Source organism: Bufo gargarizans, chromosome 2, assembly GCF_014858855.1.
Source record: "Bufo gargarizans isolate SCDJY-AF-19 chromosome 2, ASM1485885v1, whole genome shotgun sequence".
Classification (NCBI taxonomy): Eukaryota; Metazoa; Chordata; class Amphibia; order Anura; family Bufonidae; genus Bufo; species Bufo gargarizans.
This window is the reverse complement of record NC_058081.1, coordinates 566,254,835-566,326,923: the sequence shown is the minus strand read 5'-3', so window position 1 is coordinate 566,326,923 and position 72,089 is coordinate 566,254,835. Positions and strand designations below refer to the sequence as shown.

The 72,089-nt window shown below is 48.1% G+C and overlaps 1 protein-coding gene across 1 annotated transcript; it reads right to left on the bottom strand.

Moving 5' to 3' along the window:
- Window positions 1-16,844: 16,844 nt before the first annotated feature.
- On the bottom strand, window positions 16,845-42,454 carry PPP2R1A (protein phosphatase 2 scaffold subunit Aalpha). Its single transcript, XM_044281676.1, has 15 exons — window positions 42,297-42,454; window positions 37,206-37,296; window positions 36,752-36,852; window positions 36,454-36,686; window positions 35,100-35,247; window positions 34,854-35,009; window positions 34,636-34,750; window positions 29,860-29,930; window positions 28,667-28,801; window positions 25,413-25,586; window positions 23,652-23,712; window positions 22,216-22,370; window positions 21,638-21,780; window positions 19,317-19,408; window positions 16,845-17,688 (listed from the first exon to the last, which is right to left on the bottom strand). Exons 1-15 carry the CDS (start codon window positions 42,372-42,374, stop codon window positions 17,672-17,674), a joined length of 1,770 nt encoding a protein of 589 aa, XP_044137611.1. The 5' UTR covers window positions 42,375-42,454; the 3' UTR covers window positions 16,845-17,671.
- Between the last annotated feature and the right edge of the window lie 29,635 nt (window positions 42,455-72,089).

Here is a 72,089-nt window from a genome sequence, read left to right as displayed (position 1 = left end):
AATCATGTCATTATTAGAGGGTCATCTAATTATCAGTAGAGGTTTGGGTCAGCAGGATAATCTTATTATCATTAGAGAGCAGGGTCACCAGAGTGATCTCGTTATCATTAGAAGGTGGGGTCAGCAAAGTTGTGCTATTTTCATTAGGAGACAGGGTCACCAGAGTCATCTCATTATCATTCGAAGGTTCGGCTACAGAGTTATCTCATTATCTTTAAAGGGCGAGGTCACCAGAGTCATCTCATTATCATCTAAGGACAAGGTTAACAGAAATCTCTCATTATCATAGAGGACCGTGGAGATAATGAGTTATGGAAGATTACAACATATAGATATGCCTACTGTCGGCCAGCCAAAGCTATCTCTCCCGATCCTCTCATTCATAATCATATATGCAAGATGCTTGGCCGAACGTGAATATATAGTGATTGGGGAGAGGGGAGAAAGTCTTTGCTAGACACCTTATCTGCTGGTCCTACTGGTATTCCGAAGCACTGGGGACGGGACCCGTAGCTTGACTGAACATTTTCAAAACTCTCAGACAACCACTTTAATTTGCCCCGATCACACGGTTCTGACTGTGGACTGTGGGGTGTGTGGTCAAAGAATCAAGTGATAGATTTTCGAATATTTTTATTGCAATTCACATTTGTCAGTCTATCTTTAATGGTCAGAACTATTTTAGGAGACTCCGACATATAAACCACCAGCTTCATGAGCCGGTGACTGATAGTGATCTGACCACCCTCTCCAGCTTTATTCCATGCATCCTTAATGTTCTTCTCATTTGTATAGATTGACTTTTGCAATCAACTATTTTCCCATAATTCACAGATAATTCTTCTGACTCTGCTCATATGAGGACGTGGTGCGCGCAGGACAGCATGTGACTTAAACCAGTTCTCCTATCTGTGGTGAAGGCACGTTTAGTCATCATCAGATAAACTGTTATCAAACTTTCTGATGAACCTTGTGCTTCAGTACATTAGCTGGAAACAAATCTTGGCCTAGTCCTGCTTACAGAGCTGAGGGTTTGTTACAGTACAGCAGTATTGTATTGTGATCAGTCTCGAGCACAGGACAAGAGACAGCTTCATACTGCTCCTGTGTTTAGCCGACAGACAATAGCTCACACTAGAGTTCCAGTCTTTGGATGTAACCGAGAATGTTTTGAGGTTAGTTAGATTGCTTTACATCCATCCAGTTCAATTTTTTTCCATCAATTTTATATTTCATAATGTACGTACATAGGTTAACTGCTTTAACTGTAAATAATATTTTCCTGTATCAATTTCTAAAACAAGCAATGTTTTAAAAGTAAACTAAAAAGTTGAAGAACTTTTTTCATGGAATGTAATACAATCATCTGCTAGTTTCCGAGTTCCTTCTCTGCCGGGCTGTGTGGGAAAAAAAAAGAGTTAAATCCAGCATACTAATAAGGTCCACAAAGCCCAGTAACAGCTATACCTGTCTGCACAGTCTCTTATATTTTGCTCTACCACTTCCAGAAAGATCAGTTTAGAGACAACAGAGTTTGCTGGGAGTTGAAGGTTCACAATCAAAGATGTGCATCAGTATCTTCTTGAGAAATTTATCGACCCACACAGAGGTCAGTCTCGTTGGTGCTTACATGATTTTAAATGTTTAGATGCATCAAGATTACCAACAACGAAGAACTTGGTAAACTCTTGCTATGACCAGAGCCAGGGAGGAAATTGGGCTGTTTGACTGGTGCTGTCCAAATTTTATATGTTTTTGGGTTACTTTCAGATGGAGAGCCACCGGTTGGGTTCCATTTACTTTTGTGTCGTTATCAATTCCATCAGGTTTGCCTCACTATTGTTGACATAAAAATCATGGACCCTGTTGCAAGTCTATGAGGTCCGTCAAGATGTCATTGTTGTGCAACACATGATGGATCCAGCAGAGCACGGACAGATTTCCTGCGTCAGCTACATGCCATGCTTTGAGAGGGAGCAGGAACACCACAGTCAGTGCCATAGGAGTGACCAGTGGTTCCAGGCTCTCACACAGTAATGGGCCTCAAAAATCCAGCAGAAGACAATCCCATCAGGAGGTGAATTTGAAGTAATCATTTACCACTAGGACTGGACCTTATTGATGATTTACAAACTTTATAGATCTGATTAAATTATTATGCAATTAAAATCAGACAGCATGTGGAGGATGAACCATCAGAATCATCTTCTCTGTTGGCCCCAAGGAACTCCAATCCTTCCCAGGATTCTATGTTTCTGCCCTATGACCCTTCTGTTAAAGGAGTATTTCAGTTGTTTCATGTTATCCCCTATCCATAGGATAGGCTATAACTATTAGATCGGTGAGGTCCTTCTGCCGGGACCCCAATGGATTACGAGAAAGGGAGCCCCGTATCCCCTGCAATGTACAGAGTGGCGGCCAGTTATTGGAAGTTCATGGTGGCGGCCACTCTGTTCATTTCTATGGGACTTCTGGAGACAGAGGAGCGCTATACTCAGCTATCTATGGAACTTCTATAGAAATGAATTGAGCGGTCACGCGCATGTGCGACTGGCCGGTCTGTGGGGCTGCAGGGGAGGTGGGGCCCCTATTCTCGTGATCAGTGAGAGTGCCAGTTGTAGGACCCCTACGATCGAATAGTTATATATTCTATCCTGTGGATAGGGGAATACCCTTTTAAGGTCATCATGATAGATGTTATTCACTTCTTTTTCTGTTAGAAAGCCAGATACCATGAACTTCCAATAACTAGTAACATAGTAACATAGTACATAAGGCCGAAAAAATACATTTGTCCATCCAGTTCGGCCTGTTATCCCGCAAGTTGATCCAGAGGAAGGCAAAAAAAAAAAAAACCCTGTGAGGTAGAAGCCAATTTTCTCCACTTTAGGGGACTATAAACTTCCTTCCCGACTCCAATCAGACATCAGAATAACTCCCTGGATCCCCGACCCCTCTCTAGTAGCTATAGCCTGTAGTATTATTACGCTCCAGAAATACATCCAGGCCCCTCCTGAATTCCTTTATTGTACTCCCCATCACCACCTCCTCAGGCAGAGAGCTCCATAGTCTCACTGCTCTTACCGTAAAGAATCCTCTTCTATGTTTGTGTACAAACCTTCTTTCCTCCAGACGCAGAGGATGTCCCCTCGTCACAGTCACCGTCCTGGGGATAAATAGATGATGGGAGTGATCTCTGTACTGACCCCTGATATATTTATACATATTAATTAGATCTCCCCTCAGTCGTCTTTTTTCTAAAGTGAATAACCCCAATTTTGATAATCTTTCAGGGTACTGATAACATTTCCGTGAGCATTTTATCTTCCAATCTCAGTGACCCAAGTGAAGTAACTCCTGTGATGCTCATACGCCAACTTCCTCACCAAAACCACAAAGGACATCTTGATAAGTATTATTTGTCAAAACCTACTTTTTCTTTCTTTAAGCCCTTAAAGATTTTTTTTCTTCAGAACTTACATGTCCTCAGGATTGCGAGTAGAAGAAAAAAAATATATATATATACTTAGGTCGCAACACTGTGTGGAGTAATGGGAGTAATGGGTAAAAGACACAAGTGGAGTCACAGCTTCTACAGTGGGTTTGTAGAATGTGGTCCCCTACACAATGGACTTGCTGCTGGACACTATCGATCAATGCCAATATTGGGATCCAAAGGTGCCTGGACATATGCAGTTCAAAGTCACAATAAAAAGTTCCAGTCACATAGCTTAATGGTACTTGCGCTGCAGGTCCCAGAAGTGAAGTGGGTATGTCCACACAAAGGTACGATGCAATGTTGTTGGAACCGCGCTGCTTGTTACACCGTTGACACTTTATCCACATAGTCCGACACAGGACATCAATACTCCATACATTGGTGTAACCGGACCTCTATGGTCTCCTCTGTAGAGTATAGTTAAAATCAGTGATAGTTAAAAACAGAATAAAATTGCCAGCATATTATAAAATCTGTTTCTCATCACAGCCTGACCCAGGTTTCGCACAAGGCTTCGTCAGGGGTGAAAATTAACATTGCTCTGGGCTGAGTCTATTTAACTCCATTCCTTTCCCAAACCTTCTGGAGGTTGCATCATGACCCAAAGGCAACCCACAAATAGCCCAATAAAAAAAAAAAACCTTATAAATCACCAACTTCATTTATAAAAGCCCTATAAATTAAAACAGTACCCTCTTTTTTATTTTGCATATGGAAACATCCACGCCAATTCCTAGATCCAGTTAATAAGCATAATATCTTGGATGCACATTTCTTACATAGTCATCGTTACGGAGAACTACTCGTTGCGCCTTCCCACTCTCCATTCCTACAATGGTCACATATAGGGTTTAGCGAACCCGAACTGTAAAGTTCGGGTTCGTACTTATCTTTAGGATTTTTGGACCCCGGACCCGAACTTTTCAGTAAAAGTTCGGGTTTGAGTTCGGTGTTTGGCGATTTAATGGCGCTTTTTGAAAGGTTGCAGAGCAGCCAATCAATAAGCGTTTAAATTGTGTGCTCATAGAAGCCATCACAGCCATGCCTACTAATGGCATGGCTGTGATTGGCCAGAGCACCATGTGACCCGGCCTCTATATAAGCTGGAGTCACGTAGCGCCGCCCGTCACTCTGCTCTGATTAGTGTAGGGATAGGAGGCTGCTGCTGTGAGGGAGAGAAAAGGAAAGAAATAATCTATCTGATATCACATCACAACTTGCTATTAACTCTGTGATCTACTGCTATTTTGTTTTGTGGGTGCAGTGCAGTATTTTTGTACCCTGCCCTGAGCCCAGTGAGACAGAAAAATAAGTTTTATCCTTCTGTTAGTTAGGTGGGCATCGGCGGCCATTTTGTGCAAGTTCAGTTGCCTGACATAGCATATGTGCCAGGGACAATAATTTAATCCTGTTCTTTTAGTTCAGTGGGCAACATATACCCATTTATAAGTGCACCTACACTGCATATGTGCCAGGGGAAGGGAAAATAATATAGGGAATCCGTCTGTGAGTTCAGGGACCCAGGGGGTGACATATTCAAATTTTTTTCTGTAACGTACAATCCAAGTAAATCCATCTGTTAGATTCTGTGGGGACAAATTATATATATTTTTTTTGCTAAAAAGTACATTTGTGCCCTGCACTGCATTTGTGATAGTGAAAGAAAAATCAGTTAAATCCATCTGTTTAATTGTGGGTGAAAAAAATCTTTTTTTTTTTTCCATAAAGTACCTTTGCTGCATTTGTGACAGTCCAATACAAGCATTAGATACTGCTGTTATATTCTGATTTAAAAAAAAACACCCATTTTGTGCAAGACACTAGATTTGCGGCCTTTGCTGCATTTGTCACAGTCCAATACAACCAGTCACTACTGCAGTTACATTGTTGATTGACAAATTTTAAAAAAATTGTGACCGTAAAGTAATTGTATAAAAATTGCCTGTCGTGTGACCTCAAGAAAATTTTCCTCTTTATGACACCGGCGCTGCCTTACTGTCAGTGAACTTAATTGTTGACTATTGGCGGTTACATTGTCGCCTGACATAAACCATCTGTTAGTTTGGTGGGTGAACGTAAAGAATGAGGAGAGCGTCAAATAAGGGACGTGGCCCAGGTCGTGGTGCTGCTGATGGAGCTCCTGTTGCAGGGAGAGGACGTGGTTGATCTGTGCCAGCTACACGCACAAGTAAAACCCTTCCTCAGGTGCCAGTAGGCGACAGAACCTGCAGCGATATTTGATAGGGTTGAATGCGGCTCTATGAATGGTCAGGCCAGAACAAGTACAGGCTATAGTAGATTGGGTGGCTGACAGTGCCTCCAGTTCCTTCACATTGTCTCCCACCCAGTCCCCTGCTGAAAGATCAGAGTTGGCACCTGCAGCCGATGTCCATCAGTCCTTCACCTCACCCCCTTGCAAATCAGCCAAGCAGTCTGAGCCCCAAGTCATACAGCAGTCTCTTATGCTTTTTGATGACACTACTAGCAGAGTTTCCATGGCCCATCCACATAGCCCTGCCCCAGAAGTGGAACGGATTTAGTGCACCGATGCCCAACCACTTATGTCTCAGGATGAGTACATGGGAGGACCACCGCAGCACGTCTCGGATGATGATGAAACACAGGTGCCAACTGCTGGGGCTTTCTGCAGTGTGCAGACCGACAAGGAGGGCAGGGGTGAACACTGGGTGGAAGATGATGTGGAGGACGTTGAGGTCCTCGACCCCACATGGAATCAAGGTAATGCGAGTGACCTGTCTAGTTCGGAGGAAGAGGCGGTGGTCGCACAGAGGCACTAGCACAGCAGAAGAGGGAGCAGGGTGCACAGTACGTTGTTCCCAGCCGCCACTACTTTTCCAGGCGAACAATCCCTTCCCTACACAACCAAGTAGGGGACAAAATCAGGTGTAAAACGCCATCTGTGGCAAGGTCCACCTAACTACGAATACATGGACCAGTAAGCACAGTCAGGGATGTTATATCTCCCTAACAGCACTGGGTAAATGCAGTGGCGGCCGGGCCTGAGGCGGATAGCAGTTTGGCGCATGTCTTTCCACCACCGAGGATTGCAGGGAGCTTCTCTTTGCCTCCTGTTGCTTCCTCCTCCTACTCCGCTTCATCATCTGGTCAGCGTAACACCTTCACCACTAACTTCAGCACAGCCAGGGGTAAAGGACAGCAGGCAATTTTAAAACTTATCTGTTTGGGGGACAAACCCCACACCGCGCAGGAGCTGTGGACGTGCATGGAACAACAGACCAATGAGTCTGGCCTGATGGTGTGCGATAATGGGCGAAATCTCGTAGCAGCTCTGGGCCTAGTCGGTTTGACACACATCCCTTGCCTGGCGCATGTGCTGAATTTGGTGGTGCAGAAATTCCTGAAAAATTACCCCAATATGTCAGCGCTGCAGCCTTCCCGCTCACCGCCTCATATGCGACGTGCCCACAAGGTGGAACTCCACCTTACACATGCTGGCCAGACTGTGCGAGCAGCAGCAGTCGATAGTGAAGTTTCAGCTGCAGCACGCACGGGTGAGTCGCTCTGCGGAACAGCACCACTTCACCACCAATGACTGGGCCTCCATGCGAGACCTGTGTTCCTTGTTGCGCTGTTTCGAGTACTCCACCAACATGGCCAGTGCCGATGACGCCGTTCTCAGCGTTACTATCTCACTTCTATGCCTCCTTGAAAAAACGCTTCTGGCGATGATGGAAGAGGGTGTGGCCCAGGAGGAGGAGGAGGAAAAGGGATCATTTCGTAGGGTTTCTGGCCAGTCATTCACAAGTGGCTCTGAGGGTGGGTTCCTGCACCTACAAACGCCATGTACACAATTGTCCAGCCAGGGCACAGTTCTGGAGGATGACAAGGTGGAGGATGAGGAGGAACTGTGTTAACAGCAGGGTGGCACCCAAACCAGCTCATGGCCATTACTGGTGCATAATAGTAGAAAATTGCAGCACACAGCTTTTTTGATTTGCAATTAATCAAGTTTTAATGGTATCATTTCACATCATCAACATGATCCAGTTACAATCCCACATCACAAAGGTAGTCACAATCAGTGAGTACAAAGACCGGGTAGTCACAATCAGTGAGTACAAAGACCGGTACGTTTCGGCCAGGGTGTCCTTCTTCAGCGGTCAAAAAATCTGAAGATGATTTGGGTGGTGAGCGCTGAATCACAGGTTACTGGTGCGTGGCTGGGGGGATACAGAGGACACAGACGATACACCTCCCTCAGAGGACAGCTTTTTGTTGCCTCTGGGCAGCCTGGCACACATGAGCGATTACATGCTGCAGTGACTCCGCAACGACCGCTGAGCTGGCCACATTCTAACTTGTGCTGATTACTGGGTGGTCACACTGCTAGATCCCCGTTACAAGGACAACGTACCATCCTTAATTCCGTCAATGGAGCATGATCTTAAGATGCGCAAGTACAAGCGCATGCATTCCCACCTGACAGCGGGGGCACAGTGGAAGCACAAGGCAAAGGCAGAGGAGGAGGAAGAGGTCGCCAACGCAGCTAGGGCACCGCCAGCACCTCAGAAGGCAGGGTTAACATTTCTAAAATCCATCTTTAATTGACGCGCGCCCCCTCCTTTCATTCAATCCTTCCGTTTTAACAATTTGTCCCACATTTCCACTCAATCCCATTTCAGCCATTGACCTCCCTTGGATGAGGTCTCCCTTTCTCACGCTCCCTCTCCAGCATTGAACCGCGATTCCCCGTTACCACCATGTTAGGCGCATAAAAGAACATCGAAGGTTGATAGAGAAGATATTCAATTGGATCGGGGATGTGCGATCAGGCAGAAGTTATCTAGAGTCAACAAAGCGGCAGCAGGGCCTCTCCTGTCTAACGTTTCTAAATCCAAAATACGCCAGTGACATTCCCTGTATTTTTTTATTAATCATTCCAATAACAGGGCATCTTAAGAGTCCTGTATTGTTATTTATCGTCACTACCTTCCCGAGTCGGGAGTGGGTAATTGCTGTGCGCCTCCTCCTTTACTTGGATGCTTCTGCTTCAATTACTTGTCCCATATTTCCGCTCGATCACATTTCATTTCACCCATTGACCTCCCTTGGATGTGGTATCCCTTGCTCACACTCTCTCTATGGCATGTAGGCACATAAAAGAACATCGAAAGTTGATAGGGAAGATATCCAATTGGATCAAGGCCGTCACGGGGATGTGCGACATGGTGGAGCAGTATGTGTGCACATGCCTACACATACTGACTGATTGGTCTGCCCCCTTCAACTTTTGGGTCTCCAAATTGGGCATATGGCCTGAGCTTGCCCTTTACGCCTTGGAGGTGCTGGCCTTCCCTGCAGCCAGTGTATTATCTGAATGTGTGTTTAGCAAAGCAGGAGGCGTCATCACAGACAAGCGCAGCCGCCTGTCCACAGCCAACGTGGACAAGCTCACGTTCATTAAAATGAACCAGGCAGGGATACCACAGGACTTGTCCGTACCTTGTGCAGAATAGACATGTATACCGGCACTAACCAGCCATTGTTGTACTCCATCGCACTTTCTCTTTGTTTAATTTTTTATATTGCCCAATGTTTTGGGGTCTACCCAAATTTGAACAAAAAATAAAATAAAAATAAAAAACCAGTGTTGGTTACCTCCTCCACCGCCGCCGCTTTCACCGCCTCCTCCTCCTAGATCAAGATTATAATTTTTTATTTTTACGTATTTTATGTTATCTAAAGTACTTTTGTTTGCAGAACACTTGCCATGCTCTTAACCACATTTTGCAGCCCTCTAGCCCTTTCCATGACTTTTTTAGCAGCATTTTACTGCTCCAAAGTTCTGGACCCAATTGACTTCAATGGGGTTCGGGTTCAGGGTCAAGTTCGGGTCACGAACTCAAACTTTTTTGTGATGTTCGGCCGAACCCGTCAAACCCGAACATCCAGGTGTCCGCTCAACTCTAGTCACATCTTCTCTCAGCTAATAGGAGTAAACTTTTGGATTTCATTCATGTTTCACTAACATGTTTCGATTCCCCCAATAGGGGTCTGTGCATGTCCGCACCTTTTTCCACATCAAATCCTCATAAAGGCACACTTTACTATTACCGGCACACAGCAATCTTACATAACCACCATTAGGGAAAGTTACTCATTACACCTTCACACTCTCCATTCATACAATGGTCAAGTGTTCTCTCAGTCAATAGGAGTAAACTCTTCATTCATGTTTCAGTCACATGTTCAGATTCCCATCTATGCCCCTTTTGATGCAACCCATTATCTTATTGGCAGCAGCTATTGACGATCTATGGGCCTCTTTAGGTCTCATTCTGAATTTAGTATGGAAAAAAAACAGCAATACAGTCATCTTACTGACCAGCCTTATTGCAGTTTGTGGTGCATGTCTGATCAGTTTTGCTCCAGCCTTAGATATTTTCTATTCAGCATTCTTTCGGTTTTATTTCAGTGTGACACCCGATTTTCAGCAAATTTTATAACAGAACAAAATATAAAGAGATTAAAGAGATTTTGCAGGAGCTCTAACTGTGAAGGCTAGGAAGAGTAAAAAGGTAAGGAAAGATTCCTTTTTTTGTTTGACAACATTCCTGCACTTGCCCACATTTCTTTTTTTGGGTATAGGCACACGGGCCGTGGTTGTTTGGCAGTGGAATCTACATCAAATACAGCAGCAAACTACATCTGCTCATGACTTGACACCTGCTGGAGATTGTATGCAAACCGGCCATGTCTCTCTGTTGCCTTTAACATGTACATTCTCTTCATAGTCTTGTTTCCAATCTTGAGTAAGCCTAAAAAAAAATTGCCTCCAGCATCCCCACAATTTTCAATTGGACTTGCCAGAAAGTATAATAGCCCCATAATTCTCCTACAACCATTCCTTCACCCAGAGAAATGCCTCTTGAGGAGCAGAGGGCAGCTACCGCAGTGGTGTGAGGAGTAGGGTCTTGAAAGCCACAGACTTCTATAGGGAGACAACCATCAGATTAAGCATTCTGCGAGGTGTGACTAGCTCCACAGGTGGCACCAGGCACCATTTAGATTTCATCCCACTTTCTCTTGCTCTGTGATACTCTATCCCATGCAGGACCATGACTGAGGCCAGTATCATCTCTGCCGGTTGGGGAAGATTGTGGGGCAGATGGTTCTAGGTTAAAAAAATTTTTTTTCTTATTTTAAAGTCACAACAGTTTTTTTATGCTCTCGAGAAGTGGATCCAGCAGAATAGAGAAGTCCTTTCTTTATATTTTTCCTTCCTTTTGAATCCACTTCTAGGTTTGGTTCAAAAAACTTCATGAAACCGAGAAACACCAACTTTTTTTCCCTAAAAAAACATTGTACGACATAATGCTTTATTATTCTAGACGGAGTAAACCTATGCGCCATGTTTACCACAGTGGGGGCATGTCTGGCAGGGCTAGACCCTTCCTAGAGTTACACCAATGACTGGAGCTAAAAAGCGCATATCAGGCCATGCTCCCTTGTCAGGTTGGGCTTTGTTCACACAGTGTTTTGATCAGTGATTGTGAGTAGAGTTGAGAGAAGTCGCTTTGTTCAAAACAATACTGTAAGGAGATTTGTCTCTGTACAGTATTAGAAGGTAAGAACTCAGATGAGCCGAAGTACTAGTCGGAACCGAAGCAGAGTTCGGTTTCAAGTTTTAACCACTTAAGGACCACAGGTTTATACCCCCCTAGTGACCAGGCCCTTTTTTACAAATCGGCACTCCACAACTTTAGCGGTTTATTGCTCGGTCATGCAACTTACCACCCAAATTAATTTTACCTCCTTTTCTTCTCACTAATAGAGCTTTCATTTGGTGGTATTTCATTGCTGCTGACATTTTTACTTTTTTTTGTTATTAATCGAAATTTAACGATTTTTTGTAAAAAAAATGACATTTTTCACTTTCAGTTGTAAAATTTTGCAAAAAAAAACGACATCCATATATAAATTTTTCGCTAAATTTATTGTTCTACATGTCTTTGATTAAAAAAAAATGGTTTGGGTAAAAGTTATAGCGTTTACAAACTATGGTACAAAAATGTGAATTTCCGCTTTTTGAAACGGCTCTGACTTTCTGAGCACCCGTCATGTTTCTTGAGGTTCTACAATGCCCAAACAGTAGAAAACCCCCAGAAATGACCCCATTTCGGAAAGTAGACACCCTAAGGTATTCGCTGATGGGCATAGTGAGTTCATAGAACTTTTTATTTTTTGTCACAAGTTAGCGGAAAATGATTATTTATTATTTTTTTTCTTACAAAGTCTCATATTCCACTAACTTGTGACAAAAAATAAAAACTTCCATGAACTCACTATGCCCATCACGAAATACCTTGGGGTGTCTTCTTTCCAAAATGGGGTCACTTGTGGGGTAGTTATACTGCCCTGGCAATTTAGGGGCCCAAATGTGTGAGAAGAACTTTGCAATCAAAATGTGTAAAAAAAAATGGCCTGTGAAATCCGAAAGGTGCACTTTGGAATGTGGGCCCCTTTGCCCACCTAGGCGGCAAAAAAGTGACACACATCTGGTATCGCCGTACTCAGGAGAAGTTGGGGAATGTGTTTTGGGGTGTCATTTTACATATACCCATGCTGGGTGAGAGAAATATCTTGGCAAAAGATAACTTTTCCCATTTTTTTTATACAAAGTTGGCATTTGACCAAGATATTTTTCTCACCCAGCATGGGTATATGTAAAATGACACCCCAAAACACATTCCCCAACTTCTCCTGAGTACGGCGATACCAGATGTGTGTCACTTTTTTGCAGCCTAGGTGGGCAAAGGGGCACATATTCCAAAGTGCACCTTTCGGATTTCGCAGGCCATTTTTTAGAGATTTTGATTTCAAACTACTTCGCACACATTAGGGCCCCTAAATTGCCAGGGCAGTATAACTACCCCACAAGTGACCCCATTTTGGAAAGAAGACACCCCAGGGTATTCCGTGAGGGGCATGGCGAGTTCCTGGAATTTTTTATTTTTTGTCACAAGTTAGTGGAATATGAGACTTTGTAAGAAAAAAATAAAAAGAAAAAAAAATCATTTTCCGCTAACTTGTGACAAAAAATAAAAATTCGAGGAACTCGCCGAGCCCCTCACGGAATACCTTGGGGTGTCTTCTTTCCAAAATGGGGTCACTTGTGGGGTAGTTATACTGCCCTGGCAATTTAGGGGCCCTAATGTGTGGTAAGTAGTTTGAAATCAAAATGTGTAAAAAAGGACCTGTGAAATCCTAAAGGTGCTCTTTGGAATATGTGCCCATTTGCCCACCTTGGCGGCAAAAAAGTGTCACATCTGGTATCGCCGTACTCAGGAGAAGTTGGGGAATGTGTTTTGGGGTGTCATTTTACATATACCCATGCTGGGTGAGAAAAATATCTTGGTCAAATGCCAACTTTGTATAAAAAAATGGGAAAAGTTGTCTTTTGCCAAGATATTTCTCTCACCCAGCATGGGTATATGTAAAATGACCCCCCAAAACACATTGCCCAACTTCTCCTGAGTACGGCGATACCACATGTGTGACACTTTTTTGCAGCCAAGGTGGGCAAAGGGGCACATATTCCAAAGTGCACCTTTCGGATTTCGCAGGCCATTTTTTACACATTTTGATTGCAAGGTACTTCTTACACATTTGGGCCCCTAAATTGCCAGGGCAGTATACACCCCACAAGTGACCCCATTTTGGAAAGAAGACACCCCAAGGTATTCCGTGAGGGGCACGGCGAGTTCCTATAATTTTTTTTTTTGGCACAAGTTAGCGGAAATAGATTTTTTTTGTATTTTCTCACAAAGTCTCCCTTTCCGCTAACTTGGGACAAAAATTTCAATCTTTCATGGACTCAATATGCCCCTCACGGAATACCTTGGGGTGTCTTCTTTCCGGAATGGGGTCACATGTGGGGTACTTATACTGCCCTGGCTTTTTTGGGGCCCTACAGCGTCAGAAGAAGTCTGGAATATAAATGTCCAAAAAAAATTACGCGTTTGGATTCCGTGAGGGGTACGGTGAGTTCATGTGAGATTTTATTTTTTTACACAAGTTAGTGGAATATGAGACTTTGTAAGAAAAAACAAAAACAAAACAAAAAATTTCTGCTAACTTGTGCCCAAAAAAATGTCTAAATGGAGCCTTACAGGGGGTGATCAATGACAGGGGGGTGATCAGGGAGTCTATATGGGGTGATCACCCCCCTGTCATTGATCACCCCCCTGTAAGGCTCCATTCAGACGTCCGTATGATTTTTTTACGGATCCACGGATACATGGATCGGATCCGCAAAACACATGCGGACGTCTGAATGGAGCCTTACAGGGGGGTGATCAGGGAGTCTATATGGGTGATCACCCCCTTGTCATTGATCACCCCCCTGTAAGGCTCCATTCAGACATCCGCATGTGTTTTGCGCATCCGATCCATGCATCAGTGGATCCGTAAAAATCATACGGACGTCTGAATGGAGCCTTACAGGGGGGGTGATCAATGACGGAGGTGATCAGGGAGTCTATATGGGTGATCACCCCTCTGTCATTGATTACCCCCCTGTAAGGCTCCATTCAGACGTCTGCATGTGTTTTGCGGATCCGATCCATGTATCCGTAAAAATCATACGGACCTCTGAATGGAGCCTTACAGGGGGGTGATCAATGACAGGGGGGTGATCAGTGGTTCATAAAGGGTTAATAAGTGAGCGGGGGGGGGGTGTAGTGTAGTGGTGTTTGGTGCTACTTTAGTGAGCTGCCTGAGTCCTCTGGTGGTCGATCCAAACAAAAGGGACCACCAGAGGACCAGGTAGCAGGTATATTAGACGCTGTTATCAAAAGAGCGTCTAATATACCTGTTAGGGGTTAAAAAAAAATCACATCTCCAGCCTGCCAGCGAGCGATCGTGCTTTTTATCATTTTTTGGTGCCAAAATGGCCTCCATTAAATTTAGGGGATGCAGGTACCAACATGCATGCTAAGCCCATTATAAACCTCTCCAGCTTCCAAAGAATGCAATGAGAGTCCACTCCATACCTCTCCTGGTGCCAAAAGGCATCAAGCGAGTGCAGGCTACAGCTTTATACTTACACTAATTAAAATCAGCCGATGGGGCAGACAGACTGGTCAGGGGTGCAAGACTGAATGCACATTCCATTGCACAGGTGCATGCAAGACCGGAACCTAACACATGTTGGTACCTGCATCCCCTAAATTTAATGGCCCTTTTGGCACCAAAAATGATAAAAAGAGTGGACCCAGCATGCATGTGGAACCTGCACTCCCTGAATTTGATGGTGGCCATTATGGAACATAACAGGTACTGAAGCATTTAGTGTTAGGTTCCAGTCTTACAGAGATCGCCTTGACGTTTGGCAGATGGGCCAAAATAATTTTGTACAAAATGTTTTACAAAATAAGCGTAGCATTAGCACAAGAATGTTTTTTATAACTATGGCATTGTACTTTATTTGGTTTGCAGAGTGCGGTTGCATTGTATTTTTTTCTGTGTTTTTCTAGACATGGCAGTGTGCACCTGTGCATTGGGATGTGCTTGAGGATATGTCATCCATCTCAGGAGCCTGGAAAACCCTGTTAAGCAAAAAATGGCATTTAACCCTGTTAAATAAAAAACATTAAAAAGGGGAGTTGGGAGACACCTTGTCCATTACACTGGACATAATCCTTCTGCTTCCAGCTCCATCCAGTTTTGTTTGGTATCCTGCCAAACTAATTTGATATTGAAGACCTATATCCTGAGGGCGGGTCATCAATAATGGGAGACTGGAAAACCCCTGGAAGCCAGAGGTGCCGAGTAGGGATGAGCGAATAAAACATCCAAAGTGGATTTGCACAAAACTTCATTAGAATAGTGTACAAAACAGAGTTCAGTCAAAAAGGTATAACAGTAGAAATACATTTTTGAAGTTACCCAAAGTCTCACGAGACTTCGAAGTAATAACTTTGAGCCAATACATTCTTAAACTGTATGGAGTGCTCGCGCCGTACAGTATTCAAGCAAAGTTAATTCGCTCATCCCTGGTGCTGAGCCATAATGTTATATAACTAATAGTCCAGTTTGTATCCCCTCCCTGTGTGCAGAACAGTCCATGTAATGACACTGGGGAAAGGGGGGGGGGGGAGACGAACGACTCTTGACGCAACACCCAGATCAATATTAATGGTTATGACGAGAGGTTTCCGTTAAACTTTATTTATACAAATTGCATTTACAGGTCATCTCATCCAAGTCACAAACACTGATGTTAAAAAGACGAAGCTAAATCGAATCAACAGGAACGAGACTCTTTAATATTGGTCAAGCAGGACAAGACGCAGCAAGCACAGCGCAGAGGTCAAGCTAAGAACTGGACGTTCAAACTTTGACGAGCTTCCATCAGACATCTAAGTTTCTGGAGGTTTGGGATAAAACAAGGAGTGTCTGCTGTGAATCCACGTCGAATTACAAATTCCAATCCCGGGTTGACAAAGTGCATAACGGAAAACCATCCTTTAACGTGGCTTCGAAAAGTGTCCAAATTTTTTTTTTTAAAGGCGTGCTTACAAAATTTAGGACATCTCCTAAATTTCGGCATATTTTATACAAGTTGTCTCCGTGTGAAAAGGACTACTTTGGGATCTTCCAATTGGTAATTTTTTTTAAGTGGGTGCCCAAAACACCATCTCTTTGAGAAGACCACAAGATTTTGCACTGATGGACATTCAATTGCCTCATACTGTAAAATGGAACTGTTCTTCGAGGTGACCACCTCTTTAGAAGACTACTTTTGATTGTGTATGGTGAATATGGTACAGGGAGCGAGAGAGAAAGTTGTGGGGGTTTATGTGCTACCAAGCCACTTTGACCTTCTGATCTTAATCTTTAGACTGGTTGCTTTAGACAAGACTATCATGTAGAACTATTTAACCCAATCAACCAGCCTGCAGAACTTGTCCGACTTCTGAACCTGAAATGTGCAAGCCTTCCAAATCATCACAACCCTATGAATCGTAGAGACGGCGAGGGCTCTAAAACAGAAGAAACATCTCAAGTGAATCAACATTTCCATGCTGGGTAAAAAGTGGCAGCATTCTTCTTTGGTAAGGGCACTTCAGAGCTTTCCTTCAAGGGACTGACCAATGGGTCTTCAAGCTTTATTATAATGGAGAAAGTTCTTGTGCTTAAGACACAGACCGAAGCCAAAAACGCGAGTGCACGAGTCTTGGTCCAGGAGCCCCAGCTAAGCAATTTTGACATTAGAGAGGGCTGGGGAGGTTTTCTTCATTACTTCTCCTGGTCTGACACCGTTAAAAGTGCTATCAATGCAACAAAAAACTAAAACCTCTGGAAACAAAATGGTTGTATTTATTTATGTAATTTTACAATCAAGGCAGCTCGACTGATAGACACTCAAAGGCAATTATCGAAGTTGCAAACATTACGTACTTTGGACTATATTAAATTTTTCTCCTCCAACTGCAGGCGTTTTTAAAGGAGTTTTACTGCAGGTTATACTTCAGAAACAATTTAAACTTAATACATTTTATTTCTGGACAAAAACAGCAGCTTGAATATAGGTGGTCTATGGCAATATAGTGTTCTCAGACGAGGGACAAGCAGCAGGCAGCTCCATTAAAATCTGCGTCCGTGCTCGACACCCCTTTGCCGGTGAAGCTGCTGCAGAGAGATCTCTGTACGAGTGGCTCGGCCCCAGCCGCACCGGCAACGGGGCGCCTAACCATTATTTACACAAGGTAAAAACACTAAACAGCATAGTATAGGAATAAAGACCTGAAAGCATCATTTCACAAAAATCATAAGCTGCCATATTCCCTTCCCAGTCGACCTAGATTACTTTCATGTAGTAAAAACTTGATATGAACATAATGATCCCCTTCGGAGTCCTTTTTGGACAGAGTAATAGCATATTAAGAGTTAAAAGCCACAGCCACTAACGATTCATTTGAAGTAATGTTCAGCACTATGTATGGAGGGGAGCAGAGATTCCAGGCTGTGGGAGAGACCAAACACCACCAGGTAGGATCGAGCCAAAGGGTGTGGTGCAGAGGGCAAAACTGTGAGCGAGTCGTGCAAGGGGAACAAAAATAAAAAAAAAAAAGGTTCTGTCAGAAGCGGAGTGCCACCGCCGGAGGCTTCTGTCAATGGATATTCTCATGCCAGAGCTAGCACTAGAACAAAGAGAACAAAATAAGTACAAAAAGCAGTAGAGATCGTAAAAAGCTGTCAGATACTATAACAAATCCCAAACAAAGAATTCCCTCGGATCCATTAGGACGCCGCTCTGAACAGTGACTCTGGCTTAGCTGCAACGTCTTACGGGAGTCTCCGGTAGTCTAGAAACCGCCCCCCCCTTATACAGACTGACACGATCTGCATTGCTCATGTGAAAGAGGCCTCAGGAACAGATTAACGGGGTTATCCAAAGTCTAGAATATGCCCCCCCAATGCCCGGTCCCCTCACACCTATATTATACTTGCACCCACGTCACTCCTGATCGCCCTGCATCCTTCCCAGGTGACGTTAGGAAGGCTTGTCCCCGGAGCGGCCTGCTATTGGCTGCGCCCCCAGTCACAGAATGCAGCGGTGGTTGTGTGGTGATCAGGAGAGATGCGGGTGCTGGGGAGCGGAGTAAGTATCATCTATATGAGGGGACCGGGCATTGGGGGGGGGATAAACATCCTGTTTTTTTTTTTGTCCGTTCTTCTCACAGATTAGAAAAATGAAACTGATGTGAGCGCGGCCTTAGCAAGAACATTATCTATGCGCTGCCAGATGCTTATCCCTGTGATCTGTATGGGACAAGCATGCAGATCCCTTCGCCTTCTAAGCCCCTCGGCACAGGGTTTCCTTAGCAACAATCTGAACGCAGGAGCAGCATGTCCGCATCTGGGAACACAGAGTTCAGTGCTGGCGCCGTGATCAGGGGTTTTCTGTGACAGGGAGCCAATTACTTCAGGCGCCTTCCATAGTACAGGACGGGCAATCAGTCCTGTCAGCCCGATCTTACTAAAGGGAATCGGTCACCGGTAAAAGACCATGTGATGACCGGAGTGACGTCATCAAAGGTCCTTAACCTCTATTTAATGCAGCAGCTCACCCCAGGTCCTGTTCAGCAGAGGAGACACAAGGAGATTCCGGCTTCGCGATCAAGTGGACTAAGGGGAGTTAAATTTTTATATATATATTTTTTTTAACCCCTCTAGCGCTGTTTTACTATGCATTCTGTATTCAGAATGCCATTATTTTCCCTTATAACCACCGCATCCGTACTTGCTTGCGGATGCTATGCAATTTTCACGCTTCCCATTCACTTCTATGGGGCCTGCGTCGCGTGAAAAATCGGACACTATAGAGCATGCTGCGATTTTCACTAAAAGCACAAGTGATGCGTGAAAATCACCGCTCATGTGCACAGCCCCATAGAAATGAATGGGTCAGGATTCAGTGCGGGTGCAATACAGTCACCGCACGCATCGCACCCGCACGGAAAACTCGCCCGTGTGAAAGGGGTCTATGTGTAGCACTACTCATGTATTACCTCAGACAATAGCCCAGAACCGCGATGACCGATTCCCTTTACCCTCCCCACATGAGGCAGTGTCCAGTCCATCAGCACGTTTATTTATGTGGCGCAGTGAGGAAGGGGTTAAGCGAGGCTCGGGCTGCCATATCAGATTGCTCTTTAGCTCGAGTGGCGCTGCTCTGACAAATGCTCGCCTGCGGCCAAGTTCCTCTCCGAGTCCCTGCTTTATACTGCCCCCTAGTGTCTTGTCCATCTCAGACCAGGCCCCGTACCTGTCACTGCTTCCTGTGCAAAGTATTTCACGTCGACATCTTGGTCTTGAGTCAGCTTCTCCAGGACCGGCTTCACGTCATTCTGCAGAGTGCTAGAAGTGCAAGGATGAAGAAAGGTTACTGGCGCGGATATCGGCAGAGGATCACTGACGTTTACGCCCTTTGTCCCGTCTTGCGGTGGATGCCGCACTGATAACAGCGCTCACAGGGCCCCGACATCTGGCTGATGTACGGATGTTCTGGGGTCTCATCTCCTCCTGCACCCAGGACTGCACTTACATACTGACCCCCCAGAATAAGCAGGAGAATAGAAAGCGGCTGGTGCCCGTGGTTTCCATCGCTGCCCCCGGCAAATATCAGACTATTTATTTAGAAATTATGAAACGCGATTCGCCTCTGAATCTTCCCGATCACCCGGGGATGCAGCTCTAATTTTCAAAGATGCGACAGAGCCGCTATTTTAGTACCAGAGGGACACATTCATCACCAGAGGCTCTGGAACAATTGGTACAATCAAGCACTTAATTAGGTAAACTGGAGACGAAACGAGCGGGGCGGCAGGAATCCCGCCATCTGCTGCTCGTAACGCTACCTAACAGTGGAGAGTGAAGTGTAAATTTCACGGACACAGAGGTTCACTACCATCACATCCAAATCTGAAATCCAATTACAAAGTATTACCGAACAGCTACACTTCAGCTGAGCATCAAATGCCGAGTGCTTTATACTGCAGCTCTGCTCGCTTACACAGGCTTAAGCCCGTAAGAAAGCCGATTTCTACTACACCAAGAACAAAGATAAAACTACAAAAAAATAAAGCGGTGCAAGATCACGTGGATCTAAAGCACCGCCAGTCACAGATGTGTGACCGCTGATGCAGTTTCATGCCGATGTAGCTCTACAAGGGGGAGAAACTGTCTTCTGGGTGCACCTGGAAGTGGACTCCTGCATCCGAAGCCTCTGCTGCTTCCACTACTGGGTGAACCCAGAATCCGTGCCCGTCAGAAAGCAGCAGCAGATCCTCTGCGCTTGCACCGAATTGGAGCAACAGCGCAGGCAACAGGGTCTGGCCCTGTCAATCAAGGGGGTGTGAGAAGGAGGGAATTTGGTTAGAATGGATTCTCGCGACACTATTAGCCGTCAGAAAGCACCAGGCGCCGAGCCCCTTCAGCAGATTGCCGGCCGCTCGCTCCTCCAGAGGAATCCATTTACTCATCTGTACTGGCGATCTTCTCTGCAGATCTCAGATCTCTGCAGAAAATATCACCACTGAACAGGTGATAGACACTAGATCTGTGGGGATCTAATAGCAGCCACCCTTGATTGCTAGAAGGATTGCAGCCCACGGCTAAGAGGAGCTGGAGTAGAACGGCGGTCAAGCGTCTACAGGACTGAAGAAAACCGCAGAGCGGTGGCCGGACACCCACTACTCCGCTTTATTTTTGGTAGGAATGCTCAAAAACAAACGTGTTGCAGCAGCCGCCTCTTAATTGGTAGAAATTGAGAAATACCTGAAATGTCAGTGAGGGTCTATGTACGGGATACTCAACTACATTCAGTAAAGGTCCACATATCTGGGTCTGCGGTCAGGAGAAGGTCCACTAGCGTTGTGTGGTGCCGCAGCAGCAATGTTTTTTTATTACAATAAAGCACACCTGTAATCCCACCTAATCCCCGTCTCCGAACCACACGGTAATAAAGCCCCCTTAGAGCCACCCAACAGTAATTATACCCCTAGGACACAGTAGGATATCCCTTTAGTGCCCCCTTGGTGCCCCTACACTGTAGGAGGCTTCTTTATGCGTCCAACACAAAGTGATACCCTCAAAGTGCTCCCCTCAAAGTGCGATGCCCATTTAGTGGCTTCCATGCAATGTATGATGCCCCCTTTAGTGTCCCAAAAAAGTAGGATGTTCTGTGAAGTGACCCACACAGAATACCGCACCCTTAAGTGCCCCCACATAGAGTACCTGGATCACACAGTGAGGCCCCCTCAATCACGCTTCCTTCGGTAACCCCCAGACACGGTGATACACCCTCAGTGCCTCCAGTTTAACTAGTCACCTACCACATGTTCCCCAAACCGTGAATCACCACTGCTCCGCGGTGTGCTGTATGTGGCTCTGCGCAAAAGGCGCAATGACCTGAATTAAGGACAGCAGGGAACGGTGATGCAGGGAGCTGACAGAACACATACAGTTGAATGCGGGACATGCAGGGGGTCCTGACAGCTGGCTCCCGTGGTCCGGATTCGGCCTGCGGTCTGCCAGCTGACTACCCGTGGTCTATGCATTGTGCTACCAACACTCTTGCGTCCTTACCTGTTATCCAGAGTGGGTCCTATTTTCTGCAAAGACTTGGCAACATTAAAACGTACATTCGCAACAGCATCGCCGGCCATCCGCACCACTGTGGGCAGCATGTGCTTGGTTGTGATGTCCTGTCCGCAAACCTCTGACAGAACCTGCGGTTAAAGCAGTGAGATGATGAGTAATGTAAGCAATCCCCTCCCCCATGATGACCCCCAAGATTACATAAAAGGAGGACGGAGCGCCTAAAAACAGAGACACGAGTGGAGGACGGAGCGCCTAAAAACAGAGACACGAGTGGAGGACGGAGCGCCTAAAAACAGAGACACGAGTGGAGGACGGAGCGCCTAAAAACAGAGACCCGAGTGGAGGACGGAGCGCCTAAAAACAGAGACCCGAGTGGAGGACGGAGCGCCTAAAAACAGACACGAGTGGAGGACGGAGCGCCTAAAAACAGAGACACGAGTGGAGGACGGAGCGCCTAAAAAAAGACACGAGTGGAGGACGGAGCGCCTAAAAACAGAGACACGAGTGGAGGACGGAACGACTAAAAACAGACACGAGTGGAGGATAGCCCGCTCATCACTTACATTGATGCAGAAAAGCGTGGTCATTCGATGCAGGTAGTTTGGGTCGTTGGACATGGCCAGCACCTTGGGGATGATTGTGGCCTGAGCCCAGTCTTTACCGAACTTCTCCACCAGCTTCTTCAGATTGCTTGTTGCAGCCTCTCGGATGGCATACACTGAGAACAGAGGAGGGGCGAGTACAACTTACTGAGGAGGAATGCTGGGAGCTGTAGTCCCATGGTGCTCTAAACTACTACTTTATAGCTGGTGGCCTCGGACACAGATTAGTTTTATCAAAGATTAATATCTAGAAATGCACTTAACCCCTTAAAGACCAGGGCTGTTTAGGCTTAGAGTCAGTTTCCAGTCACTGCAATCCCTTTTCACATCGTAATGGCCCAGAGGATAGGTCATCAGAATTAAAATCTCGGAAAAACCTTTTAAGGCATTACTAACTTACCAGTTTATTTTGTATTCGCATACTACATGAATGTACCTGTACAGTACATTACCGCACGTACTGTCAGAAGAGCACAACGTCATGTCAGGCCTACGGCACAGACAGCCCTGGGTCCTTTATACATCCCGAAGGCTGACTGCACAGGGGACGCCAGTCTCTGCTTGGGTCACTGGAGCTCCTGGGATCACGCCACAGTCACTCTGGGCTGCCATGATTAAAGGGAATCTCTCAGCACATACCAGTAAATTAAGCCATCCCACTGTGTCAATGTGTGCTGTGCCCCTGAAAATACAATGTTCCTTCTACCATCCTGATCCACGGTCCCAATTTTCTGAAAAACGTCTTTTTATGATGATATGTTACTGAGCCTCTTGATGCAACAAGGACTTTGTCGTTGTGCCCAGAGGTCCCGCTCATCCTCACTGCTGGCTGTGCGCCCACTACTTTGACTGACAGGGCCAGGCAGCACAGATGTAATCATGCCTGGCCCTGAAGATGCCCATCTGTCCGAAGATCCCCAGCTCTGTGCTGTGTGCGCCAAACATGCCACAGTGAGACTTCAGGGCCAGGCATGATTCCAGCTACGGTGCCCGGCCCTGCCAGTCAAAGTGGTGGGGGAGCAGCCTACAGCGACGATGACCGGAGCCTCAGGAGGGCAACGGCAAAGTCCTCGTCGCATCAAGGGGCTTAGGATGGGAGAAAACACTGTATTCAAGGGGAAAGAAAGTGCACATCTACTTGACTTCACTTACTAGTATGTGCTGACAGACCCCCTTTAAAAAGGGTTAAACAGCTGAGAAGAGAGGTTCCTCCAATCCTGGTCTTCAAGGCTCCAGGGTGACAACCATACATAAAGTCATGGCGCTACAGACCACCATAAAAATATATACTGGCAGTCATTAGGGGGTTAATGGAGGCTGTCTTATAGCCCTCAGCAGCTGAAAGCGATGTCTTCTTACTCTACGTGTTGGCCACAAGTGTCAGGGACGTCTCTTACCATGATCCACCAGCCACGCCATGCACAAAGAGTTCAGCTTCTCATCAAAAAACTCTACGCCCTGCAAGGAAAAGAAACGTCAATCACTGCTTTCTGGAGAGCATCATCCGACGATGGGGCAGAGTGCCCACTGCTGGTGAAGAGCGGCACAGAATTCATCCATGCGTCATGGAGAGTCTCCCAGGGAGGATGTAATGTCGGCCACGGCTCTGGACGCAGCCGGTCGTCTGGCCATCAGCCGCTCGCAGGCTCCGATTACATGAGCCCATCTATTAACCAGACAGCTGAAAGCAGAAATGTGCCCACAAGCCCCAGCTCGAGTCTCGCTGTGGAAGTGTCGTCAGCCAGATGGGTGCCCCGAGTGCGCGAATTAAATGGATCTGGTCACCGTGACATTTCTTGCAGCGTAACCTGAGTAAATTACTAAATTCTACCCAAACGGCACAGAGAATAAAGTGGAACTACGCAAAACTAATCATTCGCATATATTAAAGGGAGTCCGTCACCTACCTGACCGGTTTTAAACAGATCACATTGTTCAGTGGGACACAAAGACATGACACGGATGTTACCCGTGTTTAGTTCTTCTGATGCTTCAAATCGCCCAAAAAGTCGTTTTTATCATATGCTAATGAGCCGTCGCAAGTGCCCAGGGGCGGAGAGTTTTCTGAAAGGGCCCAAGTTCCCCCTCCTCACTTTGGTCTAACTCCGCCCCTCAGTAAGCTCAGGCCAGCCCTGTGACGTCATATTTCCCTATAGGCTGTTCGCACATCACTGCCGGGCCTGAGCATGCGCAGTGTTCTGCCCACTGTGGGCAGAGGGACAGGGATATGGAGTGCGCATGCACCAGTTACTGACGTGAAATTGGCCCGGGCCCGGCAGTGATGCGTGAACAGCCTATAGGGAAATATGATGTCACAGTCACAGGGCCTGCCTGAGCTTACTGAGGGGCGGAGTCAGGCGAAAGTGAGGCGGAGGCACTTAGGCACTTTCAGAAAACTCTCCGCCCCTGGGCACTTGAGACTGCTCATTAGCATATGATAAAAAACTAACCACGGGTAACATCAGTGTCATGTCTGTGCCCCACTGAACAATGCGATCTGTTTGAAACCGGTCAGGTAGGTAACAGACTCCCTTTAAAACATCATTTTTCTCAGCATTGCTGACACATCCGAACACAGATGCCTTCAGCTGCCAGTTGCACTAGGACAGTGTCCTAGTAAGAAGAAGACAAAAAAAAAAAAAACACTGCTGACAGATGCCCTTTAAGAAAAGATGTGTTCTAGTTCTGTGGCTCTTAACCACAACCATTGCTATTTCCACTACAGTCCAAAGGTTTACAGCTTACCAGCTGTCCGGCGAGGAGAGGCATGTACTCGATGATGGCCAGACGCACGCGCCACTTACCAGCTGTCCGGCGAGGAGAGGCATGTACTCTATGATGGCCAGACCCACGCGCCACTTACCAGCTGTCCGGCGAGGAGAGGCATGTACTCGATGATGGCCAGACGCACGCGCCACTTACCAGCTGTCCGGCGAGGAGAGGCATGTACTCTATGATGGCCAGACCCACGCGCCACTTACCAGCTGTCCGGCGAGGAGAGGCATGTACTCGATGATGGCCAGACCCACGCGCCACTTACCAGCTGTCCGGCGAGGAGAGGCATGTACTCGATGATGGCCAGACCCACGCGCCACTTACCAGCTGTCCGGCGAGGAGAGGCATGTACTCGATGATGGCCAGACGCACGCGCCACTTACCAGCTGTCCGGCGAGGAGAGGCATGTACTCGATGATGGCCAGACGCACGCGCCACTTGGCATCTTCCGCCAGCTCCACTATGGCAGGCAGCAGAGACTGGGAGAGCTGCCTGATGCCGATAACCTCGTTCACACAGTCCAGGTTGGAGATGATGTTGAGCCGCACTTCTGGACACTGCGGAGATCAAGAGAGGAGATGAAGCAGCTGAGACACTGAGCACAACAGGAGGGGCTTAACCCCTTATAGACCAGTCGACTTTGGGAGTTCTTAGTTTCCCCTTATTTTTGCACCCTTCTGCTTTAGGACGCCACATGCTGAAGTACTTTAAAGGCGCCTGCACTCAAAAGACATGCGTCAGTCACATCTGTTCCGAATCCCACATAAAGTGCACACTCAGGCCGGATTATATTGACGGGGAGAAATGAATAATCAGATCTCGTCCCAATAAATACGGATCCATTAATGGATTCTTAGCTTTGCTTTAATCTGTACAAACGGCGCCTCTCGTGGTGCGATCGGAGAAGCCTAGGGCTCTATTCACCTTAAACATCTCCAGCGTGGTGGTGACTATCATGCACAGAGCTCCCCCAAGTGGGTAAAAGAGGAAGTGCTTAATAAAAAAAATAAAGTGCAGAACCGCCAACATGGTTGCTGTGCCGCTTCCTTAAGCAGCAGCCTATTTTTGGACAAAATGTCATTAAGGAATACCTTACTGCAGGGGTCAGCAACCTCTGGCACTCCAGGTGTTGTGAAACTACATCTCCCATCATGCACACTTGCTTGGCTGAACTATCACAGAAGTGAAAGGAGCATACTGGGTGTTGTAGTTTCACAACAGCTGGAGTGCCGAAGGTTGCTGATCCCTGTCTTACTGTTTAAATCAAGCCTTTAGGTTGGAATATTTTGGCGATGCTCTGCAGCCCCGTACGTGCCCCTCGTTTCCTCAATTGAAAGGATCGCTGAAGAGTTAGAAAATAAAGGTGCCAGAAATGTAACACCCACCTGACTCCGAAGGGCTGCAGCCTGTAAGGACTGTAAATGTGGCAGGTGAGGGTTAGGCCGAAGGGGGTTCTTGGAGGGCGATTTGGGCCATTAGTCCCTTCGATGCTGGGGCCGCAGTGTGGATGAAGGAGGCATGTCTGTACGATTCCCCGCAGTCACCACATACACCGACTGTGGGGCTGCCGTGCCTCCCTGCTGTACAGGGGCCTATAGGTTAGCTAGACCAATGTGGGATTCGCCAAGAAGCATCTAATGACTTTTCACGGAATGATTATCGGGTGAAACATTAAATGTATCTAAAATTGCTAAAATTGTGGGTAAATAAATCATTTTGAAGAGGTTAATCCTCCCCGATAGTGATAATGGTAAACGTCACCAGGACAAGGGAAATGTGTCACCAAAACGGTTATCTGCCAGTTAGAAACAGATGGTAACGCGTCTTTTTTTTAATCTCCTTTTATTCTCTTTCCTGAACGTGATTATGGGGGCGGCCATCTTACCTGAACTGGTCTTATCATTTACAAAGCATTAGAAAATGTCTTTACGGCAGCCCCAGGGGCCATAGACACAAGGTCGGGAGGGGACCTCATTGGCTTCTATGGGAGAGTCCTCTGGGCTCTGACCTGTGCGGAGGTCACTGTACACGGGAAGCATAGATGAGATGTGATATCACCTGTTACGAGTGGTGGATCCGTCACCTATAAATCATTACGGCAGGATTAGCACATAACTGTCCAGAACAAGAAGTGGCGCCCATGAGGCTTAGTGGTCAGAGAGAACTGCAGGACTTTATGTTACACGATAACTGGGGGATGAGCGAATCGACTCCGGAGGAAACATCTCAAGGCGATTCACATAAAACATTGTTAGAATGCTGTATGAAACCGAATGCGGTACAAGGCTTTTCACTGTAGAAATTATTACACGAAGTTTCGCGAGACTTTGCGAAGTAATAACTTCGGCTCATCGGAGCCAATACATTCTCGCTCCGTATAGTATTCTAACGACGTTTTGTGCGAATCGACTTCAGATGTTTCATACGAAGTCGATCCGCTCATCCCGGATGATATCACCAAATGCGATTTAAACAATAGGACATTTTCGGATGTTCTAAGACAGCAAGGAACATGCGAGGAAACGACCGCACCCGAATATCTGACCCGATCCACCATTTGTAGAGGAACTGGTAAAGACGGACGCGGAGAGTAATGAGAACAGGGGGGATAAAGCAGACTTCTCCCACTTTACACGCAGCCCGGAGAATGAACCAGGAAGGGACCATAGACCGCCAGAGAGACGACGCATAAAACGGAAATCCCTAGATACGTCACCTTGTGAATGCTCCCCTACAGGCAGGGCGGCTGCTGTAAAACATCTCTCTAAATAAGGTTTTCAACAGTTCAGGTGAGACGATCGCACTTACGCCCATTTAAACAGCAGAGATTGGCGGCCGCGCGCGGCGATACTAGCGCCGGTGCGGCTATGTGATACCTACCGCAAATCCACTCTGCACGTTAGGCTTTTTGTAACATCCATGACTCTTTACACTAGCAGCTCCTGATGAAATACCCGCCGTAGGGATATGGGAAACGCGTCGATCAGGGGGTTTCATTTATAGCCGGACTGTAGCCGAGTGGCAGTTCAGGATCCGCGGTAGATTCCATATCTCAACACTGGAGATTGGATCCTAGGAGAAATATCACCGGCCCCGATGACTGGTGAACGCGGGGACTGCACAATACAAAGGTCCCATATTTGTCCCTATCGCCACGCATTTGGATACAAGCGGTGACAGCGCTGAGGCTGTAGAATATAACAGTCCGGAGGTAACTGGATATTGCCAACCGTGAATGCACCACCCACAGGACGGACACACGGCTTCCTGCCCCCAATGGCCTTGTGTCTGTAGGCACATATCATTTAGGGATATAGTATCACCCTCTGGTTTTAAAGCAGTTTTCCGGGATGTTAATATTGATGGTCTATCCTCGGAGGACACACCATCAATATGAAAATCCCAGAAAACCTCTAACGATCTGAAAAAAAAACGTATAAGTGACAAGTGTGCAATTTGTGCATTTTCCCAGTCTACCAAGAGCAGCACCATCTCCGTCTCTCCTCATTAAATGCTGAGGCCGTCATCGGGACTGGACTGCGCGCAGCAGTGACATGGCCGCTCTAAACTGAATCACTACCAGGCACTGCTGTATCTGCGGATCCACGCTGCTGCTCGGCGGCCTCTACGCACTCACCTCATCCTTCAGCTGGGCCAGGAAGAGAGGAAGAAGATGCTCAATGGTATTGTCCTTGCCCAGGATAGGAGACAGGCCCATGATGACTGAGGCCAGGGCAGACTTCACGTGCTGATTGGCATCCGACACCAACTCCTAACAATAAAGAAAGCAGAAAATACAAGTAAGTGACGCGTCGTAGTCATATCGTAATCTGCTAATCGTCCGACTGATCTAGGCGGCTGCCCGCCCGTCCTCACAGTTCATGGTGTATGCGTGTAGTGGGAGGGTGAGGCCCTCAGTCCACTACAATGGGCGCGCCACCCCCAGTCTGGAGGACACAGCTGACCTCACTTGTCAGTAGCTGCCCCCGAGGATAACCGATCCGCTCATTGTCAGGTGCCTGATGTCATATGAATATAATATATAAATATATGAAAAATTCAGCTCAGGAAATGCTGTGGGCTTCCACCCGCTATGTGCCAAGATTTAAACTCAACCCCCTATCTACAGGGGGTAAGTGGACGGAGGGAGTCCGACAGCTGAGCCCTGCATCCCCTTCACCATCAGAGTGAGGTGGTGGTCAAGCACGTGTGCAGTCACTCCGCTCATCGCTATGGGTCAGCCGCCCACCAGACATGCATGTCCTGCCCTGTGGATATTGGGCAAGTTTATCGGCAAGTACTGCTCATCTATGACTGTAGACAATAGTCCACAATCGTGGTGACAGATTCCCTTTCCACATCACCATTATATATTCTCCTGCTGCCCCGGTCCCCCCTCTGTCGGCACTCAAAGCTGCGGTGAAATACAGGGTCCGGTCTGCTGTGCTGTTCCAACATAATGGAGAGGGCTCATGCGCATGCCCAGCAGTCCTGACAATGTAATTCAGTGCAGCTCGGACAGTAAGGGAACGGGGGGCAGTAGGAAAAAATAAAATAGTGATGTGGACTCCATATCTGCAGTTAGATAATAGCCCAAAATCAGGGTGACAGGTTCCCTTTAAGTCCTGCCATTAGAGGTTTCATACAAAGAATGTGAGAAAAAAAAACTGCAATCTTTGTGGGACTTTTTCTTGCAGTTTTTTGTCCCCAAAAGCAGAAGTGGAGGCAAAACAAAGGTGCAATCTAAAGAAAGAACGTCTCCTCCTGCTGGACCCATTTCTGGCTTCGGCTGCAGTGGCTTTTTCCGAAGACACCTGTGAGCTGAATTACCTTGATGCACGGCAGGATCTGCGTCATAATGACGTTCTCCCGGCAGTCAGGGGACAGGTTTTCACAGAACTCTGCAACAAACAAGGAAGAGATGGGATCAGATGAGCGGCGGGAGAGAAGGACCTCAGTAAGGAGAGGTAGTCGTGCCGTCACACGACCCCATTACCTCTTACATGAGCACATCTCGGCACTCACCACGGCCCTACCAAATCCCACTGGGGGAAGGAAGCAAATATGTAAGGGGACCGATACAGGAGGCACACACCGTTTTCTATGAGGCACACTCTGACGTGTGCAATTTACAAGACAATTAGTGACACGTCTCAGATTTCAGTGAAGCAGAACAATATTCTACAGTTACCAGCACCTGGATCTGAATACTTTTGTAACTGTGTAATTACAAGTTGTGCACAGCTACTGGGTAATTCGATAAAATATCTCTGTATAGTGCGACTTCATCTCTTAATTCTTTGACCTGCTCACTGCGAAGGCCGCACATGCTCAGTTTCATCTTTCAACTGTCCCCCTGAGCTGTAAATCAGGAGAGCCGAGACACGCCAGTCCCCCCCCGAGCTGTAATCGGTAGAGCCGAGATACGCCAGTCCCGTCCCCCCCCCGAGCTGTAATCGGTAGAGCCGAGACACTCCTCCTGAGCTGTGATCGGGGGCGCCGAGACACGCCCCCCTGAGCTGCAGCAGAAAAGACACCACCCCTGAGCTGTGATCGGGGGAGCCGAGACACGCCTCCTGAGCTGCAGCAGAAAAGACACCACCCCTGAGCTGTGATCGGGGGAGCCGAGACACGCCTCCTGAGCTGCAGCAGAAAAGACACGCCCCTTCAGCTGTCAGCTTGATATAAATCTAGCAGAGCAATAAATGTGGAGATCTCTGGACCCATGTAACATACAGGGCTGGTTCCAGCTTTGTTAGAAAGGGTATTGTCATGTACTATATGATGTTTGATTTTACATTTTTTACAATATTCATGGGATAACCCCTTTAAGAACTCCTTAGGCCTCTTTCACACTTGCGTTGTCCGGATCCGGCGTGTACTCCACTTGCCGGATCAGGAAAAACGCAAGTGAACTGAAAGCATTTGAAGACGGATCCGTCTTCAAAATGCTTTCAGTGTTACTATGGCAGCCAGGACGCTATTAAAGTCCTGGTTGCCATAGTAGTAGTGGGGAGCAGTATACTTACAGTCCGCGCGGCTCCCGGGGCGCTCCAGAATGACGTCAGAGCGCCCCATGCGCATGGATGACGTGCCATGCGATCACGTGATCCATGCGCATGGGGTGCCCCGACGTCACTCTGGAGCGCCCCGGGAGCCGCACGGACGGTAAGTATACTGCTCCCCCGCTCCCCGCTACACCTTTACCATGGCTGCCAGGACTTTAGCGTTCCGGCAGCCATGGTAACCATTCAGAAAAGGCTAAACGTTGCATCCGGCAATGCGCCGAAACGACGTTTAGCTTAAGGCCGGATCCGGATCAATGCCTTTCAATGGGCATTACTTCCGGATCCGGTCTTGCGGCAAGTCTTCAGGATTTTTGGCCGGAGAAAAAAGCGCAGCATGCTGCGGTATTTTCTCCGGCCAAAAAAACGTTCCGTTCCGGAACTGAAGACATCCTGAACGGATTTCTCTCCATTCAGAATGCATTAGGATAAAACTGATCAGGATTCTTCCGGCATAGAGCCCCGACGACGGAACTCTATGCCGGAAGAAAAGAACGCAAGTGTGAAAGAGCCCTAAGACAAGGTTTCTTCTATAAGCAATGGTTATGAGGAAACCCTCCATGCTCCCCCGGGAATCACTTGTGGCCCTCCGTGCACACTTTTAGACACGTTCCCTGACTTTACCAGTTATTACGCTAAAGCTATAAAAAGGAATGGGCGTCTGAAACAGATAGTTGTCTTCTTGGATAGGCACCGAGAGGAATCCATGGGTGGTCTTGACTCTTGAGTCACCAGTAAGTCTATCCTAAGGACTGTTCTGGTCGCTCTGGTTTCAGGGCTTAACGGCCATTAGAAGGAGATTTCCTAATGAGGCTTCCTCCCGTTCTGTGGTGCTGCGGGGCTGGAAGATCTGGGGCTGCTCCTTACTGGACATTTGGCTGTGCTGCTAAGGAGGCCTGGAGGGGCAGAAGCCTCTGTCAAACAGAAGGGCATCGTATAATGAAATCTAATATGTCACATGAAGAATTAAGATCTCAGCGTGACCCGGCTCTGCAGGGCTCAGGGCGGCAGTCTATCCATGGGGCACTTTTATCCTCACAGCAGAGGTATCCATATATAATACTAAAGTACTATGTGGCACCATCAGTAAGCTTCCACGGCTAAGTGCCTTCAGCCGGATTAATGACAGAAAAACATACTAAAAATGACTGATAACAGTTCGATGGGACTGTCTGCTGCAGGATCGGAAAGAGTCAAAGAGGAATGGGCCAGAAGTCTATAGCTCCAGCCGCCTCCGACACCTCGTCACCCTAGTCTGATGCATTCACAGACTCTGATGGGCTCAGTCACACTTTGGATGACTCTCTAATTGTCAAAGTGTTTCATGAATATAGCTTAGGCAGGGAACTGAATCTCCAAGAGCCGTCCTGTACGGAGACACTGGAAAAGCGCCATCAGAAACTAGTATCTCCTAAGAAAAAACAAAACAAAAAAAACAAACATCCTACCAGCACAACCTACCAGATGAGACCAATGACCTGACAGCCGAACGCAACGGTGACTGCTCTCTGCAGCATTCGACACTGTAGGCCACAATCTACTCCTCGCCATGCTCCAATCTATAAGCCTTCGTCCTCTTTCACACTAGTTTTTTTTTTTTGTTTTCATTTTGCGGGACGTTTTTTGCGTTCCATATACGGAACCATTCATTTCAATGGTTCGCAAAAAAACGGAATGTACCCAGTTTGCATTCAGTTTCCGTATTTCCGTTCAGTTGAAAGATGGAACAGGTCCTATTATTGCCCGCAAATCACGTTCCGTAGCTCCATTCAAGTCAATGGGTCAGCGAAAAAAAAAAACGGAACACATACGTAAATGCAGCTGCATGTCTTCCGTGTCAGTTCCGTTTTTGCAGAACCATCTATTGAAAATGTTATGCCCAGCCCAATTTTTTCTATGTAATTACTGTATATGCCATACGGAAAAAACTGAACAACGGATCCATGAAAAATGGACCGCAAAACACTGAAATAGCCATACGGTAGTGTGAAAGAGGCCTTAAAGAGGCTGTCAGCAGGATCAGCCCTATTAAGCCAGACATACTGACTGGTATGGTTCATCCTGATGGTGTCTATAACCATACATTGTGCTTGTGAATAAAGCAGAAATACATAGATTAGCTTCACCACACTGAGATCTGCTCAGAAAGCCATAGTACAGGCATGGCCAACCTGCGGCTCTCCAGCTGTTGTAAAACTACAATTCCCACCATGCCCTGCTGTAGGCCGATAGCAGTTGGCAGTCTAGGCATGCTGGGAGTTGTAGTTTTGCAACATCTGGAGAGCCTCAGGTTGGCCATCCCTGCTATAGTACATAGTGTATATGACATGTAGATGCTAGGACACCGCTCTGCCCTCAGCATACGGATGTCTAGCCCTGTCAAAGTGCAGAGCGCAGTGCTCAAAGGGTTCAGCCCTGCCTCCTGGTGCTCATCTGCATATGAATAAAAACACAGACCTCGGCAGCTGTTTAGCATACAGGCAAAAGAGAGGTATCGTTGTAATCAGCATGGTGATCCCCCTGTGCTCTGCACACTCCCCAGTGTTCTCCCTGACCGCTCTTTCACTGTATTATTTGCTGGCTCCGCTTCCTTTCCTCTATTCCAGGTATGGCCAACCTGCGGCCCTCCAGCTGTTGCAAGACTACAACTCCCAGTATGCCCAGTCTGCCTACAGCAGGGCATGGTGGGAGTTGTAGTTTTACAGCTGGAGAGCCGCAGGTTGGCTTTATTCCATCCATAACTGTATTCTTGCGGCACAGATACTGCTGCCATCCAATCCTTTGCAGTAGAGGATGGATGTCAAACTCATGGCCCTCCAGATGTTGCAAAACTACAACTCTCATCATTCCCTGATAGCTGTAGTATGCCCAGGCATGATGGGAGTTGTAGTTTTGCAACAGCTGGAGGGCTGCAGTAGAGGATGATGGTACAAATGGACACAGCTTGTACTGCCCAGCTCTCAATCAGCACATCGCAGCGCCCTCTCCTGGCCCCATCTCCTACATTTCAGAGGTCTGGGCATGAACTGGCAGACAGCGCCCTCTCCTGGCCCCATCTCCTACATTTCAGAGGTCTGGGTATGAACTGGCAGACAGCGCCCTCTCCTGGCCCCATCTCCTACATTTCAGAGGTCTGGGTATGAACTGGCAGACAGCGCCCTCTCCTGGCCCCATCTCCTACATTTCAGAGGTCTGGGCATGAACTGGCAGACAGCGCCCTCTCCTGGCCCCATCTCCTACATTTCAGAGGTCTGGGTATGAACTGGCAGACAGCGCCCTCTCCTGGCCCCATCTCCTACATTTCAGAGGTCTGGGCATGAACTGGCAGACAGCGCCCTCTCCTGGCCCCATCTCCTACATTTCAGAGGTCTGGGCATGAACTGGCAGACAGCGCCCTCTCCTGGCCCCATCTCCTACATTTCAGAGGTCTGGGCATGAACTGGCAGACAGCACGGTAATGTAAAACAAATAAAGCAGATCTGACCGCGAGACCAGGGAATAACGGCCGCGTTGTGAGAGTAGACCGGCGTTTTCCGCTCACCTTTCACCTTGTTGGAGGCTGCGGCTCGGACCTCAGCCTCACAATCCTTCATCAGGTTTTGGAAAGCAGGGACCAAATCCGTTTTGGTGATTTCGGGTCCAACAGCTTTCTGGAGCTGGATGAAAGGGCAAGGCATGACAGGAATTAGTAATGATGAGGGTTATATTACAGACTGCAGGGGATATAAGAGGTCACAGCACCCACAGCGCATCACCTACCTCAGTGAACTTGTCTGCCACCATATAACGGACACGCCATGACTTGTCCTCGGCCGCCTGGCGCAGCGTTGGCATCACCAGCGGCTCCAGCTCCTCCTGTGGTAACAGCTGGGCAATGTTGACGCAGGCCTCGACGGCCAGCAAACGCACAGAATCCTGGGAAAACATGACGCTCGATGAGACCCTGCACGGTATTACGCAAGTGGTTAAATTCAGCCCCACGGATCTCAGACACCGGAGGGATACCTGCTCATCAGACGCGAGGTTGGAGAACATGGGGATGATTTCACTCTTCATGTGCTCCAGCTCCAAAACCTTTGCAAACTCCCCCAATTTAGAGGCGGCGGCTCGCCTGACCATGGGGGTGTCATCCGAGCACAGATTACGGAAATGCCTGAAGGGGGAGAACAAATGTGAACACCGGGAAGCTGAGATATGAGGAGCCACTGCGCTGCCTCTGTTTCCTCCAGGTCACAATGGCACCACAGTGCAAGCGTCAAACAGACACTCAAATCTCAGCTTCTGAAATCCCAAGGGACTATGAGATGGTGGAACATATTGAAGTTAAAGGGGTCTGCCGAGATTTATTTATTTTTTTACTGATCGGTGGGGGTCCGACCCATCAGCTGTTTGAGAAGGCAGAGCGCTTGCAGTAGCGTTGTGGCCTTCTCACCGCCTTCCGGAAAACTCATAAGACAACTGAAGTTTCATGGTTTAGTGAAGTTCAGCTTCAGAAAAGACTGGACACATCCTCTGCCGTAAAAAAAAAAATTTAAAAATAAAACATGTCCTATTATTGTCCGCATTACGCACAAGGAGAGGACTGTTCTATTAGGGGCCGGCTGTTCCGTCCTGCAAAATACAGAATGAACGCGGCCGGTATCCGTTTTTTACATATCTGCTACTTGCACACCGCAAAACACCCAACGGTCATGTGCAAGAAGCCCTTGTCCCGCATGGAGATGGATGGAAGTTGACAACCGGGTGTTACTATTCCCCCCCCCCCCCCCTTACCAATAGGGTGCGTACACAGTCTAAGGGTACTTTCACACGTGCGGCAGAGGATTCCGGTAGGCAGTTCAGTCGCCGGAACTGCCTGCCGGATCCGTCAGAACACATGCAGGATCCTGATCCGTCTGCATGTCCAGTCATCCGGAAAAAACGGATCCAGCATTATATATATATTTTTTTACATTTTTTCCGGTCCGAGCATGCGCAGACCGCAATGCTGGATCACTTGGGGCATTAAGGCATGTCAAATGGGAGAAAATGCTGGATCCGGCACTCTGGCAAGTGCTCTGGAATCTTGGACGGAGATAAAACTGCAGCATGCTGCGGTAGTATCTCCATCCTGAACTGAAGACATCCGGATCGCTCTCCGTTCAGAATGCATTAGGATAAAACTGATCGGTTATTTTCCGGTATTGATCCCCCAAGGACGGAACTCTGTGCCGGAAAAGAAAACCGCTAGTGTGAAGGTTCCCTGAAACAGTCAGAACTGAGTGGACTGGAAGGGACAGACATTTCCAAGAAGAACAACAGAGGGATGTCACAATGGAACGTCTGACTGCACGGGGGGGGATTTAGTCCAACTACTCACTGTCTGAGTTCTGCTTTGACGGTGCTGGACACCCGGGGGTAGCAGACGCTTAACAGACCGCAGGCCGACGTGCGGGAAGTGAACCAGTCTCCACTGGCCAGGCGCTTCGCCAGGGGCACAAAGTGCGCCTCAAGGTCCGAGGGGGAGTGTTCATGGGAAATGGCACGAAGAGATTCCACCGCCCTGTCCCGTACCACGGTCTCCTCCACTGTGGCCAGGCTCTCTAGAGGAGGCTGCAAGACAGACAGGGTCAGAGGGGTCTACATGGGCGGGTGGAGGGGTCATCAGCTACACCTACCAATAGGCAATGCACAAACTCGGGTCCCCCGACCAGGGAGGTAAAGGTCCCCAGCTGTTCAGCCAAGGCCAGCAGCACTTCATCCTCATCGTAGATGGTATCTGCAAAGGCAAATCAGAATTACTGCCACGTCCACTGGATCTGCTGCGAAAGCCACTGTCTAAAATGTCTCCACCCATCGGCCAAAACCGCAAGTGGTGCGCACAACGCAAATATAATACGTAAATCTCTTCTAGGGTTTCCTGAGTTCCTCTCCGCAGCCCCTATGATCTGCTGAGTGAAGCAGCCACAGCTCTCCGCTGGTATCACAGCCGACAGAAGATCCCAATGTGAATGAGACCGAGCTGCAATACCAGGAACAACCACTACCAAAAGTGTGGCACTAAGGAGGGCACGGGGCAGAGACGCAGCCCCATCAGTCAGCTATACTGGTGGTCATCATCTCCACACCTACCTGTCAGGAAGGGCAGGAGCTCGCTGCGGGTCCTCTCCACGCCCAGGGCCAGAGCGATGGTGGAAAGCTTCTTAATACTGTTCAGACGAAGCTGCAAGACAAGAAGAAAAGATCATCTCCTGAACCTCAGGATGAAGGGAGAGAAACTGCCGGTAGGAGCTCCACCAAGCTAAAGAGGAACTCCAGCAGAGAGAGTGCGTCCCGATCCCTGGACACCCCAAAAACTGCATCTACCAGTAAGCGCTCCACCAAGCTAAAGAGGAACTCCAGCAGAGAGTGTGCCCCGATCCCTGGACCCCCCAAAAACTGCATCTACCAGTAAGAACTCCACCAAGCTAAAGAGGAACTCCAGCAGAGAGAGTGCGCCCCGATCCCTGGACCCCCCCAAAAACTGCATCTACCAGTAAGAGCTCCACCAAGCTAAAGAGGAACTCCAGCAGAAGGAGTCTCAGGGCATTTAAGCTGCAATACTTATTTCAGCCACCAGGTGGCAGGCCAACATGAGAAATGAGCAATAAATGGATGTCAAAAAGCCACGATTGTCCAGAATTAAAAAATATAGGATTTTGTAGGCTCAAATAAAAGCTTCAAAATCATAACAAAAAAGTAAAAACAGCCAATTTGTCATTTTTTCATCGCTTCTCTTAACCCCAAAAAAGTAATAAAATGTGATCAAAAAGTCACACACAGTCCAAAATGGAGTCAAATAAAAACTACAGATTGTCCGCAAAATAATGAGTCCCCACACAGCTCAGTAGATATAACCGAAAAATTTCCCCCAATACCACCCCATTTGGAAAAAAAAAATTCCCGCTTCCTACTACATTTTATGCCATATTAACAACTTGTTCCACAAAAAATAAGCCCTCATACAGATACAGGAACGGAAAAATAAAAAAGTTATGGCTCAAGGTAGAAAAATGAAAAGACATCCAGTATCCTAAGGCCTCTTTCACACGGGGGTCAGTTTTTTTGCCCGGATAAGAGGCGGGCGCGTTGCGGGAAAATGCGTGATTTTTCCGCGCGAGTGCAAAACATTATCATGCGTTGCACTCGCGTGAGAAAAATCGCGCATGTTTGGTACCCAAACCCGAACTTCTTCACAGAAGTTCGGGCTTGGGATCGGTGTTCTGTAGATTGTATTATTTTCCCTTATAACATGGTTATAAGGGAAAATAATAGCATTCTGAATACAGAATGCAGAGTATAATAGTGCTGGAGGGGTTAAAAAAATAAATAAAATTTCACTCGCCTTAGTCCACTTGATCGCGAAGCCGGCATCTCCTTGTGTCTCCTCTGCTCAACAGGACCTGGGGTGAGCTGCTGCATTAAATAGAGGTTAAGGACCTTTGATGACGTCACTCCGGTCATCACATGGTCTTTTACCATGGTGAATCACCATGGTAAAAGATCATGTGACGTACCATGTGATGACCGAAGTGACGTCATCAAAGGTCCTTAACCGGTATTTAATGGAGCAGCTCACCCCAGGTCCTGTTGAGCAGAGGAGACACAAGGAGATGCCGGCTTCGCGATCAAGTGGACTAAGGCGAGTGAAATTTTATTATTTATTTTTTAACCCCTCTAGCGCTGGTTTACTATGTATTCTGTATTCAGAATGCTATTATTTTCCCTTATAACCATGTTATAAGGGAAAATAATAATGATCGTGTCTCCATCCCGATCGTCTCCTAGCAACCGTGCGTGAAAATGGCACCGCATCCGTACTTGCTTGCGGATGCTATGCGATTTTCACGCTTCCCATTCACTTCTATGGGGCCTGCGTCGCGTGAAAAATCGGACAATATAGAGCATGCTGCGATTTTCACTCAACGCACAAGTGATGCGTGAAAAATCACCGCTCATGTGCACAGCCCCATAGAAATGAATGGGTCCGGATTCAGTGCGGGTGCAATACGTTCACCTCACGCATCGCACCCGCACAGAAAACTCGCCCGTGTGAAAGGGGCCTAAGGGTTAAAGGGGTTTTCCCATCACATACAATGGGGGTATATCGCTAGGATATGCCCCCATTGTCTGATAGGTGCCGGTCCCACCTCTGGGACCGGCACCTACAACGAGAACGGAGGGGGGAAATTAATAAAGCGTGCACTGTGCGTGCGCAGCTGCCCTTCGTTCATTTCATCGGGGCCGCCGAAAATAGCCGAGCGTCTGCCCCATATAAATGCCTGGGAGCGGGGGCTGCACGTGTGGGGGGGGATCTGCTCCCATTCACTTGTATGGGAGCAGCGCTTGGTGGTAGACGCACCCCGAGAAACCCCGGGGCTCCAGCCACAGCTCTCCCCGCACCCATCAGACAATGGGGGCACATCCTAGCGATACGCCCCCATTGTATGTGATGGGAATATCGCTATAATACTAATAAAAAGTACTGATGGGGTCTGTATGACTTTGCTCATTTTTAATTTTTTTGGGAAGGTGAAGCAACAAAAACAGCGGCAAATCGGCCCTCGGGATTTTATTTTTCGTTACATCAAGGATCGAACGAGCGAATCGGGTTCGTGTTGCTGCATCCGAACCAAGTTCTTTTAAAAACTACGGTAATATGGGCGCCGCCCTACTGTAAAATGTATGGCCTCCAGGGAGGCCTTCCCAAAGCTTCTGCAAGTATCGAGGCGTCACTTGGTTTATTGGCAGGAGGCGGCGGTCAGCCTCCCCGGCCATCTTTCCACACCTGATAGAAGCGAGGTGAACCTCACAAAGACCTCCGCGGAGGCCATACATTTTACAGCAGGACTGAGCCCACGTTATTATACGTTTTAAAAAGAATCCGACCCCGATCCGCTCAGCCCTAGTTCCAGCGGTCACTGCACGCGATAAATAATTTTTTATTTTTTTTTATAGTTCGGGTATTTTGGGAGGCGCAATGCCAACGACCTTTATATTTTTTTTAGCTTTTCTATAATTTTTAATACTATGGAAGGGGCGATTAGAAATTGGAATTTTTTATTTTTTAACCCCTTAGGGGACCTTCTCCGAGGAATGGTCGTCAATATTACATTTAAAGAGAACGCCTTCAGCTCAGCGACGTTCGGAAGCCGTGCGGGAGCCGCTGATGGTTTCCACCACACAAGTATAAACCGCGGAGAAGACGTCCGCCAGAGCAGGGCGCCGCCGCCATACAAGAGCCTCGTCCCGAAATCTGCAGAAAGCTAAAAATACAGACGGACGAATGACAGCAGAACCCCGCAGTCAGCAGTTACTATGGTAACGGGACTCCCCGGCGGCACCCACGGATCCGGGACGTGTCACCGGTTCCAAATCGAAGAAAATAGCGAACCGAGAACGTGATGAATTTCAACACTGCAGCGGGTACTGACAACGATGGGGGTTGTAGTACTATATGGAGGCACCCTGCTATAAGGTGGGCAGTCTGATGTCACACCAATGTTTCCGTTCAGTGAGGATTTCCCATCATGCCATGCAGCAGTGCTCAGTATTAAAGGGGTATTCCTCCCTTAGAAGGATCGCTGGGGTCCGCCATCTGGATGGGAGGAACCACGTGCAGGGACTAAGGGGTCCCAGACAGACCCCCAGGAGGAGATGGCACAGTCCAGTGATAGCTGGAAGACCCCTTTAATGCCGTCCTCTGCCTACAGCATGGTCTAGACTGGAGACAGAGGACGGAGAGAACGGAGGGCCCCCACCACCACCGGCCGAGAGAACGGGGGGCCCCACCACAACCGCCACCAGATACCCCCCTGTATCCAAGCCTCTCCGCTGGGCGATACCGCCCCCTGTATCCAAGCCTCTCCGCTGGGCGATACCGCCCCCTGTATCCAAGCCTCTCCGCTGTGCGATACCGCCCCCTGTATCCAAGCCTCTCCGCTGGGCGATACCGCCCCCTGTATCCAAGCCTCTCCGCTGGGCGATACCGCCCCCTGTATCCAAGCCTCTCCGCTGGGCGATACCGCCCCCTGTATCCAAGCCTCTCCGCTGGGCGATACCGCCCCCTGTATCCAAGCCTCTCCGCTGGGCGATACCGCCCCCTGTATCCAAGCCTCTCCGCTGGGCGATACCGCCCCCTGTATCCAAGCCTCTCCGCTGGGCGATACCGCCCCCTGTATCCAAGCCTCTCCGCTGGGCGATACCGCCCCCTGTATCCAAGCCTCTCCGCTGGGCGATACCGCCCCCTGTATCCAAGCCTCTCCGCTGCGATACTGCCCCCTATATCCAAGCCTATCCGCTGGGCGATACCGCCCCCTGTATCCAAGCCTCTCCGCTGTGCGATACCGCCCCCTGTATCCAAGCCTCTCCGCTGTGCGATACCGCCCCCTGTATCCAAGCCTCTCCGCTGTGCGATACCGCCCCCTGTATCCAAGCCTCTCCGCTGTGCGATACCGCCCCCTGTATCCAAGCCTCTCCGCTGTGCGATACTGCCCCCTATATCCAAGCCTCTCCGCTGTGCGATACCGCCCCCTGTATCCAAGCCTCTCCGCTGTGCGATACCACCCCCCTGTATCCAAGCCTATCCGCTGGGCGATACCGCCCCCCTGTATCCAAGCCTCTCCGCTGGGCGATACCGCCCCCTGTATCCAAGCCTCTCCGCTGTGCGATATCGCGCCCTGTATCCAAGCCTCTCCGCTGTGCGATATCGCCCCCTGTATCCAAGCCTCTCCGCTGTGCGATATCGCCCCCTGTATCCAAGCCTCTCCGCTGCGATACCGCCCCCTGTATCCAAGCCTCTCCGCTGTGCGATATCGCCCCCTGTATCCAAGCCTCTCCGCTGTGCGATATCGCCCACTGTATCTAAGCCTCGCCGCTGCGATACCGCCCCCTGTATCTAAGCCTCGCCGCTGCGATACCGCCCCCTGTATCTAAGCCTCGCCGCTGCGATACCGCCCCCTGTATCTAAGCCTCGCCGCTGCGAAACATCAGTTACACCCAGTCCTCACAGTCTCAGAAGGTCACGTGCCCTGCCGTGCGGGACTACAAGCCCCAGCATGCCCTCCGCGGGCAGCACAGGCCGGGCGGACTCTCTGAGGCTGGAGCGGGCAGCACCGACCACCCCGGGCCCGGAGGGTGTGCGGCAGCCCCGGCGGTCAGACCCCAGCCCCCGGCCGCCCTCACCTGCACGTCCTCATTGCGCAGCTCGTCGATGAGCACGGCTATGGGATACAGAGAGTCGTCCCCGTCTGCCGCCGCCATCTTGTTTCTTCCTGTCAGGCAGAAAGTGAAGGGCTGGACACGGGGACTCCGAAGCTTTCAAGCAGGGGTAGGAAGCCCCGCCTTTACGGTGACGTCACGGCCTATCACTGTTTATAGTAACGAGTCATACGCAGCTGAGGAAACGTTCCCTGGAGACCGTTGCTAGGCCGCTGGCTCGTGACGTCGAACGCTTGAGGCTTGGGTCGCCATTTTGGTGAAGGCCTTATGGGCAGAAGTTGATGTAACTTTATTAGAAAGGACAGATACAAGTTCTAACAAGTGAGGAGGGGAAGATGTGGGCCTCAGGTTGTCAGAGGACTGTGAAGGCCTCATGGGGTTCTCGTGGAGGTTTATTACCTCAGCCGGCTGGAAGACAATATTTTCCTCAACTTTGAATGTATTAAGACTGTTGTTTCTTCCACTAATCACAATGTAAAATGTAAGGTACAACGAATTTCTGAAGAGGCAAGGAGCTGGCGTCCCCCGACACTGATGATTACCCTCTTTTGTGCCCACCACATAGCGGTGATGCCCCTGAGCCGGTGACACTGTGCATCTCAAAGGGTCATATATGGCAGTCTCAGCCTAGTTTCCAGGGTGATGGGCTGGTTCCGCCTCCTGGTTAGAGACAATACTATATGTGTGAGCTCTTGCCAAGAGGCCCAAAGAGAAGCCTCGTCCTGGAAACACCATTCCCGAGACTAAAAAGCTGCCAGAGAGAGACACCCCCTCAGGGAAAGAGAGCGGACCTCTATAGACAGAAGAGCCATGGAGGGTGTGCACAGGGTCCAGAGGAAGGCGCCGCTCGGTTATGGCAATACGACTTTACTGCTTGTGGAGAGGGTGGTTTGCTTCAGTGCCCATCAAGACGGACCGGCCACCTGGATCTAAGACCTGCACCCCTAAGCCCAGGACCTGCAGAAAGAGTTAAGCCTCATGCACACGTCCGTGAAACACGGACCGCGAAACACCGGCCTGGATTCCTGCTGAGTGCAGGAGCGCACGGCGTCATTGGTTGCTATGACGCCGTTCGCTTCCTGCTGCCGCCGCAGTACGGTAATACACTGGTATGATCTATATATTACTGTGATCTATGCATTACAGTACTGCGGCGGCAGCAGGAAGCGCACGGCGTCATAGCAACCAATAACGCAGTGCGCTCCTGCACTCAGCAGGAATCCAGGCCGGTGTTTCACGGACGTGTGCATGAGGCTTTAATGAGAACGGAATTACATGCACAGTGTACAGGGAAAGAGATAGAGGCTACTACTACCACCATCATTGCTGCCTATACACAGCTGTTGGGAAAAGAATACACTAATATACTTTGTGCCTATTTCTGCTATTTGTACTACTACTCCCATCATCAATTTAGTAAAGAGAGACTTTATTTCTTATGACCAGTGGGCCTGGTCATTGACTCCACCATCATCCTCCGGCCCCTCCATCTGTCCTCCTGCCTTGCACCCGTCTACCTAACATCCAACACTCCCCCCCCCCATCCAACACCAGGTGGGAGCCCCAAAAGGTCCAGGGTGTGACCTCCATTCTCCGCACAGCCCCAGGGAGTGAGGACAGCCACCATGACCCACCACCACTCCTATCAGTGCCAGAACTACCACTCCCCTCCTCTTTGTTCTCCACTGCGAGTGTAGTGTCCCACTAGGTAAAGGTGGGCACTACACAAGGGTCAATTGGGCCACGTTGTCCTCCTACTCCTAAGGGACAGTGGCAGTGTATTTAACAGTCCATTGTAATGTATTTTCGATAGGTTTTGATATGTATTCCCCTGTGATATGTGCAGCAGGCCTATTGGGGTGTAGTGTAGCATCCTAGACACTAGAGGGAGATAGGGAGCCCCTAGTATAAATGTTCAGGCCCAGACAGGGAGGAGTTAGTCTGTAGTCAGGAGTCTGTGGAGACAGAAGTGAGAAGGCACCAGCCAGAGATATGCTGAGGGCCTCCTCCTGACATGCAGCTAGATAGTCCAGGCTTCTAGTTGCCACCAGGAGGCTAGTGAAGGAGCATAGTCTGCCTGAAGTTTCCTGAGCCTCTGTTAGCTCAGAAGAGTCACCCCAAGAGAAGAGTGTGACTCCTGGGAGAAACCTGCAGTTCCCACAAGCCAAGCAGAGCCAGTGTTTCCAGCTAAGGGCTCTTTCACACCTGCGTTGTTCTTTTCCGGCATAGAGTTCCGTCGTCGGGGCTCTATGCCGGAAGAATCCTGATCAGTTTTATCCTAATGCATTCTGAATGGAGAGAAATCCGTTCAGGATGCATCAGGACGTCTTCAGTTCCTGACCGGAACGTTTTTTGGCTGGAGAAAATACCGCAGCATGCTGCGCTTTTTGCTCCGGCCAAAAATCCTGAAGACTTGCCGCAAGGCCGGATCCGGAATTAATGCCCATTGAAAGGCATTGATCCGGATCCGGCCTTAAGCTAAACGTCGTTTCGGCGCATTGCCGGATCCGACGTTTAGCTTTTTCTGAATGGTTACCATGGCTCCCGGAACGCTAAAGTCCTGGCAGCCATGGTAAAGTGTAGTGGGGAGCGGGGGAGCGGTATACTTACCGTCCGTGCGGCTCCCGGGGCGCTCCAGAGTGACGTCAGGGCGCCCCACGCGCATGGATCACGTGATCGTATGGCACGTCATCCATGCGCATGGGGCGCTCTGACGTAATTCTGGAGCGCCCCGGGAGCCGCACGGACTGTAAGTATACCGCTCCCCGCTCCTACTATGGCAACCAGGACTTTAATAGCGTCCTGGCTGCCATAGTAACACTGAACGCATTTTGAAGACGGATCCGTCTTCAAATGCTTTCAGTACACTCGCGTTTTTCTGGATCCGGCGTGTAATTCCGGCAAATGGAGTACACGCCGTATCCGGACAACGCAAGTGTGAAAGAGGCCTTAAACAAGTAAGCTGAAGGGCAGAGGAATCGTTAATGTAAAGCAAGGATAAATACGGGAGGAAGATTGTTACCAAGGATAAAGCCAGTATTATGGCATCCGGGCCTTGGGATAAAACCAGACAGGAGTTCTAGGAACAGTGTACAGTATTTTTGAGGAGAAGGTACAGCCTGATCTGAGTGTGTTGTTGTTATCCTCTGAGTATCTTGCAAGGAACAGTATACCTGCCATTATCTGTGAAAGCCTGCTTGTGGAGTGATATATGGAACTGTATGGACAACTAACTGTATAAAGTTGAACTGTTTCCCAGTAAAGTAAAGTTTGGTTCATCATACCATCGTGTTCCTCAATTACTACTGCTTTAAATCGGTGTGCCACCGTTACAGGCACTGGCGTCACGTTTCTTAAAGGGACCTTGCCCCCAGGCACATTAAACATCTGCAACACCCAGGGCACCTCACCCAACATCAGGCCTGGTCCCAAAACATAGAGTGTTCCCCACAGGACCCCTGTGCCAGCCTCTCCTTCACTGCTGTACGCCTGCCCAGGGTTTTCCTACAAACTGTGAGTAACCCTCGCTTGCCCATAAACCGTGACCTCACAATCGCAATACCCTGCAGGTCTGGCGTGCTGCACAAGGTTGCTGAAAAAATTAATACCGCGGTGTGGTGCAGTTTTGGGGATGTGGCTTGAGGCTACTTTCACACTTGCGGCAGTGTGATCCGGCGGGCAGTTCCGTCGCCGGATCCGCCGATCTAGATGTGACTGAAAGCATTTGTGAGAGGCATCCGGATGCGGATCCGTCTCACAAATGCACTTCAAGAACGGATCCGTCTTGTATTTTCTTTTTCACATTTTTACTGGACCGGAAGGACGGATCCGGCTTTCCGGTATTTTGAATTCCGGATATGGCACTAATACATTCCTACGGGGAAAAAATGACGGATCTGACATTAAGGCAAGTCTTCCGTTTTTTTGGCCGGAGATAAAACCGTAGCATGCTGCGGTTTTATCTTTTGCCTGATCAGTCAAAAAGACTGAACTGAAGACGTCCTGATGCATCCTGAACGGATTTCTCTCCATTCAGAATGCACGGGGATAAAACTGATCAGTTCTTTTCCGGTAATGAGCCCCTAGGACGGAACTCAGTGCCGGAAAAGAAAAACGCAAGTACGAGGTGTTAAAAAAGCCCTATCTTGGGGTGGAATCTGCGCCAAATCTCCTATTGAAATGAATGGGAAATGTTAATAAACCGCTCGGTACGTGTCCGTGCATTTTATGGGCATTTTCTGCACGGTTTTGGGGGTTAAAAACCACAAGCTAAAAATGGAGTTTTATATAGAAGTAAATAAAAATAGGTTAAAAAAGTGTAAAAAAAAACGCATAAAAAAAGTGTTAAATATGCACCGAGAAAACAACGCGCACAGATTCCGATCTGAATTTCATTGGCGGATTGTCTGTGGTGTGAACATTCCCCTAGATAGCTTACAGCTATTAGGGCATGCTGGGAGTTGTAGTTTTGCAACAGCTGGAGGGCCGCAGTTTGGACATGCCTGCCCTAGCGAGACGCAGTATTACACAATCTCCCATTGACTTTAATGGACTCCGGCTAATGCCACATAGTAAACGTAGACAAGACGTCAGCCGGACAGAGGGGGCTTCATGATGGGAAACCTACGTAACCGACAGCCAGCAGTGGGAAGGATCGCCTGCGGGGGGCGCTTGTGTAGAATCCTGAGTGTCCCCCTCCTCTGCACGCAAATACAGTAAATGAGGAAAAGGGAAGTAAAGTGAGACACGTACCTACCTTCTGCCCACTCAAAACCCCAAGACTGAGGAAGAGGAGGAAGTCAGATGTCTCATGTGATGTCTCAGCCGAGATTACAGCGCGCTGGGAATAACTGGCCACCTACATATCTCTCACATGTATCTTCTACCGGCTAGAGGCTCTCCGGGCACCTGACCAGATCATTGGAAGGGTTCAGCCTCATGGTGAATGTTCCACAGCGGATCTTTTAGAAAACCCACGGCAAAATCTGCATGCGCTGTAGCTAGTTTCCGCCTATGTGCTGTGAAGAATGAAATCTGCGCAGAAATCTGTGCGCCACTTAAGAACTTTGGGATGTGGGGTGCAATACTGCATGTTGTTCTTTTGTTTGCTCCTGGAAAAATTTTGGAGGCTCAGACGGCGGCTGCAACATTGGCAGCTGATTGCGGCGAAACCGAGGGGAATGTCTGTGCTCAGTGGTGTATCTTGGTTTTGTGCTGCCCTAGGCGAGACTAAACTCGGGCACCCCCCTAATATACATTTGACCCGCCCCATCCTTGTTAAAAAACAATGTACAGCTAGAGTTAGTACAGTATTAATCCCTCCCTAATTCTCCCCCCCTCTAACCACCCAACGGGTCCCACCCCCCTTACCCCCAAAAAAACCAAGTAATTGAATTTTTGTGAGTTACTGTAATTTAAGTACTTGCAGTTTTTGAAGACAGCAGGCTCAGGGATCAGTGCATTGGTGGCCGGGGCCTGGCCTCAGTGTTCACGGTGACCGTGTGCAGGATCCGCTCTATACTTGGAGGAGATAAGGCTCACCCTAGCGTTGCCGGCCCGTGACTCCACCTCCGTGTGACGTCACGACGGCAACGTGAGGACGCAAAAGGCAGGGGAGGTCGGGAGGAAGTAAGTTTTTCAACTCCTTCACTATGCGGCGCCTCGCATAATGAAGGATCGGACAAGGGGCAAAAAATATATTTAGCATATTGTGTAACTATCACTAAGCAAACAAGGCATTTTGCCGCCCCCTTTTCAAGTGCCGCCCTAGGCAAATGCCTTGTTTGCCTTGTGATAGATACACCCCTGTCTGTGCTGTGCCGCAATCAGCTGCCGATACTGCAGCCGTCATCTGCGGAGAGCGTCTGTGCTGTGCTGCAATCAGCTGCCGATGCTGCAGCCGCCGTCCGCAGAGAGCGTCTGTGCTGTGCTGCAATCAGCTGCCGATGCTGCAGCCGTCGTCCGAGGAGAGCGTCTGTGCTGTGCCGCAATCAGCTGCCGATGCTGCAGCCGTCGTCCGAGGTGAGCGTCTGTGCTGTGCCGCAATCAGCTGCCAATGCTGCAGCCGTCGTCCGCGGAGAGCGTCTGTGCTGCAATCAGCTGCCGATGCTGCAGCCGCCGTCCGAGGTGAGCGTCTGTGCTGTGCCGCAATCAACTACCGATGCTGCAGCCGTCGTCCGAGGAGAGCGTCTGTGCCGCAATCAGCTACCGATGCTGCAGCCGCCGTCCGAGGAGAGCGTCTGTGCTGTGCCGCAATCAGCTGCCGATGCTGCAGCCGTCGTCCGAGGAGAACGTCTGTGCTGTGCCGCAATCAGCTGCCGATGCTGCAGCCGTCGTCCGAGGAGAACGTCTGTGCTGTGCCGCAATCAGCTGCCGATGCTGCAGCCGTCGTCCGAGGAGAGCGTCTGTGCTGTGCCGCAATCAGCTGCGATGCTGCAGCCGTCGTCCGAGGAGAACGTCTGTGCTGTGCCGCAATCAGCTGCCGATGCTGCAGCCGTCGTCCGAGGAGAGCGTCTGTGCTGTGCCGCAATCAGCTGCCGATGCTGCAGCCGCCGTTCGAGGAGACCGTCTGTGCCGCAATCTACTACCGATGCTGCAGCCGCCGTCCGAGGAGAGCGTCTGTGCTGTGCCGCAATCAGCTGCCGATGCTGCAGCCGCCGTCTGAAGAGAGCGTCTGTGCTGTGCCGCAATCAGCTGCCGATGCTGCAGCCGCCGTTCGAGGAGACCGTCTGTGCCGCAATCTACTACCGATGCTGCAGCCGCCGTCCGAGGAGAACGTCTGTGGTGTGCCGCAATCAGCTGCCGATGCTGCAGCCGTCGTCCGAGGAGAGCGTCTGTGCTGTGCCGCAATCAGCTGCCGATGCTGCAGCCGCCGTCTGAAGAGAGCGTCTGTGCCGCAATCAGCTGCCGATGCTGCAGCCGCCGTTCGAGGAGACCGTCTGTGCCGCAATCTACTACCGATGCTGCAGCCGCCGTCCGAGGAGAGCGTCTGTGCTGTGCCGCAATCAGCTGCCGATGCTGCAGCCGTCGTCCGTGGAGAACGTCTGTGCTGTGCTGCAATCAGCTGCCGATGCTGCAGCCGCTGTCCGAGGAGACCGCCTGTGCTGTGCCACCATCTACTACCGATGCTGCAGCCGCCGTCCGAGGAGAACGTCTGTGCTGTGCCACAATCAACTTCCGATGCTGCAGCCGCCGTCCGAGGAGACCGCCTGTGCTGTGCCGCAATCAGCTACCAATGCTGCAGCCGCCGTCCGAGGAGACCGCCTGTGCTGTGCCGCAATCTACTACCGATGCTGCAGCCGCCGTCCGAGGAGACCGCCTGTGCTGTGCCGCAATCTACTACCGATGCTGCAGCCGCCGTCCGAGGAGACCGCCTGTGCTGTGCCGCAATCTACTACCGATGCTGCAGCCGCCGTCCGAGCAGACTGCCTGTGCTGTGCCGCAATCTACTACCGATGCTGCAGCCGCCGTCCGAGGAGAGCGTCTGTGTTGTGCCGCGATCAGCTACCAATGCTGCAGCTGCCGTCTGTGGCTCCATTATCCTTTATGGCTGAACAGGAATATACGGGATTACGCCCCCGCGCAGGTCTCGAGTAGCATGCAACCCGTTTCTGACACAGGAGGGCGGCCATTTTAATCCAGGACAGTGAGTGCCCCCTACATAAAAGCAGCACTTACTACTAATTAAAGGGATTGTCCGGGTTCAGAGCTGAATCCGGCCATACCCTTATTTTCACCCCGGCAGCCCCCCTGATGCTAGGCATCGGCGTATCTCATGCTCCGATGCGCTCCCTTGCACTGCGCTAAATCGCACTGGGCAAGGTCTCTTTTGTTTTCAATAACACACTGCCGGGTGGAGACTTCCGCCCGGCAGTGTGTTATTGAAAACAAATATATATATACACTACGTGCAGAATTATTAGGCAAATGAGTATTTTGACCACATCATCCTCTTTATGCAGGTTGTCTTACTCCAAGCTGTATAGGCTCGAAAGCCTACTACCAATTAAGCATATTAGGTGATGTGCATCTCTGTAATGAGAAGGGGTGTGGTCTAATGACATCAACACCCTATATCAGGTGTGCATAATTATTAGGCAACTTCCTTTCCTTTGGCAAAATGGGTCAAAAGAAGGACTTGACAGGCTCAGAAAAGTCAAAAATAGTGAGATATCTTGCAGAGGGATGCAGCACTCTTAAAATTGCAAAGCTTCTGAAGCGTGATCATCGAACAATCAAGCGTTTCATTCAAAATAGTCAACAGGGTCGCAAGAAGCGTGTGGAAAAACCAAGGCGCAAAATAACTGCCCATGAACTGAGAAAAGTCAAGCGTGCAGCTGCCAAGAGGCCACTTGCCACCAGTTTGGCCATATTTCAGAGCTGCAACATCACTGGAGTGCCCAAAAGCACAAGGTGTGCAATACTCAGAGACATGGCCAAGGTAAGAAAGGCTGAAAGACGACCACCACTGAACAAGACACACAAGCTGAAACGTCAAGACTGGGCCAAGAAATATCTCAAGACTGATTTTTCTAAGGTTTTATGGACTGATGAAATGAGAGTGAGTCTTGATGGGCCAGATGAATGGATTGGTAAAGGGCAGAGAGCTCCAGTCCGACTCAGACGCCAGCAAGGTGGAGGTGGAGTACTGGTTTGGGCTGGTATCATCAAAGATGAGCTTGTGGGGCCTTTTTGGGTTGAGGATGGAGTCAAGCTCAACTCCCAGTCCTACTGCCAGTTTCTGGAAGACACCTTCTTCAAGCAGTGGTACAGGAAGAAGTCTGCAAGGTAAGAAAAACATGATTTTCATGCAGGACAATGCTCCATCACACGCGTCCAAGTACTCCACAGCGTGGCTGGCAAGAAAGGGTATAAAAGAAGAAAATCTAATGACATGGCCTCCTTGTTCACCTGATCTGAACCCCATTGAGAACCTGTGGTCCATCATCAAATGTGAGATTTACAAGGAGGGAAAACAGTCCACCTCTCTGAACAGTGTCTGGGAGGCTGTGGTTGCTGCTGCACGCAATGTTGGTGGTGAACAGATCAAAACACTGACAGAATCCATGGATGGCGGCTTTTGAGTGTCCTTGCAAAGAAAGGTGGCTATATTGGTCACTGATTTGTTTTTGTTTTGTTTTTGAATGTCAGAAATGTATATTTGTGAATGTTGAGATGTTATATTGGTTTTACTGGTAAAAATAAATAATTGAAATGGGTATATATTTGTTTTTTGTTAAGTTGCCTAATAATTATGCACAGTAATAGTCACCTGCACTCACAGATATCCCCCTAAAATAGCTAAAACTAAAAACAAACTAAAAACTACTTCCAAAAATATTCAGCTTTGAGTTTTTTGGGTTCATTGAGAACATGGTTGTTGTTCAATAATAAAATTAATCCTCAAAAATACAACTTGCCTAATAATTCTGCACTCCCTGTACTTTAACTTTTTTTTTAGTTTTTTGCATGATTTATTTTGAACAATCAGGGTTTTTAAAGGGTTTCTACCACTTCGGTTTCACATAATTAGGTGTCAGACACTAGCGATCCGCTAGTGTCTGCTCTGCCAAACAATCCTAATATAATAGCTTTTGGGGCAGCCGTTTCGCTAAAAAAAGAACTTATATTGATATGCTAATGACCCTCTAGGTGCTATGGGGGCGTCATTAGCATCTAGAGGATCGGTCTACCTTCACAAAATGCCGCCGCCCAGCGCGTCCCTCCAGCCCGCCCATCTCCTCCGGAATGCGATCAAGCGGACAAATTCTCGCGCATGCGCCGTGCGCGTCTGTATTCGGCGCATGCACAGTAAATGTCCGACCGCTTCCCTGCTCAGACATCTCCACAGAAAGCGGTCGGACTTTCACTGCGCATGCGCCGAATACAGACGCGAGAATACATGCGCGAGAAGTCGTCCGCTTGATCGCAGGGCAGGCTGGAGGGACGCGCTGGGCGGCGGCATCTTGTGAAGGTAGACCGATCCTCTAGATGCTAATGACGCCCCCATAGCACCTAGAGGGTCATTAGCATATCAATATAAGTTCTTTTTTTAGCGAAACGGCTGCCCCAAAAGCTATTATAGCAGGATGGTTTGGCAGAGCAGACACTAGCGGATCGCTAGTGTCTGACACCTAATTATGTGAAATCAAAGTGGTAGAAACCCTTTAAGAGTTTATTACTATACAGTGATGGCCAGTTCGCAGTGTTCATCGACGAACACATGCGATCTGCCATCTTCACTCACAAGCCCGGCGATGCAGAGGTAAGCCCCCTGCGGCTGTTCTTGGAACTGCCTGCTCCCGGTGACCGCATGTGTTTCAGAGCGACTCGCGGTGCAGACACAGGTAAGGACTTACCTCTGCATCGCCGGGCTTGGGAATAAAGATGGCAGATCGCATGTGTTCGTCGGCGAACACTGCGAACTGGCCATGACTGTTACTATATATTGCTCATTACTTATGTTGACCTGCCATCTGGTGGCCAAAATAAGAATTGTAGCATGAATGCTGTGAGCCTCGTCAGAGAGGCTCAGCACATTCAAAGCAACTACTGACAGCCTCATTGGCCGCAGGGGGTGTCGGTAGGAAGCACGTCCAGGTTTTTGCGCATTAAGATGCCGTGTTCTGATTGATCACGGCATCTAAAGCCTTTAATTACCGCAATCGGCATTATTGCCATCTCTGCTGCACGTGGGAGCGGGTGCCATGTTTACACATTGCTCCAGCGCCGTAAATGTACAGCACTGGTAGTGAAAGGGTTAAAAATGGCACCCGCTGGCGTAAGCATCGGGCACCATGGCCGTCAGGTATCTGCTGTTTTAAAGTGCAGACACACGGCACTAATGTCCGCGACCACTTGTAAGGTCGGTGGTGGACTTTAAACCCTTCAGATGCCGTGGTCATCCAGGTGTTTTCCGGCTCCCCCAAGAAGACAAAGATAATACAGAATGCATAGTACAATAGGGATGGAGGGGTTAAAAAATAAAAATAAATAATTTAACTCGCCTTAATCCACTTGTTCGCGCAGCCGGCATCTCTTCTGTCTTCATCTTTGCTGTGCACAGGAAAAGGACCTGTGGTGACGTCACTGCGCTCATCACATGGTCCGTCACATGATCCATCACCATGGTAAAAGATAATGTGATGGACCATGTTTTGAGCGCAGTGACTTCATCGAGGGTCCTTTTCCTGTGCACAGCAAAGAAGAAGACAGAAGAGAAGCCGGCTGCGCGAACAAGTGGATTAAGGCGAGTTATATTATTATTTTTTTAAATTTAACCCCTCCAGCCCTATTGTACTATGCATTCTGTATAAAAAATGCTTTTATTTTCCCTTATAACCATGTTATAAGGGAAAATAATACAATCTACACAACACCTAACCCAAACCCGAACTTCTGTGAAGAAGTTCGGGTCTGGGCACCAAACATTCCGATTATTCTCACGCGCGCGTAAAACGCATTACAATGTTTTGCACTCACGCGGAAAAATCGTGCATTTTCCCGCAACGCACCCGCATCTTAACCAGACCAAAAACATGACGCCCGTGTGAAAGAGGCCTAAGAATCAGATACTCATGTACCCAGCCAGTGACCGCACATGTCCTCCTTAATTCAACTGCTGTGGCCCCCACCTCACCTCCTAAGCCCCCTGCTCCATACACAACTGGAGGAGGAGGACAGAAGATGGTACCTATTGATGGCCACCACAGAGGGACAACTTTTGGGGCAGTATATTGTGCTGCTCTGGGGTATATGGTTCTGCTGGGACAGTATTTTGGACTATGGTATTGCTGGCCCCATCTACTTGTGCTGCTCCACCTTCTGTCAATTTGGACCCACCTACAACATGGGACCACTTTTAGTTTTTTTTCCAGGGCCACTTTAAGTTCCGAGTCTGCCCCTGAGGGCAGGGGACAGGAGCTGATATAAACCTATGTCCCCGCTTTTATTCGATGGAGTCACATCTATCCCATGGTTGAACTTGATGGACTTATGTCTTTTTTTTCAACCGTATTAACTGTGTAACTATTATCTCATTATTTAGCCAACATAGTGAACATCCTAAAAAAAATTAGCAGACATTGCCGGAGTTGCTGTGTTTTAGACACATTGCCTCTAAAAATGTAATAGAAAGTACCATATTTTTCGCTTTATAAGACGCACCCCCCCCCCCCAAAAAAGTGGGGGGAAAATGTCCATGCATCATATAAAACGAATACTAGTGAGCACTTCCATTATGGAAGCGCTCACTAGTATGTATTAGGAGCGGGGAGCGAAGCGCCGCAAGCGCAGGTAATATTTACCCTCCCTGGTCTGCGCCACGGCTCCTCTTTAGCTGTCGCGCTCCCATCTTTTTGGCCTGCGCCGCACTGTCCTGACCCCGTAAAGCATCAGGACGTAGTACTGATGGGGGTACTGATGGGCTAATCTGAGGTCTGGGGGTACTGATGGGCTAATCTGAGGTCTGGGGGTACTGATGGGCTAATCTGAGGTCTGGGGGTACTGATGGGCTAATCTGAGGTCTGGGGGTACCGATGGGCTAATCTGAGGTCTGGGGGTACCGATGGGCTAATCTGAGGTCTGGGGGTACCGATGGGCTAATCTGAGGTCTGGGGGTACTGATGGGCTAATCTGAGGTCTGGGGGTACCGATGGGCTAATCTGAGGTCTGGGGGGTACCGATGGGCTAATCTGAGGTCTGGGGGTACCGATGGGCTAATCTGAGGTCTGGGGGTACCGATGGGCTAATCTGAGGTCTGGGGGTACCGATGGGCTAATCTGAGGTCTGGGGGTACCGATGGGCTAATCTGAGGTCTGGGGGTACCGATGGGCTAATCTGAGGTCTGGGGGTACCGATGGGCTAATCTGAGGTCTGGGGGTACCGATGGGCTAATCTGAGGTCTGGGGGTACCGATGGGCTAATCTGAGGTCTGGGGGTACCGATGGGCTAATCTGAGGTCTGGGGGTACCGATGGGCTAATCTGAGGTCTGGGGGTACCGATGGGCTAATCTGAGGTCTGGGGGTACCGATGGGCTAATCTGAGGTCTGGGGGTACCGATGGGCTAATCTGAGGTCTGTCGGTACCGATGGGCTAATCTGAGGTCTGATTGGGCTCTGTTTGGGCTGATATGAAAAAAATGAAACATTTTTTCTTTTTTTTCTACTGTAAAATCTGGGGTGCGTCTTATAAAGCAAAAAATACAGTAATCACAAAATTATATCTATATATCCTAAAATGGTCCCAGAAAAAAATTACAGCTTTTCACACAAAAAAGAAGCCCTTAACTTAAAAGTAAATAGTTGCAGTGGCAAAAAAAAAAGTATTTTTTATGGCAAAAATGTAGTAAAACATAAAACTATACAAATTTAGTTTCAATGTCATCTTTCTGACCAGCAGAATAAAGGTAATGTGTTTTTGTGATAAATGGTGAATGGCGCAAAGTATAAAACAGAAAAAATGTATAATAAAGGTTAATCAATAATGCAACTTATCCAGCAAGAAACAGGCCCCCATGGTGAGGAAAAGATAAATAAATAGTTATGTCCTTTGGAATGCAGCAATGAATAAAAACTGCTCCTTGGGGTTTTCCCATGAAAACTATTCTATATTTTTCAAACCAGCCCCTGGATATGAAAACTTTTGTAATTGCATGTAATTAAAAATGTATTACAGCCACTGAGTTATTCACTGAAATCTATCTGTATAGCGCCACCTGCTGTTTGCTCTTTTTCTAAAGTCTCTGTCCTGCTCCCTGAGATGGAAGCACATGCTCATTTCCATCCTTCAGCTGCCGCCAGTTGCAGCAGAAAGGACATTCCCCTGAGAAAGTGCTCGCCCCCTGAGCTGCCAGCTTGAAATAAATCTAGCAGAACAATTGGAGTCATTTTTTACATTACTCATAGGATAACCCCTCTAAGGCCAAAATAGGCCTCGTAAGGGGTTAAAGGGGTTGTACAAGTTATTTTTATTGATGACCTATCCTCACCACAGACATTGGGGGCATATTGCTAGGATATGCCCCCAATGTCTGATAGGTGCGGGTCCCACCACTGTCTTTAGAACAGATCCCGCAAAGTGATGGAGGGCGCACCGCGCAAGATGGAAAGATAGGCACGGGTTCCAGGTGGGGCCTGCACCTATCAGACATTGGGGGCATATCCTAGCGATATGCTTCCAGTGTCTGAGGGGAGACAACCCCTCTAAAGCTCTATAATTGTAGGTTGGGCCCTCATGATTCCTCTTTGATGGTAGGCCTCAGTCCAAAAAATGTTGGTCATCTATTTTTTTCATCTTTCGACCACTAGGTGGTGTCACATTTGTGTGGCCAAATGTGAGTGAGATGTAATTACACGTATAGACGGCCAACAGTGTATGAAGCCTCAGCAGCTGAAGGAGGACACCCTGGGTGTAAACTGTGTAGGTCGGTGAAGATGTTAGTCATGCATGTTATGAGGTAGACGTGGGAAATCATGCTTGTCGCTGAGTTGAGGAAACCAGATGATTTTTGAGATAAGAATCTGCAGATACTGATCAGTCTAGCTCTACACACAGACCACAGCGGCCTTCACAAAGACATTTTGTATTTATTTTGTCCCCAAATTCAAAATGAAAAGGGTTGTCCCATCTGGACATCAATAGGATAAGCCATGAATGTCCAATAGATGAGGGTGCCACCAGAGGTGTAGCTAAAGTCTCATGGGCCCTGGTGCAAGAGTTCAGCTTGGGCCCCCCTTCCCTCAGTGCTTTGTGGCCAGGGGCAGGGGTGCGCCTAGCCTTTCTGCTGCCTGAGGTAAAAATTTAAACACCCCCTCCCCATGCCAAATTCTCAACCTAACCCACTCCCTCCAGTCCTACTGTTAAAGGGGTTGTCCTCTTTTTACTACTGATGACCTATCCTCAGGATGGATTATCAATATCAGATCAGCATGGTCCGACACTTCGTCTGATCAGCTGTTTGAAGAGAGGGCAGTGCTCATATGAGAGCTGCTTTCCCTGCTCTGTTCACCTGCTCGCCGCAGCATTTGCAGTGATGAGCAGGTACAGAGCAGAGAAGGTAGCTCTTGTACGGAAAAAAAAAGTGGACAACCCCCTTAAAGACATACTTGGAAACATTATATGCAGCGCTACTGAACATACAGGGTCATACAGCGTCGCTTACCTCTTACATCCAGTGACGTGTCCTCTGATGTAGACGTTCTCTTTCCTCATCATCTCCTTCAAGACCAGACGACGCCATATTGACTTCTTCCAGCCATGTCTCGTCTCTGTAAAGTTTAACAAGCAGACATCTTATTTTCCTATTTTTCCATCATTCTCCCACCTTCTCAACACCCCAATACTGTGCCCGCTGTGCTCCCCAATACTATCCTGCAGAAACAGTACCCCTGAAAATACTGGTACTACGCAGTGCGCCAGTACAAAAATACCCCTTTATTTTGTGCACCAGTACAAAAAAATACCCCCTTACCTTTCAGATCCAACCCCCATATAAAACCCCAGAGGAGACCCCCATCTCAGACCACACCCCCTTTAGACCTCTATGTCAGACCCCATATCAGACCCCAGTTTTAGATCTCAGATCAGACCCTGCCATCAAACCTCAGATAAGATACCCATTAGACCTCTCAGACCCGACCCCCATTAGACCTTCAGACCCCATATAAGACCCCAATTAGACCTCTAGACCCCATTAGACCTCAGACCAGACCTCCAGACCCTCAATTATACCCCATTAGACCTCCAGACCTCCAATCAGACCCCCCCATTAGACCTGCAAACTCCCAATCAGAACCCCCATATCAGACCTCTAGACCTCCCATAGCTGGGCCCCCCTGGCTTAGGGGCCTGTTCTCAACTGCGATTGCTGCAACCCCTATAGCTACGCCAGTGGGTGCCACCTCCTATGTCAACAACGGGGCCCCAAAGTGAATCAACAGTATGCCACGCATGTGCGGTGTCGTCTTCATACACTGCTGTGGAACTTATTAAATTGTTGGGCCAGCTTTCAGCCATTTTTGGACGTCCCATAACGGTGAATGGAGAGGACACTGTGCAAGCGGGACCATCCCTCTATTCATTGCATTAGGACATATAAAAATAGCTAAGAAGGCCTATAGTAGAGAATGGAGAAAGCTTGCTCTACATAAACAGCTGGACCCTGTACTTAAGGCCGGAGCATATCCCAGAGGGGTAGTCGATATGCCATAAATGTCCAGACTCCAGATAGGAATACCCATGTAAGCAACTTTCTAATTGGTCCTTATTTTTAAAAAAAATCCTACCATTTTGCTGCTGTAGAGTTTGTGAAACTCCTTCTCTGAGCTGCTGGTCTGCTGAATCTAACAAAGACTACACCTTGCTCCTGTAGCTGATGTCTCTCTCTCTCTCTGCTATCTCCCTCCCTTCTCTCAGTGCCTTTGGGTTACAGTTAAGTACCAATGAACCACAGCAGTACATGATTAGAAAAAAGAGAGACCAGAGGATGACTTAATGGTGGGGGTGGAGAAAGGTATCTACCCAACAGAACCATAGGCCACCTATATAAATGACTCGGTACCAGCTCCCGAGTATACCAGGCGAATAAACAAAAAACGGAGCTCACAGTACCGTTAAAATTAATAACATGCGTATCCAAATGCAATATAATTACCAAATATTTAAATATATAGTGAATTATACATATAGGGGATATACAAGATGAGTCTCAGTAACGTTGGTTGCATGGCTAAGGGATTAGGGACCACATGCATGTGCTAAAGCACATCAACTGGAATATGTTGGCAGTAATAACCAAGTATAAAGAGTCACCTATATCCAATGCCAATATGACCCAAAAATTTTTTGCATTTATTTGGGCGATCCTTGATGATGGAGAGGTGGCACGCTAGAGAGAGGATTTCTCAGGCATCTTTGTAAGTGAACAGCAGGCCCTCCGTACCCTCCAGGTAGGCCCATTATATCTGGATGTAACAGTATGGTAGAAAATATCTGTAAACTATTGGATTTTCATTAAAAACCAATTGTCAAAACCCTACCCTCATATGTTAGGGATTCATCTGACTTTTTACAAAAGATACAGGGCATCGTTCTAGAGGAGGACACCTTTATGGTGACTTGTGATGTAGAGACTCCCACTGATGGTCTGCAGGCAGTGGAGTTTTTCCTTTCTGCCAGCAACATCTCAAGGGAATTTGCTTCTTTTCTGTTACAGCTTCTAAATTTTGTCCTCACTATGAATTTCTTTTCCTTCAATGGGTCCTTCTTCCTGCAGCTCCAGGGGACCGCTATGGGGGCGGCCTTTGCGCCCTCGTATGCAAATTTGTTCCTGGGGCTGTGGGAGAGGGACCTTTACCTGTCAGACAGACACGTCATCATGGACCGCGCCACTCTTTGTGCGCGGTACATTGATGACGTCTTCTTGATCTGGCAGGGAACTGAGGGACAATTACATGAGTTCTTCAAGTTACTAAACAACAATTCTAGAAACATTTAACTCACTTATACGTATCATAAACAGAGAGTGGACTTCCTAGATGTAGCTGTCATTAGAGACACTGGAGGTCACATTAGGACGGATGTCTACCGTAAGGAGACTGCTGTAAATGCATATTTACATGCAACCTCTCTACATCCCAGAAACACGATCAGTGCTATCCCGGTTGGTCAATTTTTACGCATTTGTCGGATATGTTCTGATGATGCAACTTTTGAAAAACAAGCCAGTGATTTGAAGGATCGCTTTCTTAGGAGAGGCTACAGCCATCGATCGATTAAGAAAGCATATTGGAGAGCAAAGACACAGACAAAGTATCTGATAATAAAATCAGGTATGTAACTACATAACATTCTCGCTGGGAGGAAATGAGGAAGCTCTTGGCTGAACATTGGCCTATATTATTGACAGACCCTATTTTAGAGAAACTTTTATCTACACGACTTTTGATCCAACACGCTACGCAATAATTTAGTCAAGAGCTATCTTCAACCATCACCTCCCCAACTTTTTTGCTGGACAAGGCATATCAAAAACTGGTTTTAGACCTTGCGGCAGATGCGTCGCATGCCCCAATATGGAGCGGGCAGATGTCTTTGTGGATTTTTCTGGCCATGAGGTCCTTCAAAATGAATCACCTTCTTACATGTTCAAGTTCTAGGGTAATTTATTATGCGTCATGCCCATGTTCCAAAATATATGAGGGTTTGACAACACATGAATTGAAAGTTTGCGTACGTCAACATGTAAAAGACATTATCAACGCACGAGAAGTAAATGGGAACGAAATACTTAAACCAATCGCTAGACACTTTAAAGAATTTCATTCATGCAATCCAAGATTCTTAAAGGTAAGAGGGATAGACTGTGTCCAAGTTTATTTACGTGCAGGCAATGTATCCAAGAGGCTAGCTCAAAAGGAGACCCAGTGGATTTGGACTCTTGGGACTTTGCGTCCCAGGGGTCTAAATGAAAATTTGGGTTTCTCATCTTTTCTGTAATCGCTGGGGCCACAACTGTGAATCTCCAGTTATTTCCATTTTTTATTTATCTTTTAATATTTTATTCTGTTATTTAAAGGGAACCTGTCACCAGTTTTATGGTGTCCTAACTAAGGGCAACATAAATAAGTGACTGATTCTCTTAGCAAAATGCTGGGTCACGTTCTTTAATTGACCCAGTCAATCTGCCAACATCTTGTATTGAAAAGCTCCAGCTGATAATGATGAGTCATGAATATTCATGAGCTCCTGACTCTCCCCGCCCACCTGCTGCTGAATGACAGTTGGTTTCCATATGAACCAGCAGCAGGTGGGCAGGGGAGTGGCTATAGCTCTGAATTAAATATACGCTGGACTCAATGACATCACGCTGGACTCAAATCAGCTCATTAGCATGCGGCATCTTTGTGTGTATATTATGAGGTAACCATCTGTCACAACTGTAAGTGAATACATCGAAGGTACTTTTTAGTAGTTAATGATTGTATATAATTAGTTAGATTATAATCAAATATCCACATGACAGGTTCCCTTTAATATGTTTTCTTTCCCTCATAGGATGTGATATTTATTTACTGACTAATTTGGCGTTTTGAACTTCTTCTTTCTTTCCTCAGCTGTGACGTGGGTGCGCGGTGCACGGCGCAGCGTTCGGCACCTCTCGTCTGTGCGTCCTCACGCCGAGACCGTCCAATCACATGACCATATCATGTGTTTGAGGGCGTGGTGGCGTGACGCCGGCCGGGAGGAGACTAAGGCTCTGCGCGCCGATACACACACAGGTGTGGATAAGTATAATTATTTTCTTTGGTGGGAGAGGCATTTAAATATATGACTCACAGTGATGGCGTTACCCCCGGACGAAGGCACGCCGAAACGCACGTATAATAAGTATAATTATTTTCTTTGGTGGGAGAGGCATTTAAATATATGACTCACAGTGATGGCGTTACCCCCGGACGAAGGCACGCCGAAACGCACGTCGTCGTAGCGCCATCCTGGTTGGTACAGCACCCAGTCTTTTTTAGGTGAGTCTGTGTTTTTTTTTTTTGGGTCATATTGATATTGGATATAGGGGACTCCTTATACTTGGGTATTACTGCGAACCTATTGTGGCCCTTTATAGTAATAATGCCCAATGTGCCCTCTTCACACTAATAATGCCCCCTGTGCCCCTTCATAGTAATAATGCCCACTGTGCTAGTAATGCCCTCTGTGCTCCTCCATAGTAGAAATCCCCATTGCGCCGCCTTTACAGTAATAATACCCATTGTGCCCCCTTCACAGTAATAATGCCCACTGTGCCCCTTCACAGTAATAATGCCCACTGTGCCCCTTCACAGTAATAATGCCCACTGTGCCCCTTCACAGTAATAATGCCCACTGTGCCCCTTCACAGTAATAATGTCTACTGTGCCCCCTTCACATTAGTAATGCCCTCTGTGCCCCCTCCATAGTAGTAATGCCCTCTGTGCCCCCAGCTGTTTGAAGAGAGGGCAGCGCCTGCTCGCCGTAGCATTTGAGGTGATAAGCAGGTAAACAGAGCAGAGAAAGCAGCACTTGTATGGGAAAAAAAAAGCAGACAACCTCTTTAAAGACATACTTGGAAAACATTCCATACAGCGCTACAGAACACACAGGGTCATACAGCCCCACATGTGTACCTCTTACATCCAGTGACTTCTCTTCTCTGATGTAGACATTCTCTTTCCTCTTCTTCTCCTGTCAGACCAGACCGCCATGGTGACTTCTTTCAGCCGAGCCTCGTCTCTGCAGAGTTTAACAAACAGACATCTTACTTTCCTACTTTTCCATCATCCTCCCACCTTCTCAACACCCCATCCTGCCCCCCAATACTGTGTCCACTGTGCTCCCCAATTCCTGCAGAAACAGTCCCCCTGAAAACACTGGTACCACACAGATAGTGCGTCAGTACAAAAACACCCCTTTTTGTGCGCTAGTAATAAAAAAAAAACTTTAGACCTCTATGTCAGACCCCATATAAGACCCCCTTTAGACCTCCAGATCCACATATCAGACTTCAGACCAGACCCCCATATCAGACCTCAAGAATCCCATTAGACCTCCAGACCCCCATATCTGACCTCCTTTAGACCTCAGACCCCCATTAGACCTTCAGACCCCCCAGTCAGACCTCCAGACCCCCAATCAGACTCCCATTAGACATCTAGATCCCCCAGTCAGACCTACAGACCCCCAATTAGACCTCCAGACCCCCATTAGACCTCCAGACCCCCAATCACACTGATTAATGGACCTCCAGACCCCCAATCAGACCCCCCAGACAGGCCTCCAGACCCCTAATCATACCCCCATTAGACCTCCAGACCCCCAATCAGAACTCCAAATCCCCGTTAGACCACTTCAGACCCCCAGTCAGACCTCCAGACCCCCCATTTATACCTCCTGACCCCCAGTCAGACCTCCTTACCCCCCCCAGTCAGACCTCTAGACCCCCTGACCCCCCATAGACCGCTCCAGACCCCCATTAGACCTCTCCAGCTCACCATTAGACCTCCATATTAGACCTCAGATCAGACTATAAAATAATAAAGTCACTTACCTCTCCTGCCGCCATTCTCCCTGTCCTGGCTGTCTTCTCTTCTCAGGGCCCGCGCCGCAGTCACCTGACCTCTTGTAGCGTCAGGTCAGAGTGCACTCTGTACGTCCTGACGCTGCAGGCAGCCAGGACTCAGCAGCGCGGGCCCTGAGAAGAGCGAGCAGGAGGAGAGGTAAGTACTGGACAGCGCTCACAGCGCTTCTCTCCCCCTCCTTCTGCAGACTAGTGAGCGCCTACATTATGGAAGCGATCGCTAGTATTCCCTTTATAAGATGCACTGTATCTTATGAAGGGAAAAGCAATGAGCGCTTCCATCTGCATTGGGCACCCCCCCTGAGAGCGCTGAGAGACGGCACCCGGGGCGGACTAAGCACTGGTGCCTTCTCAAACAGATGATCAGCGGGGGTCCCAGGTGTCGGTCCCCCACCGAAGGTCATGGGAATATTTTTGTTCTTTGTTTGCCTTGTCGCATTCAGAGATCCATAACTTCTATGGGTCGGTTTGATTACAACAAGATGTGTAGTTTTTTTTATTTTTATCTTTTACTACTTTTGCACAATAACAGTCATGAAAAAAAATAATAAACTTGACGCAGCATTCTAAAACCCATAACTTTAAAATGTTTTTTGCAGGTCGAATTGTATTTTTAGTGACACCATTTTGGGTTAAATATAACATTAATCATCTTGAATTTTTTGGGGGGTGGTAAAGGAAAAATGCAATTTTTTTTTTTTTTGCACATTAAATTGAGACTGTTCACCGTGTGGGATAGCTAACCTGATTCCTTTATTCTACTGGTCGGTCTGTATAGTATTTTTTTAAAATACTTCTGCTCATCTAGATTCTACATTCCAAAAGCCATAATTAATTTTACAGCAAAAGTTTTTGGGGGAATGAGGTGTAGTTTTCATTGGTACCAATTTAGGGTACATTGAAGTTATTGATTCATTTAATTTTTTTTGGCTTAGAATAGGGAAAAAAGCTAATTCCGTTATTACTTGTAATCTTTTTAGCGGCAGAGCCTCCCCTAATTAGTCAGTGGGGGAGATCCGGCCACTACCTGAGAAACAATGGCTGCTCGTGCAGCGGGCAGGGATTTGTTTTTTGTGGTCTTTGTTCGCGGTATAGAGAAAGTTTTTTCTTTTTTTCATGAAGAAGTGTGTATATATGAAAAAAGAAGTTCAAGGAAGGTCAACCAAGTGTCAGCCATGAAGAAGATGACTACATTGAGCGTGCACATGAACTGATTCTGTACGATAGACGAGTCCTACAAGGACCAAGATTCACATCTGATGACGAGGTGAAGACAGCGGCGCATTCATGGCTCACAGCTCAGCCTAAAATATTTATTAATGAGGAAATATGAAAGCTTGTGGACAGATGGACAAAGTGTATTGAAAAGCAGGGAAATTAGGTAAAAAAAAGGATGGATTTGTCTTTTTTGATAGCTGATTAAATGCTACAGACGAGGGCGGGTAATTTTTTTACGGAGTTGGATTCAGAATAGGAGCCTGCAGAGTAACGCAGGACTTCCATCTGTCAGCTCTTTGTCATCCAAAACCAATCAATCTTAGCTGCCACCACTCGTCATATCAGGCTGACGAGACCTTGTATTAAGTACCACCTACAGTAAGTACTCTCTACAACTGCTAGCATTCACAGGTTAGTAAAGCAATCTAGGTAACGCTTCTTCTAAGGTCATGGAATTGTTAGAACACAAGAAGGCTCTTATTAAAGTGAAGTTTTAATATAAAAAAAGTACAGGGCGTACAAACAATGGGGTTGTCATAGAGAAAACAACATAAAATATACAGAAATTTACATAAAATGTGAATAACAGTTTGGAAAATAAAAGGGATAAAAAACCGAACTTAATACGTTTGTGACTGATAGGTCCGGTTGCCTGGGGAAACAGAAATATCGGTCAGTCCATCGAGTTAGTGATCCCCAAAGAAATGGCAGTTTGCTATACTTCAGATATGTGTTAAAAAGCATCTGTAGGTTACGGACCCCCCACCCCATCCCTTGATGTAAGAGTTGCTGTAAAGCAGGTACGCCTCAAAATTTTGTACTAAAATATCTTTTCAGGCACGCATCCTACCAACTTCATATTACCTCGATCCACTCTGTTCTAATAGCCAATAGCGGGATGGTGATGCTAGGGAGGCTTGTCCCCTTCACAGCCTGCTATTGGCTGCCCCCCCCCCAACATCGGATGTTTTCATCGGGAAGATGCAGTGGCTGCCGTGCCGGTATGAGAAGTGACGCGGTTGCCGAACAGCGAGGTAAGTACAACCTCTGTGAGGGGCCAGGGCATATGGGGTGGGGGGCATTATAGATCTTGGATAACCCCTTTAAGCCCATACCAACTTCTTTTTTTAACCTGCTGTGGTCAGCATGCTACAGAGGAGCAGGAGGCGCCCAATTGAAATCCCTACTCGTTTTGAGCTTAAACGGGTTGTCTCACCTCCCACCTTCCCGGCTTTCCTGCTGGTCTGTGGGCTCGTTTCCGAGCTGTGGCGGGGCTTCTTTCATTGGCTAACAGCAGAGGTAAGCAGGGCTTTGATCAAGTAAACCTGCCACTTACCTCTGTGTGCACTCCCCCGAGGTCCCGAGGCTGCAAGTATCTTACAATTGTTAGCAGCCTTGGCCCCTCAGACCTTTTTCAGATCATGGCAGCCAAAGAACTTACATACAGCTGTCTCTGTAAAGAGTGAGCTCCAGAGTGCTAGATTTGCATATAGAGATAACAGTGGGTCCAAGCAAAGTCGATGTCTGTCTCTTGATAAGGCTACCAGGAGACAGATGCAATTGCTCTGCCAGGAACTGTAGGTAACTTTCAGGCCAGATCTGAAGCTTGCAATCTGCATTTTGCAGGTCTAGGGCTATTTATGCAAGCCCCAAACCTGTTATACGTTATTCTCTGGTGACACAGCTTATAGAACAGCTCCAAGGCCGTAGCACCTGCTCTGGAGCTGTTCTATAGGAGGAATGTGGTGGCTGGGTGCAGAAGCTAAAACAGGAAGACATACGAGGTGGCCGGGAGCAAATGTGCATGTGCTGGCCTCTATGTACGCTCGCTCCTGCATTTCCAAGCCACCAGAAAGTCCGGCTGTGTCCAAGGCTCACAACTATACCAAGAATAGGGCCCCATCTCGCGACCACTGTCATGGACAGGTGGCTGCTTATGCTCAACTTACTCCCCCAACATGGTTCTGAGCATGCCTACACTGCCATTTTCAGAACTCCAATAGAAGTGAAAGGATTGATCTGAGTGACCACCTGCTCAATCACTGTGGGTTTGAGACATGGTCTTATATTTGAGATATGTGCGGATCCCAGAAGTGGATCAGATATTTATGGTGCATCATGAGGCATGTCCTTCATGGTCCATGTTGGTGACCAGCACTTGCAGAAGCAGTTTACAGACACTTTTCAGACATTCTGTGAAAGTTACACAATGTTCCTCCCATCTTCTTTAACTTCCCCTGAAGTTTCCTTACTGTTTTCTTTTTGGTAATGTCAGCGCTCTTTTGTCTACTCTATAAATGGACAACCATAAGTTCCTCTTCTGGTTTATGGCCATACATGATCTTTCCTGTTTTCTATTATCTCTCTGTCTGTCTATCTATCTCATATCTATCACATTAAAATTTTATTGGTAGTACTGAATACATTTTAGCATTACAAGGTCAAGTGGGAAATAATTAGGTAGGGTTGGAGGATGGGGACACATCCAGGGTGGAGGTATAAGAGTCAATTACTTATCAGCCTCCTTTTGGTCTATAGCAGGTAGAGATGAGCGAATCGAAGTTGACGAAGCAGAATTCGATCCGAATTTCAGGAAAAATTTGATTTGCACCAAATCCGAATTTCCTCAGGCTTCGTGGTAACGAATCACATTTTTTCTTAAAATGGCTGCTGCACATGTTAGGACATGGAGCAAGGAACTCTGGGAACGAGGGATCACCCACAATGCCATGCATGCAGCCAATCAGCAGCCAGCCCTGTGATGTCACAGCCCTATAAAAAGCCTCAACCATCTTGGATTCTGCCATTTTCCAGTGTACGTAGTGCAGGGAGAGATGTCAGCAGGCGCTAGGGACAGTGCTAGGAAAGACTTGTGCGGTGCAGTTATATGTTCTAAAGCATTTTTGGCTTGTAGTAGTGGGAAACAAAAAGGGCTTATTAGCCGTTGTGTGGTGAAGTGAGAAAATTACAGCCCTCTTTGGCGTGTATTAGTGGCACACACAGGGGCGTAGCTAAAGGCTAATGGGCCCTGGTGCAAGGGTTCAGCTTGGGCTCCCCCCGCCCCCTTAGAGCGGGTGCACCTAGCTTTTCTGCTGCCCAAGGCAAATATTGAAATGCCCCCCCCCTTCCCTCTTTTTACTACTGATGACCTATCCTCAGGATAGGTCATTAATATCAGATCAGCCGGGGTCCTCCGGCACCCCCGACGATCAGCTGTTTGAAGAGAGGGCAGCGCTCATATCAGAGCTGCGTTCTCTGCTCTGTTCACCTGCTCGCCGTAGCATTTGCAGTGATGAGCAAGTAAACAGAGCAGAGAAGGCATTAAAAAAATGTAAAAAAGTGGACAACCCCTTTAAAGACATACTTGGAAAACATTACATACAGCGCTACAGAACATACAGGGTCATACAGCACCACATGTGTACCTCTTTCACCCAGTGACTTCTCTTCTCTGATGTAGACATTCTCTTTCCTCTTCTTCTCCTGTTAGACCAGACCACCATGGTGACTTCTTTCAGCCGCGCCTCATCTCTGCAGAGTTTAACAAACAGACATCTTACTTTCCTACTTTTCCATCAGCCTCCCACCTTCTCAACACCCCATCCTGCCCCCCAATACTGTGTCCACTGTGCTCCCCAATACTTTCCTGCAGAAACAGCCCCCCTGAAAAACACCCCTTTATATTGTGCGCTAGTACAAAAAAAAACTTCCTTTCAGATCAGACCCCCATAAAAAAAAACTAAATGAGATCCCCCATCTCAGACCAAACCCCCTTTAGACCACTATTTCAGACCCCATATGACCCCAGTTTTAGACCTCAGATCAGACCCCCAATAGAACTCCAGACCTCCATACAAGACCCCCATTAGACCTCCAGAACCCCATATCAGACCTCTAGACCCCCATTAGACCTCCAGACCCCCATATCTTACCCTCATTGGACCTCCAGACCCTCATATATGACCCCCATTAGATCTCCAGACCCTCAATCAGACCCCCAATGAGACCCCATTAGACCTCTAGACCCACAATCAGATCCCCATTAGACCTCCAGACCCCCAGTCAAACCTCTCCAGATCCTTCAGTCAGACCTCTCCATACCCCCAGTCAGACCTCCAGACCCCCATTAGACCACTTTAGACCCTCAGTCAGACCTCCAGACCCCCTAGTCAGACCTTGAGATCCCCATTTAACCACTTCAGACCCCCAGTCAGACCTCCAGACCCCCCAGTCAGACTTCCAGACCCCCAGTCAGACCTCTACAGACTCCCCATTAGACCACCAAACCCCCAATTAGACCACTCCAGACCCCCAGTTAGACCTCCTGACCCCCCCAGTCAGACCTCCAGACCCCCTGATCCCCCATAGACCTCTCCAGACCCCCATTAGACCTCCATATCAGACCTCAGCTCAGACTGTAAAATAATAAAATCACTTACCTCTCCTGTTGCCACTCTCTCTGTCCTGGCTGTCTTCCCTTCTCAGGGCCTGCTCTGCAGTCACCTGACCTCCTTCAGCATCAGGTCAGAGTGCACTCTGTACGTCCTGACGCTGCAGGCAGCCGGGGCACTGCATCTTATAATGGGAAAAGTACCACCCTCTGGGCGACCGCCTGACTTATAGGCCAGGTCACCAGCGCGCCCACTGCGACCCCTATAGTTACGCCAGTGCGCACAAAAATATATATTTGTAACGGGGAGCCGGCGGCATACTCACTCCCTGCAGCACCGCCGGCATCCTATCCCTGAGGAGGAGCGAGGACGCGGCCGACGTCCTCATCTCCATAGTAACAAGGGGCAGGGAGGACCCGGCTGCGCACGCCTCCTCAGTGTGGCTGGCATCCTTCATCCCCTAGACAACAAGCAGGGGGGGGGGGACTGAGCGCCAATGGCAATGAGTCGGCGCTCAGGTGTTTAGATCTGATTGTTATGGGTCACGTGAGGCTGGCCACGTCACATGACCCATCAATTAGACCTATTGAAACAGGTAACCTGCTGGCCGCAGGTTGCCTGTGATTGGTCTTATTACCTCACTAGCGTTCTCTGCATGTGTGACTTCGTTTGTTTTACTTCGGCTTGTATTTGACCTTGACCTGGTGTTACCCCTTGTACTGACGCGAACTCGTGGCTCCTGACCTCGGCTTGTATTGACTTCGATTTTGTATTAACCCTTTGTGCCTGTGTAACCTCCTGGCTGTTGACCTCGGCTTCCAGTTGTTCCTGTTGTGGTACTTTCCCAGCCTGGGAAACTTTGCACTTCTGTTTGTTCCGTCTTTATCTTTTGCTTTCTTCCCTCGTTATTTCCTTCCTTTAGGCCCCTGCACGTACGTAAGCTAGGGACTGCCGCCCAGTTGTACCCTGTCGGTTAGGACGGACCGTGCAAGTAGGTAGGGATAGAGGGGAGAGGGTGAAGTTTAGGGCTGCACTTATCCCTAGCTTTTTGTAACAGAATCACAGGCCTTACCTAAACCATGGACCCTATGCGAGTCCTTACGGATCAGGTACATAATCTCGCCCGCAAATGGTGCAGGAAATGGCAGAGAGGCGACAGCAGCATGAGTTGCTTCAGACCCCACCTATAGCGGCCTCCTCCTTTCAGAATCTTGAACCTCATGTTAAGTTGCCGGATCGTTTTTCTCAGGATCGTAAGCAGTTTCTGACATTTAAAGGGTAACTGTCATTTTTTTATGTAATTGGATTGGTCTGACTAAGTTTGCCTTAGTTCCCTAGTTAATACTTTTGTATAGGTATTGAATTACCTAGTAATTGCAGCATGTTCTTTCCTCCCCCAGGCATTTCAGTGGCGCGGCTAAAAGAGTGTTGCTAGGTGTCCTCCGTTTCCTATCTTTTATATACAGAAGACGGAGGACGTAGTAGTGATCAGTTCCGAATGCTGCGTGCGCGCTCCCGTCGGACCCGGATAGATGCTGATATTCGCGATAAAAATTTGCGATTAGAATATTTGTGATAAACACTACTTAGGAGGAAGACGGCGTGTTTAAGTCTGAGATGAGCCGAATTAATTCTGGGTAGTTAGGGAGGGAGGTCTTAGCCTCAGGGTAAGAGCATTGGTGGCCATCTTGGGAAGATAGTCAGAAAGAAGTCTTGAGAGGAGCGGTTGCTATGGACGGAATCTTATTAAACAAGTGGTATGTGAACACAATAATTAGTGATTATGGATTATCACCACAGCAACAACAACATATCTAAAAATTGAATTTTGAGTGAAAATATAACAGTTATCCTTTAAGGAGAGCTGTAAGCTTTATTTTCATCTACGCCCGCACTCATCGGGTTCCGAACAACAAAGAGTAGGCATTATTATCTCTTTGTTGCAACGAGACCCACAAGAATGGGCTTACTCGCTTCCCACGGGTTCCCCTTGCCTAGCTACTGTCAAAGCATTTTTTCAGGCCTTAAGTTGATGAACCCGATAAGTCGGCTGTGGCAGAGTCTCAATTAAAGTCTCTTAGCCAGGGAGACAGACCTGTGGAGGAATACTGCCTTCCTCTGGATAAAGTTGGCTGAACTGGATGGACAGATGTCTTTTTTTTTTTTCAGCCTTATAAACTTATTTACTATGTTATAATCTGTCTGTTAATTCTGTCAGTAACCTATAGCCATGTTTTGGGGTGCAAAACACCTCGTTTGCACCCATGACACAGAAATACAATTGTTTGTCTGTCAGCCAATTTTTTGCTTGAACATAAAAAAATGAAGAGCGCATCAAATGGGGGATATGGCTGTGGTGCTGCTGGTGTTGGTGGAGCTCCTGCTGCAGGGAGAAGATGTTATTGATCTGTGCCAGCTATGCGCCCAAATTAAACACCTTTCTGTGGTGCACACAGGCGATGTTCTGCTTCATTTTGTAGGCCCGTATACCACTCTACTAATGGAGGGGATAGAACAAGTAGAGGTGGTAGCAGTTTGCATGGCTGACAGTGCCTTCAGTTCCTTCACATTGTCTCCCACCCGGTCCCCGGCTGAAAGCGCAGAGTTGGCACCTGCAGCCCACAGGCATCTGTCTTCCACCTCAACCCCTTGCACATAAACCAAGCAGTCTGAGCCCCAAGTAATGCAGCAGTGAATTATGCTTTTTGATAACTCTGCTGGCAGGGTTTCCGTGGGCCATCCACATAGCCCTGCCCCTGAAGTGGAAGAGATTGAGTGCACCGATGCCCAACCACTTATGTTTGAGGATGAGGACGTGGCAGGACCACCACAGCATGTCTCTGATGATGATGAAACACAGGTGTCAACTGTTGTTGCTTTCTGCAGTGTGCAGACCAATAAGGAGGGCAGGGGTGAGGAGTGGATGGAAGATGATGTGGAGGATGATGAGGTTCTAGACCTCACATGACATCCAGGTTATCCGAGTGACGTGTGCAGTTCGGAGTAAGAGGTGTTGGTCACGCAGCGCCAGCCGCACA

What these genes read in the sequence shown, in the direction of transcription:
- PPP2R1A (XM_044281676.1), bottom strand. Translation starts at nt 42,374, where the DNA reads ATGGCGGCGGCAGACGGGGACGACTCTCTGTATCCCATAGCCGTGCTC. An exon ending in TGGCCCAGCTGAAGGATGAG is followed by an intron (nt 25,587 to 28,666) that starts GTGAGTGCGTAG and finishes TGATCTCCGCAG; the next exon opens with TGTCCAGAAGTGCGGCTCAA. An exon ending in GGACCCACTCTGGATAACAG is followed by an intron (nt 19,409 to 21,637) that starts GTAAGGACGCAA and finishes TTGCACTTCTAG; the next exon opens with CACTCTGCAGAATGACGTGA.